The sequence below is a fragment of the Oncorhynchus tshawytscha genome, linkage group LG03 (genome assembly GCF_018296145.1).
Source record: "Oncorhynchus tshawytscha isolate Ot180627B linkage group LG03, Otsh_v2.0, whole genome shotgun sequence".
Classification (NCBI taxonomy): Eukaryota; Metazoa; Chordata; class Actinopteri; order Salmoniformes; family Salmonidae; genus Oncorhynchus; species Oncorhynchus tshawytscha.
In genome coordinates this window covers 45,161,324-45,232,193 of record NC_056431.1, presented here as the reverse complement: position 1 = coordinate 45,232,193, position 70,870 = coordinate 45,161,324, and the positions used below count along the sequence as shown (strand labels likewise).

Below are 70,870 nucleotides of genomic sequence, written 5' to 3'. Positions count from 1 at the left end.
CATAAACCACAATTCCTGTCCTCACTAACCACATCCCCTGTCCTCACAGAGCACAGAAACACAACTTCCTCATTTTTTTACCCAGCCACCTCTTCTATATGGCAAAGACATCCCTCAACTTTCCAATCTGAAATAAATGTTCTTCTTCTCACCTTTTAGGTAAATGCTGGTCCCCTCGCATATGCCAGAGCTTTCCTGGATGATGCCAGCACCAAGAAGTATCCTGACAACAAGGTCAAACAACTTAAAGAAGTCTTTAGGTGAGTTCTTACAGAATACACATTCCCATGCCGCACAACATATCTATCCACTAAGTAATTACACAAGACCATGAATTACATACACTATGTATTTTGTACGACACTGGCCTTTTGTGGAGCAGGCAGTTTGTGGAGGCGTGTGGCCATGGCCTGGGCATCAACGAGCGGCTGATCAAAGAGGACCAGCAGGAGTACCATGACGAGATGAAGGCCAACTACAGAGACCTGGCCAGAGAGCTGTCCGCCATCATGCACGAGCCAGTAAGGAGGATCTACCTGTTAGCATAACAAACTTCGGGACTCAATATTGTTTGTGCATCAGTCGTTTTTAATGATTTGTACATTTTGGAAAAATCTGTTGTATTTGTTCTGGTTGCGATGCTGGTGAAACAGTTTAGTTTGAGGATTGTTATGAACGTAACCGTTATTATAAGGCATTGGAATTTCATAGTCTAATATTTGATCTTTGATATCCCCCTTTTCCCTGTTTTTCCTTTGTGCTGACATGAGCAGATTGGATGGTAAAACATCTTTGGCATGGACTTCATTATGTGTGATTCATTCTAATGAAATTGTCTGAAATAGACCATTTATCATTTAGCATCACCTTGAACTCTCTCTCCCTCGCTCCCTTTTCCTGCCTTCCAGATCAGTCCAGTGGAGGATGGCATGAAGAGCGTTCTTCCAGACTCGCTGCACATCTTCAATGCCATCAGCGGTACCCCCAGCGGTGCCACCATCGCGGGCATGCCCAACTCCTCCTCTGTGGTGTGAGATCCACTGGGATTGGCTCACTCCTGACCTCAACGCTCCGCATGCACGCGCCAACCAGTGTGCCAGTGCTGCCATGAGCCCCCATTCCTGCTTCACTGCTCTCCTACTAATGTTCTTTTATCCTTCACTCACCCCTCCTTTGGCTTGTCCCGTGGGCCAGGACAAAGGACCATGTCGTTTTCTGTTTTCACTATCGTATACAGTACAGCCACTCTGTGGAGGATGGGACCAGGGACATTGATCCATGAGGACGACTGAACTAAAGGAGTTCCACATGAACAGAGGGGGGTGGGGGGATGGTGGGGTTGTCTATCTGTGGAGCAGACATACAGAATGAGGGGGGGACTGGTGTATCCTCCACCCTGCGTGTGAGTCTGACTGGGGTTCCTGTCTGTGTAGTGCTGGGGTTCCCATGATATATACTGTATATGACATCACTGGTAGTGTTTCCTGTGGAGACGTTCCTGTAGGGATCCTTAAAGCAACACAAATGTGCATGTGATGTCACTAGCTCCCCATCAGCCTCCTGTCGTCTCATTTTCATCTTTTTGTTTTGATCATTTGTCTTCTGCTCTGAACTCTTCAAGTGATATTGTATGTACATTATTCCACTTTGGTAAATCTCGTATTGATGTCTTGGCGAACTATATTTGCTGCATACATTGGCATTCATCTCTCTGTACATGAAGACTCGTTATGTTTTTACAAAGCTGCAACTTAATGGAAAAAGAGCCTCCTATGAAAACATTAGTGTTCAACCTTAATCACTGAAATGTCTTAGAATGGGATTTTTTTATTATTATTTTTTTTTACAGCCATTGCATATAAGTATATTCCAAGCTGTTAATTCTTGTATATAAAAAAGGAGTGCAATATTTGTCTTTTGCAAGGTGTCTTGCTGTGTTGGGTTCAATACACTGTAAAGATGTTTGTCCTTCTTGCCAAAGCAATGAGGTGTGGATCCAGAGACGAGGCCTACTGTGGTAGTTTATATGAAGCTTTGACCATTTTAGTGTTCATTCAAATGTTAATGAAATCATTTTTATATTTGGGAAGCATTGGGTTTTTTATTTTTATTTAACAGAAAGTCACTGTTCTGCTGTATACAGAAATGTTCCCTAATGCTTTTCTTTTAAATAAAATTCCCTTATTTCTCTGCACTTCTACTTGATTTCCTTATGAACCTTTCTCACAACAACATCGATGGAAGTAGTCTAGTAGTTTATTGACTGTAACGTTGTTTTGTATGATACGGTATTATCTAATTATTAGCTAATTCGAAGTATTGACTCACTCTCACCTTCCTGCCTCTGGTGTTCTCGCACAAGATAAAACCATAAAACAGCACTCTGGGATACCATTCCAGGGTCGTGCCTCCTAGTCTTAGAGGCAGGAATCACTGTGTTAGCCTGGAAGGGATCACCTAAGGATACTAAACATTACAGGACGAAGAGCAGGCTCTATACACTGACTGCCATCATGACAGGTCAGGCAACAAAATTCTATTAAAATTGCTATTCAGATATCTGGCATTTTCTGATGGGCTTATGTTATTGGTGAAACAAAATGCATCTATTTAATTGTTACATCAGTACCCTGCTTAGATATCTCTAATATTTGATATATTTAACCTAATGGTTTTATTTCTCACACACAAAAAGATGAAGACGATGTTAAGAAGAGCAAGTCAAAGGTAAGACTTCTAGTGCACTGTTACACTGTCTGGATTCATTTATTTTACAAGTGATGCTCTGAAACATAAATAAATGCTTCAGAGATTAAGTTAACTAGCACCAATTGTTAGAACACTATGCAACGCAATTCAAGCTTGCATGTTCAGCTACACTACATGACCAAAAGTATTTGGACACCTGCTTGTCGAACATCTCATTCCAAAATCATGAGCATTAATATGGAGTTGGTGCCCTTGCTGTTGGTAAAGGCTTTCGACTAGATGTTGGAATTTTGCTGCGGGGACTTGCTTTCCATTCAGCCACGAGCAATAGTGAGGTCCGGCACTGATGTTGGGCGATTAGGAGATGTTCGCAGTCGACGTTCCAATTCATCCCAAAGGTGGGGTTGATGGCAGGGCTCTGTGCAGGCCAGTCAAGTTCTTCCACACCGATTGACAAATTATTTCTGGATAGTCTTTACTTTGAGCATGGTGGCATTGTTATGCTGAAACAGGAAAGGGCCTTCCCCAAACTGTTGCCAAAAAGTTGAAAGCACAGAATCGTCTAGAATGGAAATGCCAACTGACATTTACTCATGAGGTGCTGACCACCGTGATTATTGTTATTAATATTTGACCCTGATGGTCATCTATGAACGTTTGAACATTTTGGCCATGTACTGTTATAATCTCAACCCAGCACAGTCAGAAGAGGACTGGCCACCCCTCAGAGCCTGGTTCCTCTCTAGATTCCTGCCTTTCTAGGGAGTTTTTCCAAGCCACCGTACTACTACATCTCCATTGCTTGCTGTTCGGGGTTTTAAGTTTGGTTTCTGTATAGCACTTTGTGACATCGGCTGATGGAAAAAGGGCTTTATAAATAAATGTGATTGATAGCATTAAGATTTCCCTTCACAGGATCTAAGGGGCCTAGCTCGAACCATGAAAAACAGCCGCAGCACATTATTCCTCCTCCACCAAACCTTACAGTTGGCACTATGCATTCGGGCATGTAGCTTTCTCCTGGAATCCACCAAACCAAGATTTGTCTGTCGGACTGCAAGATGGTGAAGCATGATTCATCATTCCAGAGAATTGAAAATCTCACTGCTACAGTGTCCAATGGCAGCGAGCTTTACACCACTTCAGCCGACGTTTGGCGTTGCACATTGGGATCTTAGGCTTCTGTGCTGCTGCTCGGCCATGGAAACCCTTTTCATGAAGCTCCAGACGAACAGTTCTTGTGCTGATGTTATTTCCAGAAACAGTTTGGAACTCGTTAGTGAGTGTTGCAACCGATGACAGACTATTTAAACGCTACGTGCTTCAGCACTCGGTGGTTCCGTTCTGTGAGCTTGTGTGTCCTACCACTTCGCAGCTGAGCCATTGTTGCTCCAAAACGTTTCCACGTCACAATAACAGTGTTTACAGTTGACTGGGGGCAGCTCTAGCAGGGCAGAAATTTGACAAACTGACTTGTTGGAAAGGTGGCATCCTATGCCGGTGCCACGTTGAAAGTCACTGAGCTCTTCAGTAAGGCCATTCTACTGCCAATGTGTGTCTATTGAGATTGCATGGCTGTGTGCTCGATTTTATACACCTATCAGCAATGGGTGTGGCTGAAATAGCTGAATCCACTAATTTGAAGGGGTGTCCATATACTTTTGTATGTATAGTGTATGTTTATTTCATTCAATATCATAGCTGTAAGGGAATCCTTATTTTTTTAACTGCACTCTGCAATTTTAAAGTAAATAGGCTTTTATTCAGATATAGTATAGATGAAGTTCTAAAGATACCAGAGTAATATGGCCCTTATTTTGTGTCTGTATGAACAGGAGGTATGTGGCTATCCCCTAAGCATATTCTTCATTGTTGTAAATGAGTTCTGCGAGAGATTCTCCTACTATGGCATGCGAGGTAAGAATATGACACAGTATCTACTACATGGGAGTAATCAACAGTTCGAACCCAGTGAGCAAAACTAGTTGAAAATATCTAATTTCAACGAGTTTTGCCCACTGGGAATAACTACAGTGGCTTTGTGTAGTGCCCATCCTGAGGAGCTTCCCCTTCTCTCTCTCCTGTCCACAGCTGTGCTGGTGCTGTACTTCAGGTACTTCCTTCGGTTTGATGATGACCTGGCCACCTCCATCTACCACACCTTCGTGGCTCTGTGCTACCTGACTCCCATCCTGGGAGCCATTGTAGCAGACTCCTGGTTGGGCAAGTTTAAGTAAGTGACTGTTCGGAGTCCTAGAACTAGGGTGTATTACAGAACAGGAATTTGTTCTTGCACTGGTAGCTAACACCTTGATTTCCCCTTCCTGTAGGACTATCATCTACTTGTCCATTGTCTATGCAATTGGCCAGGTTGTGATGGCAGTCAGCGCCATTCATGACATCACGGACACAGACAGAGATGGCACGCCAGACAACTTGACCTTGCATATGTGAGTCGTCCTCATTTAAAGTCAAGTTCATAGATTTGCTTCCGAAAAACACAAGTCACATACGAAGGCTTGCCGGAGTATGTCCTGACTACACAGACTTTGTGAGGTGCTACTGAATCCATGGTCTAACAATGTTGCTCTGCCTCCACTCTCAGTGTGCTGTCCATGGTGGGCCTGCTCCTCATTGCGCTGGGGACAGGTGGTATCAAACCATGTGTGGCTGCTTTTGGAGGAGACCAGTTTCAGGACCACCAGGTTAGCAGAATAACTCTGTGTTTGGAGAATAACACCACCACTTTGTCTGTCTGTATCTTTGTCAGTAGGCAGAGATTTCCTCACTACAGCTGCCAAGTCATTTTAATACCCACGGACACTGATGTTAACTTTGAAATGAAGAACATGTAGGAGAGCCTTTGCTCCTTTGATAAGTGTAATGTACATGTATCTCCTATGAGTGGCACATAATATACAGTACCAGTCAAAAGCTTGGACACCTACTGATTCATTTGGACTAGTTTCTACATTGTAGAATAATAGTGAAGACATCAACACTATGAAATAACACATATGGAATCATGTGGTAACAAAATAACTGTGAAACAAATCAAAATATATTTTAGATTCTTCAAAGTAGCCACCCTTTGTCTTGATGAAAGCTTTGCATACTTGGCATTCTCTCAACCAGCTTCATGAGGTAGTCACCTGGAATGCATTTCAATTAACAGGTGTGCCTTGTTAAACGTTCATTTGTGGAATTTCTTTCCTTCGGTATTGTTGGGACAAGGTAGAAGATAGCCCTATTTGGTAAAAGACCAAGTCCATATTATGGCAAGAACAGCTCAAATAAGCAAAGAGAAACGACAATTCATTATTACTTTAAGACACGAAGGCAGTCAATCTGGAACATTTCAAGAACTTTGAAAGTTTCTTTAATTAAATGCAGCCGCAAACACCATCAAGCACTATGATGAAACTGGCTCTCATGAGGACCACAACAGGAAAGGAAGACCCAGAGTTACATCTGCTGCAGAGGATAAGTTCATTAGAGTTATCAGCCTCAGAAATCGGCAGTTAACTGCACCTCAGATTGCAGCCCAAATAAATACTTCACGGAGTTCCGGTAACAGACACATCTCAACATCAACTGTTCAGAGGAGACTGCGTGAATCAGCCCTTCATGGTCTTTGTAAGACACAGAGTAGGTGAACGGGTGATCTCCGCATGTGTGGTTCCAACCGTGAAGCTTGGAGGAAGAGGTGTGATGGTGTGGGGGTGCTTTGCTGGTGACACTGTCTGTGATTTATTTAGAATTCAAGGCACACATAACCAGCATGGCTAACACAGCATTCTGCAGCGATACCCCATCCCATCTGGTTTGCTCATTTGTTTTTCAACAGGACAATGACACAACACACTTCCAGGCTGTGTAAGGGCTATTTGACCAAGAAGGAGTGCTGCATCAGATGACCTCCACAGTCACCCGACCTCAACCCAATTGAGTTGGTTTGGGATGAGTTGGACCGCAGAGTTAAGGAAAAGCAGCCAACAAGTGCTCTGCATATGTGGGAACTCCTTCAAGACTGTTGTAAAAGCATTCCAGGTGAAGCTGGTTGAGAAAGTGCCAACAGTGTGCTGTAATCAAGGCAAAGGGTGGCTACTTTGAAAAATATAAAACATTTGGATATGCTTAACACTTTTTTGGTTACTACATGATTCCAGATGTGTTATTTCATAGTTTTGATGTCTTCACTATTATTCTACAATGTAAAAATAAACAAAAACCCTTGAATGAGTAGGTGTGTCCAAACTTTTGACTGGTACAGTACAAACTTTACACACGATACAAATCTAGTCCTTTTTATTTTTGCAGGCAAAACAGAGGAGCACTTTCTTCTCGGTTTTCTACCTGTGTATCAATGGTGGGAGTCTCCTGTCTACTATCATTACACCAATCCTCAGAGGTAGGGAAAATGTCCAAGCCAGGCCAGGCTATGTATAATAACTCCCTCAATGTCATCTGAAGATATTACCACAAATCTGCATAAATAACTATTTAATACACAACACAACTGCAGCTAGTGTATGGATGAGTGATGTCTGTGCTGTGTCCCTGTGTTTAGGCCAGGAGTGTGGCATCCACAGCCAGCAGAAGTGTTACCCTCTGGCCTTCGGTGTCCCTGCTGCGCTCATGGTGGTCGCCCTTGGTTAGTGTCTCTACCATCTTCTTTATTCTACCTACAGATGTAGGATCTTAATTTGACCTATATTGTCAAAGCAAATTAAATCCTGCAGCAACAGGATTTGAATGTTCAGTCTGTAATTTTGCTTGATCAGTGGTCAGACTATTAGCCGGGCAAAAGTAGACGGCAGGAAAAGTTCAATACTGTTAATATAACCATGTGTTAGTGTGGGTTTTCAGTGAATGTATGTAAATCATGAAGTTCATCTGCATTTCCTGCGGTGAAAGAAAATTCTCAGCAACAAAAGAGTGATCAAATTAAGATCCTACAACTGTACCTTGTCCCATTGTTTTGCTGTAATATTTATTCTGATAAAGAGTATAAAAATGTCGTTTTGACGGTGCTGTTTTGCTGTTTGTCCCTACAGTCGTGTTCATAATTGGAAGTGGTATGTACCATAAGACTGAACCGCAGGGAAACATAATGCTGGATGTGTGTAAATGTATCGGGGTAAGTCAACATTATCTAGTACCAGCATTCAGCATAATTGCATCAACTTTCACAACAATGTGTAAAATGACTGGTGGAATCTTCCCTGCAGCCACTCTGGTGTTTCTGAAAGGATCATTTCTGTGTCTGCTCATCTTTACAGTTTGCAATAAAGAACCGCTTCAGGCACAGGAGTAGCTCCTACCCGAAGAGAACGCACTGGATGGACTGGGCCGAAGAGAAACACGAGGTAGGTTATCTACACTGCAAACTATACAGTACTATCTAAATGGCATGTTCGGTCTCAAATATATGAACAAAACCTCATATTGTCTTTCTCTCTTTTTGTGCTTGTAGAAACTCCTCATTGCTCAGATAAAGATGGTGCTGAAGGTCCTATTTCTGTACATTCCCCTTCCAATGTTTTGGACCCTATTTGACCAAAAGGTATCCGAGATACGTTGGTAGATAATCTAGTTTGTCCTGCAATATGTGATGTAACTTGTAATATCCATATGGTAAATCAAGTAAAACGTTCTGCTCCCTCACAGGGCTCTAGGTGGACTCTTCAGGCCACCACCATGGATGGAAACTTTGTACGTTTTCAAAAACATCCCACTGTAAAAAGTCAACCAAAGCTACAATTTGCAAGTTGTTCATGTCCGTAATGACCTTGCTCTCTTTCCAGGGATCCCTCATTCTGCAGCCTGATCAAATGCAGGTAAGTTGGAGGTACTTTATGGTTCCTGGTTGTTTTCATCCATGGCTAAATGCACTTCTTACCATAGAAACCATCTTTTTGACAGACTGTCAACCCTATCCTGATCCTGACTCTGGTACCGATCATGGACAGTGTGGTGTACCCACTGATAAAGAAATGTGGCCTGAACTTCACGTAAGTTCTACTTAAAGAAAAATGATAAAAACAAATGCCTGTACAGTATCTACAAAACAGTGAAAAGGCAGGTGTAAGCATGCTTAGGAATCTAACCATGAACCTTTCCTCAACAGTCCTTTGAGGAGAATGACAGTGGGGATGTTTTTGGCAGCCATGGCCTTTGTTGCCGCAGCTTTGGTACAGATCCAGATTGATGTAAGTGTGTACAATACATACATTGTGTGGCAGTTTGTTTCTGGTTTACTAAAGTATTCTTTGATGCTATCATGGCCTTGTATGGCTAGGAATAGATGTAGCATTGTTGAAAGCAGAAACAGTCTAGAACCCGGGCTACAGGAAATCTATATTATGACAAAGTCAAAATTGAGAGTATCCCATTTTGACCCTCTTCATGGCAATACTTTCACTGTCTATAGAATTGGAACGCATAACAAAGAGATTATATTATTTGCTAAATCCTTACTTGTACCCAGAGCCATATACTAACATATATCTATCTACAGTTGAGGTAGGAAGTTTACATACACATATTTTGGAGTTGTTAAAACTTGTTTTTCAACCACTCCACAAATGTCTTGTTAACAAACTATAGTTTTGGCAAGTCGGTTAGGACATCTACTTTGTGCATGACACAAGTAATTTTTCCAACAATTGTTTACAAACAGATTATTTCACTTATAATTCACTGTATCACAATTCCAGTGGGTCATAAGTTTACATACACTAAGTTGACTGTGCCTTTAAACAGCTTGGAAAATTCCAGAAAATGATGTCATGGCTTTAGAAGCTTCTGATATGCTAATTGACGTCATTAAAGTCAATTGGAGGTGTACCTGTGGATGTATTTCAAGGCCTACCATCAAACTCAGTGCCTCTTTGCTTGGCTTCATGGGAAAATCAAAAGAAATCAGCCAAGACCTCAGAAAAAAAATTGTAGACCTCCACAAGTCTGGTTCATCCTTGGGAGCAATTTCCAAATGCCTGAAGGAACCATGTTCATCTGTACAAACAATAGTATGCAAGTATAAACACCATGTGACCACGCAGCCGTCATATCGCTCAGGAAGGAGACACATTCTGTCTTCTAGAGATGAACGTACTTTGGTGCAAAAAGTGCAAATCAATCCCAGAACAACAGCAAAGGACCTTGTGAAGATGTTGGAGGAAAAAGGTACAAAAGTATCTATATCCACAGTAAAACGAGTCCTATATCGACATAACCTGAAAGGCCGCTCAGCAAGGAAGAAGCCACTACTCCAAAACCGCCAAAAAAAAGCCAGACTACGGTTTGCAACTGCACATGGGGACAAAGATCGTACTTTTTGGAGAAATGTACTCTGGTCTGATGAAACAAAAATAGAACTGTTTGGCCATAATGACCATCATTATGTTTGGAGGAAAAAGGGGGATGCTTGCAAGACGAAGAACACCATCCCAACTGTGAAGTACGAGGGTGGCAGCATCATATTGTGGAGGTGCTTTGCTGCAGGAGGGACTGGTGCACTTCACAAAATAGATGGCATCATGAGGTAGGGAAATTATGTGGATATACTGAAGCAACATCTCAAGACATCAGTCAGGAAGTGAAAGCTTGGTCTTCCAAATGGACAATGACCCCAAGCATACTTCCAAAGTTGTGGCAAAATGGCTTAAGGACAATAAAGTAAAGGTACTGGAGTGGCCATCACAAAACCCTGACCTCAATCCTATAGAAAAGTTGTGGGCAGAACTGAAAAAGCTTGTGCGTGCAAGGAGGCCTACAAACCTGACTCAGTTACATCACCTCTGTCAGGAGGAATGGGCCAAAAATTCACCCAACTGATTGTGGGAAGCTTGTGGAAGGCTACCTGAAACGTTTGACCCAAGTTAAACAATTTAAAGGCAATGCTACCAAATACTAATTGAGTGTATGTAAACGTCTGACCCACTGGGAATGTGATGAAAGCTGAAATAAATTATTATCTCTACTATTATTCTGACATTTCACATTCTTAAAAATAAAGTGGTGATCCTAACTGAGCGAAGACAGGGAATTTTTACTAGGATGAAATGTCAGGATTTGTGAAAAACTGAGTTTAAATGTATTTGGCCAAGGTGTGTGTAAACTTCTGACTTTAACAGTATATATAAATATATGACTCTGCTTGTATCTGTTTCAGAAAACCTTGCCAACCTTCCCATCATCCTCCCAGAGCCAATTAAAATTACTCAACATGGGCAGTATCCCCCTGACAGTTACCTTACCCAATAACGATCCATTCGTCATTGAAGCAGCTACGGTAAACCATCTTGAGGAGGTTCTCTTAGGCATTCATATCACAAAACCTGACTGTATTGGCAGAAATCTTACACAGATGTTGATGTCTACTAGAAGAATATCTTTTACATGTTTTATTTAACCTTTATTTGATGAGGGAGTCATACTGAGAGAAAGGTCTCTTTTACAGATGAGCCCTGAATTACAGAATTTACAGAAAATAAACACATCAAAATGTAAATACAAAACGCAAACAGAAAGACAAAAACAAAGCCATTCATCAGTAATAAGGTCCTCAAGTAATGATTTAAGTAGAATGGTGAAGTTATGATCAGCCAAAACATTACATTAAGACATTTATCATTTGTAGTAACTTTTCTAATTGAACCAAGTGCTTCACTGTAACTGTCAAGTGTTTATACCTTGTTGTGGAACTGACTCCACTCATATATTTTACAGGCTAGTGCAAATTACCTTACATTTGAGGAAGAAAGCATCCAAGTTTCATTTCAGAGTCCTGCAATATCTAGGACTATTTCCTTAGCAAAGAACAAGCGGCAAACACTACTAATTCCCTCAAACCTCAGTGCCCCAATGTGGGAGGTGGTAAGTACATACCTACTATTGCACCCTTATAAAAGTACAGTATTAACATCATGAGCATTAAGTCAATATACATTTTCTCTGATCCTCTGTTGCAGACTGATGATGTGATGGCAAAGCCAGAGCAAGGGGCCAATGCAATCAGGTAAATTTGGATGCATTTCCCAATGTTGTTTGCCGAGATGACCGATATGAACATACATTTCCAGATAATCTATAGCCATTCATGGTTAACTTGGATGTGTTTTTTTGTTGCTCTATGTGTATTAATTTCCAGATTTGTTAATGGTATGGCTGGAGCGGTGAATGTGTCAACCTTTGGAAGCATTGACTACTCCTCTGCTTCCAACTACTCTCTCATATCAAATGGAAAGTAAGGAATGAATTATTGATTATACTTGCAAATATGCAGTATAATAAAGAGGATGACATAAAGAATATGCAGCTAAATCCTTAAAATGTGTATTTAGCTGATTTTGCTTACGTTATAAGACTCACAAACACAGATTTCCAAAGCATCTCTTCTTACTCATTTCCAGAGCCACCTTCATCATAACCAATGGTGCGAACACATGTAAATACTCCAGAGAATTTGGATTCGGGAGTTCTTACACTCTGCTTATCCCCAGTCATTTTGTATGGGGCCTGACTGTAAGTTTCAATCCTTCTACGTGTCACTTAATAATACAGTGATATATCCCATAATCAGCTTCAGTAAATTACAGTTTTGATTGTCTCTTTTATATAGTGCTCGGAATCCATTTCTGGGGTTGAGGATATCCAGCCCAACTCCTTCCATATGGGCTGGCAGATCCCACAGTACTTCCTCATTACCTGTGGAGAGGTGGTGTTCTCTGTTACTGGCCTGGAGTTCTCTTATTCACAGGTAAAGCACACACACCCTTATTAGTCGACATTTAGTTCAGGTCTAAACCTGAACTTGAATAATTCTGATCTGCCCAACAACAGGGGAAAGTATAAAGTAATCTCTTGAATTTTCAGTTGTAAAATAATGGGTGGCTGTACAATTCACAGCATAATTTACCAAGCGATATATCTTTCTTCAAAGGCACCGAGCAACATGAAGGCAGTGCTACAAGCAGGCTGGCTGTTCACTGTAGCTATTGGCAACTTTATTGTCCTTATTGTGGCTGAGATTGCACAGATCGAAGAACAGGTACAGTGCCACTACACTACACTCTAAAGATAAATCTCTCATTCTATGTCCTCTGAGGACACACTCATAGCCCTCTTGCGGCACGTTGTCTGCGTATTGGGAAAGCCAGCCCTGACTCTATGGGTGAAAGAGTTGAAGTCTTCAGTGCCCATGAATCATACCTCAAAGGCCAGATCTGATGATGTAAATATGTGACGTGTCAAATCTTTGTGTTTTTTCCTCCTGCAGTGGGCAGAGTTTGTCCTCTTCGCCTCCCTCCTAGTGGCAGTGTGTGTCATCTTCTCCATCATGGCCTATTTCTATACCTACATGGACCCTGCAGAGATCGAGGCCCAGTTCAGGGACAAAGATGGTACGGAGGAATCAGACAAAGAGGAGCTTCAAATGCAGAAGAAAGATTTCGTAGACCATCACAATGAAGATGATGAAGCCAAACAATCAAAAATGTAAATTTCTGTCAATTTGCATAATTGTGTGTGTGTGTGTGTGTGAGCGTGTGTGTGTGAGCGTGTGTGTGTGAGCGTGTGTGTGTGTGTGTGAGCGTGTGTGTGTGAGCGTGTGTGTGAGCGTGTGTGCGTGAGCGAGAGAAAGAGACTGAGTGAAAGAGAGAAAGAGACTGAGTGAAAGAGAGAAAGAGACTGAGTGAAAGAGAGAAAGAGACTGAGTGAAAGAGAGAAAGAGACTGAGTGAAAGAGAGGAAGGGGCAAGAGAAAGAAAAAACATGAATACCAATTGTATTATATTATAGTTTTGATATGCACAAAATAACTGCTCCAAGTATGGTGCAGAGAGGGAAAAGGACATTTTTACTACATTTAAAATACACTTAAATTCCAGACTTGTTTTAAGCTTTCGGCTGTGAGAGAAAACAACAAAACATTACAAATGGAACAATCTGTTTTTGAAAAAAACTGTAAAACATCCCAATGTCCATCGATCAGGATTAATTTTGCATGATTATACTGTATAGGTTGTTATTAATATAGAAGTTAGTGTGTATTAATAAAAAGCAAGATTTTCTAAACATTTAATTATATAACTGGAAAACAAATCTGTCATTGCTTAAATAAACATGAAGAAGACACATTTTTATCGTGGCTCTCATTTAGGCTCACTTATATTCATCTGCGGCTTGGGCATAATACAATTTATAGTCCATGTGATTTGCCTTAGACTTTAACATAAATTTTTTAAAGAGGACTGGGTTTGCACAGGCCAATCATTTATAATTAAGCTACTTTTTGGGACATAATGAGACAATATGTGTCAGATAACATACATTAGGCCAACTCATATTCTGCTCTTCTTAAATACATTTGATTCATATCGTAATGTTTCTTTAGACATTACTGAAATACAGTTGAAGTCGGAAGTTTACATACACTTAGATTGGAGTCATTAAAACTCGTTTTTCAACCACTCAACAAATGTCTTGTTAACAAACTATAGTTTTGGCAGGTCAGTTAGGACATCTACTTTGTGCATGACACAAGTAATTTTTCCAACAATTGTTTACAGATGATTTCACTTATAATTCACTGTATCACAGTTCCAGTGGGTCAGAAGTTTACATACACTAAGTTGACTGTGCCTTTAAACAGCTTGGAAAATTCTAGAAAATGATGTCATGGCTTTAGAAGCTTCTGATAGACTCAAATTATGTCAATTAGCCTATTGGAGGTGTAGCTGTGGATGTATTTCAAGGCCTACTTTCAAACTCAGTGCCTCTTTGCTTGGCATCATGGGAAAATAAATCAGCCAAGACCTCAGAAAAAAAACTGTGCCCCTCTACAAGTCTGGTTCATCCTTGAGAGCTATTTCCAAACGCCTGAAGGTACCATGTTCATCTGTACAAACAATAGTACGCAACTATAAACACCATGGGACCACGCAGCTGTGGAAGGAGATGCGTTCTTTGGTGCAAAAAGTGAAAATCAATCCCAGAAAAACAGCAAAGGACCTTGTGAAGATGCTGTATATAGCCTCATAACTGTTATGTAATTTTCTTGTTACTTTTTGATTGGAATTTTTTACTTTAGTTTATTTAGAAAACATTTTACTGTATTGTTGGTTAAGGGCTTGTAAGTAAGCATTTCACGGTAAGGTCTACACCTGTTGTATTCGGCGCATGTGATAAATACAATTGGATTTGATTGTCATGCAAAAGCCTGCCGTGACCCTTAATTAACAAACACGTTTAGCATCTCCAGGGGCCTCTTTTATCAACCGTGCAAAGGCACAAGTCTGCGTAAACCATGCGTGGGATCATTTCCATGCAAAGTGTGAGATATATCAATATAAATGTTTGCTTGTGAGTGTGATTACATTTAAGCACAGCCACGACCATGTGTAGGCACAGTGCCAAGTGGTGGAATTCGGGAACTGCTTGTCAAGAATGGGAAGAATATGTTGAAAATGTGGGAAATTGTTAGAGTAATATTTTTTTTTTACATGGATTTACTTGTATTTCCATGGTGAATTCATGTAACAGCTGTTGACAAGATACATATTTAAGTTGACATCAGTGCTTTTGTTATAATAATAATCCAGATAAAGTAGCCTACAGTCATTTGTTGAATTAGAGGCACATGTTAAAGTGAAACCATTGTAGAAATACTATAAAATACTGCGACAATGGAAATCAAATGAGAGATGCCTGATCTTGCTCTGTTGGAAGATTTGGCACACGCTGCATTTTTCAGTGTGTGTGAGCCTGAGAACAATTGGTATTTATCAACGTTATCTCCTACCAGTGTGCATAAGATCGTAGGATTGTTTGAAAAATCAGACTTTTTCTATGCCTATGAACATTCTAAATTCCATTCATAAGTAGTATTTTTAGAATAGTTTCTACGCAATTATGATTGCACACAAGCAGCTTGGAACATCTACATTTAAAAACATGGAACATCTACATTGTAAAAAAGTATAATAAATCAATTTAATATACATTATCACAATAAATCCATGAAATACAGTTGAAGACGGAAGTTTACATACAACTTAGCCAAATACATTTAAACTCAGTTTTTCAAAATTCCTGACATTTAATCCTAGTAAAAATTCGGTCAGTTAGGATCACCACTTTATTTTAAGAATGTGAAATGTCAGAATAATTGTAGAGAGAATGATTTATTTCAACTTTTATCATTCCCTTAAAATTGTTTAACTTGGGTCAAACGTTTCGGGTAGCCTTCCACAAGCTTCCCACAGTCAGTTGGGTGAATTTTGGCAGATTCCTCCTGACAGAGATGGAGTAACTGAGTCATGTTTGTAGGCCTCCTTGCTCACACACGCTTTTTCAGTTCTGCCCACAAATGTTCAATAGGACTGAGGTCAGGTCTTTGTGATGGCCACTCCAAATCCTTGACTTTGTTGTCCTTAAGCCATTTTGCCACAACTTTGGAAGTATGCTTGGGGTCATTGTCCATTTGGAAGACCCCTTTGCGGCCAAGCCTTAAGGTCCTGACTGATGTCTTGAGATGTTGCTTCAATATATCCACATCATTTTCCATCCTCATGATGCCATCTATTTTGTGAAGTGCACCAGTCCCTCCTGCAGCAAAGCACCCCCACAATATGATGCTGCCACCCCCGTACTTCACGGTTGGGATGGTGTTCTTCATCTTGCAAGCATCCCCCTTTTTCCTCCAAACATAACGATAGACATTATGGCCAAACAGTCCTATTTTTGTTTCATCAGACCAGAGGAATGTATGATCTTTGTCCCCATGTGCAGTTGCAAACCGTAGTCTGGCTTTTTTATGGTGGGTTTGGAGCAGTGGCTTCTTCCTTGTTGAGCGGCCTTTCAGGTTATGTTGATATAGGACTCAATTTACTGTGGATATAGATACATTTGTACTGGTTTCCTCCAGCATCTTCACAAGGTCCTTTGCTGTTTTTCTGGGATTGATTTGCACTTTTTGCACCAAAGAACGCATCTTCTTCCTGAGCGGAGGTACCGAGTCAATGTGCGGGGTACAGGTTAGTCAAGGTCATTTGTAAAGTGACGATGCATAGATAATATACAGCGAGTAGCATGTAAATAGTTTGGGTGGCCATTTGATTAGTTTAGTTGTTCAGCAGTCTTATGGCTTGAGGGTAGAAGCTGTTAAGGAGCCTTTTGGTCCTAGACTTGGCGCTCCGGTACCGCTTGCTGTGGGAACAGTCTATGACTTGGGTGACTGAAGTCTTTGACAATTTTTGGGCCTTCCATGTCGGCAGTGATGTACTGGGCCGTACACACTACCCAGTAGCTCCTTACGGTCAGATGCCAAGCATTTGCCAGACCAGGCGGTGATGCAACCAGGACACTCTCGATGGTGTAGCTGTAGAACTTTTTGAGGATCTGGGGACCCATGCCGGGGAAAAGGTGTTGTCGTGCCCTCTTCACAACTGTCTTGGTGTGTTTGGACCATGATAGTTTATTGGTGATGTGGAAACCAAGGAACTTGAAACTCTCGACCCGCTCCACTTCAGTCCCGTCAATGTTAATGGGGGCCTGTTCAGCCCTCCTTTTCGTATAGTCCACAATCAGCTCATTTGTCTTGCTCACATTGAGAGAGAGGTTGTTGTCCTGGCACCACACTGCCAGTTCTCTGACCTCCTCCCTATAGGCTGTCTCATCGTTGACAGTGATCAGGTCTACTACTGTTGTGTCGTCAGCCAACTTAATGATGGAATTGGAGTTGTGCTTGGCAACGCAGTCGTGGGTGAACAGGGAGTACATGAGGGGACAAAGCACGCACCCCTGAGGGACCCCAGAGTTGAGGATCAGTGTGACAGATGTTGTTGCCTAACCTTACCACCTGGGGGCGGCCCATCAGGAAGTCCAGGATCCAGTTGCAGAGGGAGGTGTTTAGTCCCAATGTTCTTAGCTTTGTGATGAGCTTTGTTGGCACTATGGTGTTGAACGCTGAGCTGTAGTCAATGAAAAGCATTCTCACATAAGTGTTCCTTTAGTCCAGGTGTGAAAGGGCAGTTTGAACTGCGATTGAAATGGCATCATCTGTGGATCTGTTGGGGCGGTATGTGAATTTGAGTGGGTCTAGGGTTTCTGGCATGATGGTGTTGATGTGACCCATGACCAGCCTTTCAAAGCACTTCATGGCTACCGACGTGAGTGCTACAAGGCGGTAATCATTTAGCCAGGTTACCTTCGCTTTCTTGGCCACAGGGATTATGGTGGTCTGTTTGAAACATGTAGGTATTACAGACTTTGCCAGGAAGAGGTTGAAAATGTCAGTGAAGACACTTGCCAGTTGGTCTGCACATGCTTTGAGTACACATCCTGGTAATCCATCTGGCCCCATGGCTTTGTGAATGTTGACCTGTTTAAAGGTTTTGCTCACATCGGCTTCGGAGAGCATGATCACATAGTCGTCCAGAACAGCTGGTGCTCTCATGCATGCTTCAGTGTTGCTTGCCTCAAAGCGAGCATAATTTAATAAAAAATACAATGTATGCTTGATCCGAAAATGTGGTCGGAGGCTTTGTATGGAGGTTGTGATGCAATTGCAGAGCCTCCGGAGGCATTCAGAGGCTAAACTGAGCTCCGTACCTCATCGCCGTGGGGTTCTCAAATTTTGTAACATTGCGGAAGGCTCTGTATAGCTCCGCATTGACATGATTGGTTGATGGTAGGTGAGGGCGGGAGGTCTTGTATAAACGAAAACTCAATTCCTTGACAACTTCCTTGAAGCTCAAGTATGAATGCCCTGACTTCTGCAGAGGTCATTTTACCGTAAATGCTGCATGGCCAATGCAGATGTCAGATTGACCATTCACTTTTGTATGACAATAACTGTCTGACAAAATGTCATGACTGCCACAGCCTTAGCCACGATACGTCTGGAAATCGCAGGATAGGTGAGGGGCCGAGTAGACAGGTTGCAATGTGAGAACTCATGTAATCTGAGCATGCAGATCGCAGACTTCAGGATGACAAGATTATGCAGACAATTTGCATATTATTGCTCCCAAAATGTCAACATTTTTGTCATAGTCTAATGTATGCCTAGGGGCTCTTTTCAATCGGGATCGAGGAAGTTCAGCGTTACTGTGATTGAAATTTTAAAGACAATGAACCAGTGTTAGAAAAGACTGGATTCATTGTAAACGTGGCATATGTTGGCTCAATCATAAATTAATTTAACATTTATTATCAGGTATCAAGGTAAGACCCAGATGCAGACCGTGTTGAAGTAACAATGCTTATTACAGCGACAGGGGCAATGGTACAGGACGGCAGGCAGGCTCAGGGTCAGGTCAGGCAGAGGTCGGTAGTACAGAGGTGGGGCAAAGGTACAGGACGGCAGTCAGGGTCAGGGGCAGACAGAGTGGTCAGGCAGGTGGGTACAGGGTCAGGACAGGCAAGGGTCAAAAACCAGGAGCACGAGAAAAGAGAGACTGGGGAAAAGCAGGAGCTGACACAAAAATGTTGGTTGGCTTGACAAACAAGACGAACTGGCAACAGACAAACAGAGCACACAGGTATAAATACACTGGGGAAGATGGGTGACACCTGACACATGGAGGGGGGTGGAGACAGTCACAAAGGCAGGTGAAACAGATCACGGTGTGACAATTTATATTGCGCAATCTACAACGTTTCAGAGATACAGATTGAATAGAGCCCTACTAAGAGATTTCACTGTCTTTCAGTTCATCAAGTGGTGGGTCTCCTTCCATTTCTTTGCAATACTTAAGCCAACCTGCTAGCTACTGTAACATTGCTACTGACTCAAGGAAGTCAACGCACATCCACACTAGCTAGCTGTGTTAACTAGTTTATTAAATTACTAGCTATCCAACTATGGGAAGACATAAGGTATCGAATCATTTGCACCAGAAAGAGGCCCGCTGATAAGGCCAATCTATTGAGCCATACACTGAGTGTACACAACATTAAATTAAGGACACCTGCTCTTTCCATAACATAGACTGACCAGGTGAATCCAATAATCCCTTATTGATGTCGCTTGTTAAATCCACTTCAATCAGTGTAGATGAAGGGGAGGAGCCCGGGTTAAATAATGATTTTTAAACCTTAAAACAATTGAGACATGGATTGTGTATGTGTGCCATTCAGGGTGAATGGGCAAGATGAAAGATTTCAGTGTCGTTGAACTGGGTGTGGTAGTCAGTGCAAGGTGCATTGGTTTGAGTGTGTCAAAAACTGCAGTGCTGCTGGGTTTTTCACGCTCAACAGTATCCCCTGTGTATCAAGAATAGTCTACCACACAAAGGACATGCAGCCAACTTGACACAACTGTTGGAATTATTTGCGTCAACATGGGCCAGCATTTTTTGTGGAATGCTTTCAACACCTTGTAGAGTCCATGTCGCGACGGACTGAGGCTGTTCTGAGGGCAAAAAGGGGAAAAACTCAATATTAGTATGGTGTTCCTCAGGTTTTCTACACAGTGTAGATGTGCAAAGAAGGCAGTGTCTGGTATGCTGATGTTTCAATCATGTAGTCTTGTAGATTGTATTATTCTTGTCAAGCGGTGCTTCACTCATATCTCTGCCTTTTTATCTAGATATCTAGACTGCAGAACAGCAGTGGCATGCATTCATGGGTGCCAAGGGAAGCCAGGCTTCCCCCAAAAGAATGTACAAGGAAAAAAAGACAAAAACATAGAAAATAGTGTATCTTTAGTCTCTCTGTTTCATAAATGTCTTTCAATTGGCTGACTGTATCTCACCAGATAAAGCCTCGAGCAAACGAAACAGCGCCCATCTGTCTCAGTATGTGTAGCCCGTCTACCTGATGCTGTCTGATCAAAAAGAGTACGACATTGTTGCCGCCCGTAGCATTGAATGCAAGGGAAGCCAGCAAGTATTTGGCCTCCCTTGATAAAAAAAAATCATAATAATAATAGCCAATCACCGTTGAGCTAAACTGTGAGGTCAGCTGTGAGGTCAGCTGTGAATTGTACTGGTGTACCCAAAAAAGTGTCAAGGGAAGGGCTTCACACCAATCACAACACATCAGAAGCCAAACTTCATTGACAGAACAAAATTGAATTGTTGCATCATCTCGTTGTGTTGTTGTCCTCTGGTGGCTAGTTAACTAGCTAAAATTGTCCCTTTCCTAAATTAGCCATGGATGGAGATTTGGACTTGTGGTTTAATTAATTTTCCATTCTGGCCAAGGATTATAATGCTGATTCTGATCAAACCATAAATTCATACATTGTGCCCCTGGCCTGAGAGGGTTGAAGTTCAACAGGAAGCTAGATGCAGTAGGCTAATGTTAATTAGAAGATCCTGCACATCGCTGCCCATGAAATAAAGTTAGGCTAGGAAGCAGAAAACAGTACATTATGGACAGCCATATTTAGTTTACGTTGATTGGACTAAATCATTTGTGGTATATTTTAGTTGTCACTATTAGACTAAGCATAGGTGATTAGATGATGTTGAAGTTGAAATGGTGCTGGAATAGTGACGGTAGCACCTGTTTTCTTTGCTACTTGCGGTAACTCTCCGTGGCTCTAAATCAGTAGTTGATTAGTAGTCAGAAATGTCGAAAACATGAACTTGCATGATCATACTGTAGGTCATGTAACTGTTTGTTACATGCAATATGTTTTGTGGACTTCACTGGACAGATGTTGCACTCCGGTTTTGTGATGAAACAAAGGTGTGGTGGAATTTATTCTGTCACTGTCTCCTTATTGTCTCGGCCTTCGCCCTATATATCACGGTGTCAAGACATTTGAACTAACAAGATATTAAAAACCAAACAACGCAATTATCACAACACAGGTTGTAATATGGATTTCCCCCACCTGGCTTGGCTTCACTGGTGATTTTACCCATGCACCGCTACTGTAGGACAGATGGCCTTTATCACTGCCCCCAGTGGGAAACAATCAGGAGAGATAACATGACAATTCACCTGCTGTCGTCTCAATGGGCTTCTCGTGTTGCGTCATCTACACTGCCCTCCATGCCTGCTTGGTTGTCAATGACAAACAGAAAGTGTTTTTTGAATGATTTTAGATTAATGGCTATAAATCAATCTCTGAATGTGCTACCATGATGAAACCACTCTCTCCTGGTGCGCTACGATGTAACGATTGCAGGCATATGCTTTGTGGCTGTGACGTAGGGTTCAGCCAGGAGTTGGACAGTCGGAAGAGCAAATGAAAGTTTAGGAGGGACATCCCAGCTTCAGGTGACTTCAGATTTCACATCCTACGTTACAAATGCTCAGAAAATATACTCTGTGTCCGTGGGAATCAATGCAAGCCATTTCGATCTATGGTGTCCACAGATCTAATTGTAAATTAAAATGTTGGTTGGAACTGATACCAGAACCACACAGGTCCCCTAAACAGTCCCCTATAATTTTTCCACCCACATAACCCGAAAACATAGACACTTCCAAAGATTGTAACAGTCACAAGCCATCTAAAAAGCATCTGTGTAGATGCTACAAATAGGATATTAGCATTTTTTTAAACTAAAAGGATTTTCAGCACGTACAGTAGAAAACCTGGGGCAAAAGTCATTCCATCAGATGTGAGTTAAAGGAGTGTCGACAGTATCGTTTCTTTGCAGAAAGGAGTAATCTACCCTTCAGTCAGTGTGAACATGTCTGTTCACAGACTGTGTGAAGACACGCAGTCTGAAGAATTTCTTGAAACAACAGTTTTCAAAGAATCGGTTGCATGCACATTTGTGGGAGAAACTAAAAAGGCGACTTGCCTAAAGAGGCAAAAAGCTGCCCCAGAAAGCTCTTGTACCATTTCCTGTTTTGGTCCAATTTGGTGAATCCCCAAAACAGATCGGTCTGTCAATACATGAGCCCATAATAAAGCATTTTAGTCAGCTTGGCAGAGGAAAAGTGACCTACACAAACAATAACACTTGGCATTGCCCCTTGTGATGGCATATCCTGCCATCACAAAAGTAAACATAGGAAAGTTGCACTTATTTGAGACAGACTGATTCACCACAAGAACTCCAAAATGATGTCATCTGGCCGCCCACCAATGACTTGGAATGCACTGTTCGATATATACACAGAGGAAAAAGTTCCAGGCAACCTCCCAGAAGAAGTAATCCGTTTTAAAACGCCAACTGAGTATGCTACACAGTTATTTCCTGCATATACCAAATGCGCACTCTGTCCAGACCATCCAAAGCTTCAAAAACCAGTTCAGATAACGAAAAAAAGGTGTAATCTCTTTCTCTCCTTCAAATGTTTGTCCCCAAGGTCTTGTGTGATGACCCCACTCTCCATGGATGGACACACGCCTGAGGCTACTGTGGGAAACTGTTTTACTATGCAAGGGTCTACTGTTATGGTTGTGAGTGGAAAGGTATCTTGTAGTTATGAAAGTTCAATCAGTAAGGCTGGTCTGAATGGATTGTCACTTTTCATTCATCAAATAAACTCATAACTCATATCGCTTTCTCTCACTCATCAGCATAGCAGGTATGACTATGGTGGTGGTTATGATGTTACCTCATCAGCTTAGAGTCATGTTTCTCCTCCTCCTTTACTATTAGCAAGTGTTTCAGAATGTCATCCACCTATTTTACTTCGGCCTATGAGCATGGCACACTAAGTCAATTCCACCACGGTTGCTGATTAACCTATGGGCTCAGTCATGCAATAATCACTTCCCTTTCTTTCAACCAATGGGCGTGAATCTAGGGGAGTATTTCTATGTCATCTCAAACCTTATCTCCCACTTGATGTTTTGCACCACCACCACCACCAACTGAAGGCCCGTCATCAGGGTCCCCGTTCTCCCAGTGGGTTCCGATGCCAGCTGTCCAGGGCTACCTGTCATCAGCATCTGGCTCTGAGGAGTATTCCTCGGAGACGAGGCCTACCCCAAACTAAGTGCAAACCAGATGGGATGGCTCCATCGCTCCATGCTGGTTAAGTGTGCCTTGAATTCGAAATAAATCACAGACCGTGTCACCAGCAAAGCACCCCCACACCATCACACCACCTACTCCATGCTTCACGGTGGAAACCACACATCCGGAGATCATCCTTTCACTTACTCTGCGTCTCACAAATGCACAGAGTAGGTTGGAACCAAAAATGTCAAATTTGGACTTATCAGCCCAAAGGACAGTTTTCCACCAGTCTAATGTCCATTGTTCATGTTTCTTGGCCCAAGCAAGTCTCTTCTTATTATTGGTGTCCTTTGGTAGTGGTTTCTTTGCTGCAATTCGACCATGATGGTTTTTGCGACTGCACTTAAAGTTCTTGAAATTTTCCGTATTGACTGACCTTAAAGTCTTAGAGTAATGATGGACTGTCGTTTCTCTTTGCTTATTTGAGCTGTTCTGGACTTGGTCTTTTACCAAATGGGGCTATCTTCTGTATACCACCACTACCTTGTCACAACACAACTGATTGGCTCAAATGCATCAAGAAGGAAAGAAATTCCACAAATTAACTTTTAACAAGGCACACCTGTTAATTGAAATGCATTCCAGGTGTCTACCTCATGAAGCTGGATGAGAGAATGCCAAGATGGTGCAAAGCTGTCATGAAGGTAAAGGGTAGCTACTTTGATATTTCTCAAATATAAAATACACATTTTTTGGTTACTACATGATTTCATAAGTGTTATTTCATAGTTTTGATGTCTTCACTGTTATTCTACAATGTAGAAAATATTACAAATAAAGAAAAACCCTTAAATGAGTAGGTGTGTCCCAACTGGTCCTGTATACCTCTCATATTTTTCCCTAGTGTTATTAGCCCATCTCCTCTTTCTCGCTCCATCGTTACTTCATTCCTTCCTGGCTTTCAACAGTTAAATGAAATACGTTTCAATGTCCTTATCTTCATCATTCTAATGACATCCTTGAATAATATAGGACTAGAATTAGATGCGGAAGGTCTTCTCTTTACGAAGATTGAATGGTTATGGGTCTGAATGAATAACTGCCATAGCCTACCGCCGTCGCGCGTTCGGTCTTCTTTCAAATTATCCTGTCAGTTATATTATCTGCTGTATTTAACATTCAGCAAAAAAAGGGCTTGCCTCCCTCTTTGAATAGTCTATTGGTATAAGAAATGCAAAAAAATAAATGTCCAGAAAGCTATTCTAGTCTAGCTTTTCCTGGATGGGACTCATAGAGTTAAGGAGCGTTTTTAAGGAGAGAGGCCAGCAGAGAACAGGTGTGTGCATATTGCACAAGAGACGGCTATAAATTAGAAGCTTATTATGCATAACCCATCATTAATTAGATAAATATAAGGTGAATAGTGCATTGACTAGTGCACTACCTGAAAGAGGTAGGCTAGGACATCTATATATATATAGGCCTATATATCAATCTAGAACAGGATGATCTATTTTGGATGCCATTTGAATCATGGAGAGAGTTGATGGAGAGAGACTGTGAGAGAGTGCTCGCGCGTGCACTGATTTAAAGCAACGATATTCAAGTGATAGGCTGTTTTAAAACGCTTTACAATAAAAAAAATAAGGTGACCCCTAAAGCCAGATGGAGATGGATACATTTGACGGGCATTCGGTCTTTATATTAATGTAGCATAGCTGCAGCAAATGCAGACCTACCTGTCACAAGAATAAAAGTTGCCATGATGAGATAGATGATAGGTCTATATGCATTGTGAACTGCACTCCATACTGAGATGGGCTGTCTGTCCCCACCATGAGCATTGATGATCCATCATGCAGAGGCCGTAGAAGCCAGATTTAGACATCACATATAATTTAACAGTTCCATTTCACTCCATGCTGTTCATATAAATAATTTATCATAATTTACCGGTTTCTAGCAGTTATCACAGAAAAGGGACTGGTTTTGGGCAGTAAATCCCAGTAAATCTCAGCAACCGGTTTCCCTCGATTCAATTCTAGTCTACATTTAGTCATCTGTTAGGCCCTGTGCTGTATTTGAATCATTCTGATCTGCCCAACAACAGGGGAAAGTATAAAGTAATCTCTTGAATTTTCAGTTGTAAAATAATGGGTGGCTGTACTCCAATTCACAATTCACCAAGCGATATATCTTTCTTCAAAGGCACCGAGCAACATGAAGGCAGTGCTACAAGCAGGCTGGCTGTTCACTGTAGCTATTGGCAACTTTATTGTCCTTATTGTGGCTGAGATTACACAGATTGAAGAACGGGTACATTGCCACTACACTACACTCTCCTGATAACTCTCTCATAACACTCATAGCACTCCTGCAGCATGTGGTCCGTGTAGAGGGCGAGCCAGCCCTCTATGGGTGAAATTTCACCTCTATGGGTGAAAGAGCTGAAGTATTCAGTGCCCATGAAGCATACCTCAAGGGCCAGATCTGTTCAAATCTTTGTTTTTTCCTCCTGCAGTGGGCAGTGTGTGTCATCTTCTCCATCATGGCCTATTTCTATACCTACATGGACCCTGCAGAGATCGAGGCCCAGTTCAGGGACAAAGATTGTACCGAAGAATCAGACAAAGAGGAGCTTCAAATGCAGAAAAATGATTCCATAGCCCATCACAATGAAGATGATGAAGCCTAACAAACAACTCTCAATTCATCTGTCAATTTGCATAAGCGTGCGTGCGTGCGTGCGTGCGTGCGTGCGTGCGTGCGTGCGTGCGTGCGTGCGTGCGTGCGTGCGTGCGAGAGGGGATTAGAGAAAGCGGGAATTACATGAATTAGAGAAAATACACACATCAAATGCAAGCAGAAAGAAAAACATGGTCATAAAAAAACACATTAGTAATAAGGTCCTCAAACAGCTTTCTGAATTGCCAAAGGCACCAAAACATTTTGAAGATTGTTCCACAAATAAGGTGCAAGAAAACTAAAATTGGATTTGTCTAACTCAGTAGAGACCAAAGGAATTTCCAGAGTTAGCCATCCCTGACACCCTGTGTGGTAACTTGTACTGTATGTCTAAAGTTTAGTATTGATCTTAGGTACAGTAGGACTTTTTGTAAAAGGGCTTTATAAAACATAGCAATGTATCAAACTACGTGACATCAAAGAGGACCAACCAACTTTCTGGTAGAGAATGCAGTGAGTGCAAAAATGGTTGTCTGTAATAAAGTGGTGAGTACTGTGAAAAACTGCATCTAAAGGCTTTAATGAAGTGGCAGCTGCATTCATATAGATGATGTCATTATAGTCTAGGACCGATAAGAATGACAACTGAATCATCCGATTTCTACTATTAGCGAGAGGATAGAAGAAGCCCATTTTTATTCTCAGCTTCTTAAATAACTCATCAATATACTTTATACAAGACAGCTTTTCATCTATCCAGATGCCCAGATATTTGTAAGCAGGGACACAATCAATATGGACACCATCCAAAGTACACATGCTTAAATCATTGAGAACAACAGATACAGTACTTAGTTTAATCTGCATTCAATACTAATTTCAGGTCAATAAAGTTTGTCTGTAATACAATGAAGGCAGACTGTCGTTCAGATAGAGCATGGTCAACCATAGGGGCAACAGCATACACAACAGTATCATCGGTATTAAATTGCAGGTTACAATTATTTTTACAGAATTGTTCAAGTAAACAGGGATTCATTTTAAGGATTCATTTTAGCTTGGCAAGAAAGGCAAGGGTCACCACCTTTGTGAAGGGGGAGTACATGGGCAGTCTTCCAAACCTTGGGGATAGTATGAGATATAATCATCAGGTAAAGAAATATGGGTTAATTATTCAGCAATCAGGGGGCAGAAAAAATGGATCAAACATATCAGCCCCAGTGGATTTCTTTTACATAAATCTTTAACAAGGCATCTAGTACATCACAGAAAGTAAATTGTTGAATACCAATGCTATTATATTATAGTCTTGATATGTACAAAATAACTGCTCCAAGTATGGTGCAGAGAGGGAAAAGGACATTGGTACTATATTTAAGATACATTTAAAGTCCAGACTTTTTTAAACTTTCAGCTGTGAAAGAAAATAACAAAACATTACAAATGGAACCATATGTTATTTCTTAAAAGTCTAAGCTATTGGGGGAGGGGATCCCTTTAGGTATAAAATAAATATATATATAAAAAATGAATAGTCTCCATTTTGATAGTCTCCCCTTTCGGACGCTACAGACGTTTTCGTGAGAAGACCGATTTTCGGGATGGGGTCACCTTTCACCGCAGATGTGGAAGTTCGACATCGGCAGATGGGTGGATTGAGACACATCCAATGCAAAAAAAACATATCTCTAGCTTAACTTGATGGATTTTGATGAGGATTTTTTTATTATGTTACTTACATTGACCCACAGGCAGTAGTGGAAAAAATACCAAATTGTTATACTTAAAATTACCCAGTAAAATACTACTTGAGTAAAAGTCTAAAAGTATTTGGTTTTAAATATACTTAAGTATCAAAAGTAAAAGTATAAATCATTTCAAAGTAGTACTTTAAAGTATTTTTTACTTAAGTACTTTACACCACTGCCCACCGGTGCATCAATCAGCTCTAAGGGGTTATTTAAAATAACTGTAAAACATCCCAATGTCCCAATGTCTCTAGATCAGGATTCATTTTGTACACTTGTATATGTTGCATTCTTTTTATATAGAAGTTAGTGTGTATTAAAAAACACATTTTTCTTGATTTGATTAAATATCTGGAACAATTGTTTTCCTTGTCATTGCTTTAAAAAACATGGAGAGACTATTTTTGTCATGGCTGTTATTTAAGCTCACTTACATTAATCTAATCTGTCTGGGGATAATAACATCCTGTCTTTGTGATTGGCCTTAGACTATAGCATAAATGTTGAAAGGAGGACTGGGTATGCATAAGCCAGTATATTATAACAGTGATATTTAGGGACATAATTAGACAATATTGACCTCCCCACCTGTTCAAGTTGGTACATTTCCATTTGTCCCATGTGTTGGACCAGTGTGCTTGCTCCCAGAAAGCTCCAATGTAACTACTTCCCAAATAGGGCTACTGGCTTCTGATATTTGAAGAAAAATATACACCCGACACACGTGAAAACTAGGTGTATGAATTTTACTGAAGGGATACAGGGCATACCTGGTTGTCAGTAGTAACCACAGCCACAAAGTCAATAAATGTAATCAAACATGTGCTTTTTCGTCTTAATGTAAGGTTAGACATAAGGTTAGCAATGTGGTTAAGATTATGGTTATGTTTAAAATCAGATTTTAAGAAGATACATTTTTAAATATGCATGGTTTAGCCATAACTATGACTTTGTGGATGTGGTAACTAGTGACGACCGTCATCCCTTCGTTCTATGACGTTATAGCACAGCTGTAGTTTTTCTGGAGTGTAATTGGTTCCCCTTATATGTGAATGACAGCAGTCAAGATGGCGGACGGCAATAGAGAAAAGTGATGAGGACAGGACAACAAATGATACAACTAGCCTCAATTTAGACATTCAATATCTTATAATTATAATCACTGTTCACCGGATATTTGCGAAAACGTTGCGAATTAATCAGACTTGTGTGGAAGGAGCGCAGAACCTAGTTTGCGCTTATGTTAAAGATTTAGGTAGCTAGCTAGCCAGCTGCTAACGTTATCTGCGGAAGAAGGGGCACGTTGCAGCCAAAAAACAAGCACTGTTTTTGAGCTGATTGCGTGGTAGACTTTTGTAAATCGGTCACCGATTATAATACCTATAACGCAAGGTAACGTTAGCTTGGCATAAACAGCGTTGCGTTCTCCGATTTGGGCTTGCTAGATAGAAAAAATAGCTAATCGAGTTCGCTATCTAGCTAGCGTCAACTGAGTGAGGATTTTTTTTATTTTACTGACGACATGGCTCACTCCCCGGTTCAGAGTGGCATTCCAGGGATGCAGGTAAGTTATTTCACCGTCCTTTCAGCTCATCAAGTGGTTGGTCTCCTTACATTTCTTTGCAATACTTTAAGCGTTTAGCATACTCCCTAGCTACTGTAACGTCGTTACTGACTCAAGGAAGTCGACTTTATTATTGATATTGTCACACCCACACTAGCTAGTTTTAACTCGTTTTTTTATTTACTAGCTAGTCCGCTATGGCAAGACATAAGGTATTGATGAGGCCGCTCTATTTAGTCATATGAATGTTGAGCAGAGATGTGGCTATATTTGCCCCATGTTGCAGTATGTCTCTGCCAGTGCTGCTGTAGTCCTTCAGAATCCAAGAGTAGAATACTTAAATATCCCTTTAATACTAAGACATTTTACCAAACCGCCAACGCCTTTTCTTTATATCTGAAAGGTATTACCGGTGTCAAATATCAAATTCAAAACTTTTCTTTCTGCCAAACTACCTAGTAATTATTTCAGCGAAGTTCTACCTACAGGCTTTAGTATTCCCGAGCTGACAAGTTAAACATCTGTCGTTCTGCCCCTGTCCCTAGGCCGTCATTGAAAATAAGAATTTGTTCTTAATTAACTGACTTGCCTAGTTAAATAACGGTAAAGTAAGAAACGTAGCCGCAATGCTGAGGTGGCATTCGGCATACACTAAAGTCTTGGTTGCTAGGCAGCGCCTCGTTACCATCCTCCTGGCAGTTCTAAACTTTGCAAGGCACGTCACTTCGCCCATCACTAAGCAGTGGTGTAAAAATATTTTAAAGTACTACTTCAGTCCTTTTTTTGTGATATCTGTACTTTACTATTTCAATTTGACAACTTTTACTTCACTACATTCCTAAATAAAATGTACTTTTTACACCATACATTTTCCCTGACAAACAAAAGTACATTTACTCACTTATCAAGAGAACATCCCTGGTCATCCTTATTGCCTCTGATCTGGCGTACTCACTAAACACACATGCTTTGTTTGTAAATTATGTCAGTGTTGGAGTGTGCCCCTGGCTGTGAATAAAAAATATATATAAACAAGGACATTGTGCAATCTACTTAATATAAAGAATTTGACATTCTTTTTACTTTTGATACTTAAGGATATTTTAAACCAAAAGCGTTTATACTTACGTAGTATTTTACTGGGTGACTTTTACATTAATAGAAAATGACTCGAGTATCTTTACTTTGAATCAAGTTTGACAATTGGGTACTTGTTCCACCATTGCTACTACACGTGCACTGTTTTCTTAACTTCAACTGGATGGCTCCATAAAGAATTACTGTGGGAAAAATATAACTGGGGGAAAACGAGGCTAATGCAATTAATATAAGGCATGTATCAAATAGTTTCTTACTGAAACTCCCAAACTCAATCAATCCTTGTAATACGTTTGAAGCAATAGGCTATATACCCACGTGTGGTCAGTTAGATGATCATTTCAGAACTGTTTTGATTGGGACAGCTCCATCACACTGCTTAAGACAAGTGTGGGGACTCATCTTGATAAATCAATCAATGTCAGATTGTTTTCAATGAATCTCCGTTTGGATATTGGTTAGGCTCAAATTCAAATCAAATGTCACGTCCACTACAGCCCCTTACTGTGAAATGCTTACTTACAAGCCCTTACCCAATGATGCAGTTTTAAGAAAAATATTTACTAAATAAACTAAAGTAAAAAATAAGAGCAACAATAAGGAGGCAATATACAGGGGTGGCAGGTAGCCTAGTGAAAGAGCTTTGGGCCAGTAACCGAAAGGTTGCTGGATCGAATCCCCGAGCTGACAAGGTAAAAATTGTTCTTCCCCTGAACAAGGCAGTTAAACCACCATCCCTCGCCGTCATTGTAAATACGAAGTCGCGTAATTAAATAAAATATACAGGGGGTGCTGGTACCGAGTCAATGTGCGGGGGTACAGGTTAGTCGAGGTAATATGTAGGTAAGGGTAAAATGACTATGCATAGATAATAAACAGCGAGTAGTAGTAGCAGCAGTATAGTCCAGGTAGCCATTTGATTAGCTGTTAAGCAGTCTTATGGCTTGGTGGTAGAAGCCTTTTGGACCTAGACGTGGCTCTCCGGTACCGCTTGCCGTGCGGGTGCAGAGAGAAGTCTATGGCTAGGGTGGCTGGAGTATATGGCAATTTTTTTAGGGCCTTCCTCTGACACGTCTGGTATAGAGATCCTGGGTGGCAGGAAGCTTGGCCCCAGTGATGTACTGGGCCGTAGACACTACCCTCTGTAGGGCCTTGCGGTCGGAGGCTGAGCAGTTGCCATACCAGGCAGTGATGAAACCAGTCAGGTTGCTCTCGATGGTGCAGCTGTAGACATTTGAGGATCTGAAGACCCATGCAAAATCTTTTCAGTCTCCTGAGGGGGAATTGGTGATGTCGTGCCCTCTTCACAACTGTCTTGGAGTGTTTGGATTATGATAGTTTGTTGATGTGGACACCAAGGAACTTGAAGCTCTCAACCTGCTCCACTACAGCCCCGTCGATGAGAATGCGGGTGTGCTGTGCCCTCCTTTTCCTGTAGTCCACGATCATCTCCTTTGTCTTGATCACGTTGAGGGAGAGGTTGTATTCCTGGCACCACACTTCCAGGTCTCTGAGCTCCTCCCTATAGGCTGTCTCATCGTTGTTGGTGATCAGGCCTACCGCTGTTGTCATCGGCAAACTTAATGATGGTGTTGGACTTGTGTCTGGCCGTGCAGTAATGAGTGAACGGGGAGTACAGGAGGGGACTGAGCACTTACCCCTGAGGGGCCCCTGTGTTGAGGATCAGCGTGGCGGATGTGGTGTTACCTACCCTTACCATCAGGAAGTGCAGGACCAAGTTGCAGAGGGAGGGGATTAGTCCCAGGGTCTTTAGCTTAGTGATGAGCTTTGTGGGCACTATGGTGTTTTACTGGTCGAGCACCGGTACACACTACCAAGTAGGCGCTAGTTTTCAGATGTAGCCCTACCGGAGTTACACAGTATTGTTGAAACGCACATCCGTGAGCTACTTGCTATGGGCGTCGGTGCTATTAGCTTCACGACTGACATTTGGACCAGCGACGTCAGCCCCATGAGCATGCTGAGTCTGACAGCACAATGGGTCGACGAGGATTTCCTACTGAGGAAAGCCGTATTGCATGCTCAAGAATGTGTTTGTTCTTGTTCTCATACTGCCGCAGCCATTTCAATGGCATTTGAGAACATGTTTGAAACTTGGAAACATGAACACACTCCTAGCTCCGTTCGAACAATTGACTTGAGAAATAAGCTAATCGTCTGCGGCAGACGTGATACCATCTGTCATGGCATTGAAACGCCTGCTCAAAAAAACTACCGACAGACCATGGGGTTAAAACGTACAGAAGTACTCGAGGCTGTAAACAAGCGATTCGGTGGCATTCTCTCTGAGCCTCTTTACTGTGTTGCCATCATGCACGATGCTGGGTACAAAGGCCGCTACTTCGATGCAGACAAGAAACAGGATTTACGTGAACTGTTACATACGCAGCTGGACCAGATGGAAACAGACAGTGACAATGCGCACAGAGGGAGAGGCCACGGACTGACAGACCGAGCTGAAACTTCACTGCTTGACATGTATGATGAAATCCTGGTTGAGAATGAAATGACTGATCAAATGAACAACGAAACAGCACAGCAAGTAAGTGAAATAAATGGATTTTGATTGTTTTACTGGTAATGGGGACATGTGTAAATGCCAACAACTTTTTGTGGCGTGTGTATCCTTTAACTAGGCAAGTAAGTTAAGAACAAATTCTTATTTACAATGACTGCTTACCCCCGCCAAACCCGGACGACGCTGGGCCAATTGTGCGCCGCCCTATGGGACTCTCAATCACGACCGGATGTGATACAGCCTGGATTCGAACCAGGGAATGCAATAACGCCTCTTGCACTGAGATGCATTTCCTTAGACTGCTGCGTCCATGTTTTTATTAACTATTTAACTGTACTAGAATGCTTAAAATCTAGCAAAAAAATGTAATATTGGATATCTATATCGGGTTTTTTTGGCAAGGAAAATATCGGAATAGGCCAAAAAATGTCATCGGTGCATCTCTAATATTTTCCAATCTTCATAAATTAATATCAGCAAATTATTAATGTAAATACTACTCATTACAGAGCAAGTGGTAAAGCTTCATGACACCAGTTTCTGCTTTGTAGCACTTCCAGATGAAATATTATGGTGTCTTAAAGGAGGCCTGGGTAAGGCCATAAAGGTCACACATGCTCCAACGTCAATGAATGATTTCTCCATTATGCTTTAATGTCAACAATACTCCAAAGGATCTTCTGTTGATTACGTTTTGTGAAATTCTCCAATATCATGGTTTTGTTCTAGTTTCGTGAGGAATCACCCACATGATATTGAGGAGTCTGCCATTTTATGAGGCAGTGGAAAGTAAGTCTTTACTTTTTAACAAGAACTGCCAGGATATGACTTATCTCGTAAAAGTTAGGTCACTTGGTCTTTCCCCATTCAGACAATGGACATAAGACTGACATTCTCATGGGGGCATCTTGGCATAGCCTTGAGTAGGGCTGTGACAATCCATGCAATTTTGGATGACTATTATTGGTCAGGCAAATGACATTGTCATATGTAATTTTACATTTTTGAGGCACATTTTCTCTTCGCCGACGCTCCTGACTTCATGTGCTGCTGCTGCAGGAGGGAGGGCATTGTCTGGGAAACCAAACACTCGTTGGCTTGTTTCAGCAAGGACCAAAAGTTTCGTCATGTTGTAAAGGGTCCAGGTAACCGCGGAAAAGGGCTCAATTGCGCAAATGCCTGGCTGCCCAGTCGTCAGTCAGCTGTTCGTTTCACCCACGTTTTTAATTCTAATGATTGCCAGTTATTTAAGTTTCATGACGGTCTTCGTCCATAATTGTCGGTTACACAATTATACGCTAATTGTGCCAGCCCTAGCCTTGAGCTGCATGAATAGAGTCATGTTTCACCTCCATACTGTCCTCTCCTGAATAGTGGCAACCTGGTTCATGCTGTGTCCATCATGGGCTTGGAGAGCAGGTCCAGAGAGGGTGATATGGGATTGGGGGGGGGGGCCGATGAGCTTCAGCCCTCAGGGCACGGACTGACTGCAGTGGACCACACAATCGGGTGGTGCAGCTGGTAGAGGATCAAACGCATGCTTTTAGAGGGAGGTTTCGGGCAGCTTTAGCAGTCGTGATAAACCTGCTGACTGTGGGAACAGCAAGTGTTTTTCCAGCATGTGGAATCTGTAGTAACAGTGCCCAGTGTTGTTTTTCCCCATTGTGACCACAAGTCAGACTCAACAGGATGATTTTCACCTGGATGACCACTGCTGTTTTGGGCTTTTGTTTGACTTGCTTCATTTTTCTTCACCCCCGCCCCTTTCAGTCTCTTGACTTAAAGCTCTCTTGAAAACTCAAGTTAATGAGTCCTCTTTCCCTTCTTTGTGGCAGATTTACAACATTCTCTAGGGGGATGTCTTGAGAGCAATGGCTGCACAGGCATTGCTTATCTGGTAAATTAAACTATAATACTGGTGCCATCAAATCAAGTCAATCTTCAGAATGTCTCTTAATGGGTATCAAAATGGTATTAGTGTTTAGGAATATGAAATCTTTATGCCTCTATTGAAATTAATTGGACATCGTCCGTCGATTTGTAAAGCGGTATTGTGACTGGGAAATGTTCCTTCACACTATTTTATGCTGCAACAAAAGTGCTTCTGCTTCAGGCAGTTAATCATTGCACTGCATGAAGTATAAAGATGTTATTGGTTCCTACTTTTGGGACTGCAAAGCTGTGACTCCCCCAGAGTAACTTGTATTATAGCATTTCATGATCAGCCTAATAAAGCATGAAGAACTGAACGCAGGCTACGCAGCCCTAATACATTTATATTCTAGTCATTTATTAGCAGAGTACGTTGTGCAAAGCCTATATAGTAATTATGTGGCCTTGCGTTCACGCGCTACAGGTTCATAAATGCAACTCATAGCTTTAGCTCCTTGAATGAAATCATTATCTTGAAGAGCGAGGCACCTTTGCAACCCGCTAGTGTTGGACAGGTACGCTTTGCATTGAATAATCAGCCTGGGTAATATTTGGTAACACTTTATTTCACCCCCCCTCCCCCTGTCATAAGGCCTAATATCATAAAATGAACATAGCAGATCATAAATAGACATGACCACACTAGGCTAATTTAAATGTACCACGGCGTGCTCCTCTGCAGTGTCAATGTTTATACTAAATTTTGTTTCACGGCTACAGTCTGCGTCTTGCCATTCTAAAAGGGCCTAGCTGGTTTGAAATGCACCATACACATTTTGTTGACCTTGTTAACCCAGATGTGAAACTTTATTTGTATTTTTTTTTAAATAAATAGGTAGGGCTGAGACTTGCCAGGGACCTCATGACACATAGGTGCCGATGTGATATGGGACAAGAAAAGAGGGAGCCATGAGAAAACGAGTTTTGATCAGTCATGGAAATAAGTCCTGAAAAAATTAAATTAAATTTTAAAAATGTTGAAGGTTAAAAATAATATTGCAATATTGTCAAAAGGATATGATATATTGGCAAATATCGATTGTTTTTCCACAGCACTATTTTTTTTAGGCCTATGATCTAAACCCAAACAGGCTACAACCAGAAACTAAAAACCTTTGCTAAATCTCTTGATTGCATGGTCCTTATTTACCTGGGATTGAACCATGCCTGCTCTGCTGTTTTTACTCCAACCCACTTTTGTTTCTTTCCTTCCCTCAGAACTTTAAAGCTGATCCGGAGGAGCTGTTCACCAAGCTGGAGAGAATAGGGAAAGGTTCTTTTGGAGAGGTGTTCAAAGGCATTGACAATCGGACTCAGAAAGTAGTGGCCATTAAGATAATTGACCTTGAGGAGGCAGAGGATGAAATCGAAGACATCCAACAGGAAATTACAGTCCTCAGCCAGTGTGACAGTCCCTTCGTTACCAAGTATTATGGCTCATATCTGAAGGTAACTTGACTCAACCAAATGTAATATCAGAATGCTGTGAGAAAGGATTTAGGCTAGATGGTCAATCCACAAATTGTCCTTATTATAATTTGGTGTAGTTTTTTAAAGTATACTTGTCAGTGGTGGGATGTGTAACAATTGCAGACAACTGTATGTGGGTCAATAAATCATTCATACGGGCAAAGGGACAAGGCTCCCATGAATTGTGCCTGAGCATTAGGCCTATGGCATGGATTGACTGGTGCTGACGAACAGAACACGCAAGCATACATCACACTTCCCTTCACATTGGCCTATATTACCTTCAATGCATGTCATGCAAAGACAGGAACACTATGAAAAACCAAGAGACATTGAGCATCCTGTGTTGACTTGATTGTGAGAGATTGCATCATTTCCTGGCCTCGGTTGCTGTCAACCATAAGTTTGAAGTGAATGTGGAGTAGACCCGAGTACTAGTAGACTTACATGTGATGGGGCTTAAGTGGCTCTCACAGAGCATGTTGTGTGTTAGTGGTTTACTTAAGGCCAGTGGGGAGAGTGCCAGTGGGCTGTCGGGTCCAGTTGTGCTGATGGATGGATGAAGAGGGAGGGAGGCTAGCGTTGCGTGACTAACAGTGGGGCAGGCAGCAGGTGCTACTCCAGCCCTCGGCGCGCTGGATCACACGGCTCAGACCCCAACATCTGCTCAGAGAGAGCGAGAGAGCCGCCTAACAGCCTTCCAGCTCTGCTCTGGAGAAGCCAGCCAGCTAGCAACAGCCGGGCTCATTCTGCCCATACCCTGTTCAGACAGACAATTAGCCTGTAGCCTAAAGCACTATCAGGCCTTCCAAGGGTGTCTATGCACACTGATCTTATGCTGTCTCTGATAAGGTAGGCCAATCATGTAGAACAGGGGTGTCAAACATACGGTCCGTCCCGTGAGGGGATCCAATCTAGCTCGAGGGTGGTTTTGAGTTGTGGAAATGATAATGGACCTACGTTTCTTTACTGTGTCCAGCTCGCTAATAATCGCCACATTTTGACGACTAGGAAGTATAACCACAAGGCCTACATTACCTGTCTATAAGGGGGAAATCACTTCCGCAGCATGCACGGCCATTTAGAAACGAAAATGGCCACTCGGGCAGAATGCCCTTAATGACGTAGAAGTTATATTATAAATAAACCATATTGCAACCTGTCAACAGAGGTTTCAATTTGGTTCATTTATCTATTATTCAGATATTTCCCCCCTGACTTCCAACCTTTTTGGTATAGAAGTTTTCTTCTGCAGAGTTGGTCATGTAGTATTTTTATATTTGTGCCGGATCATTGCTCTTCCTTATGGGCCGTATGAGTGCATAGGCTACTTCCTAATCTCTCGGGTGTTGTTAGCTGTGAGGGTTTGGGTCAGTGCATGGCTGTATATCTAGTATTGTGTAAGGATCAGCATCTAAAATATAAACTCTTCCACATTGCTACTAGTGAGGAGGCACTTCTCAAGACCCCAGGCGACGTGCTCTGTCTGATGGAGGCTATTGAGAGTGTGTGTAACTCTCATGTCTGCTCTCACCTAAGGCTTGCTCCCTCCCTAAAACGAAAGGGTTCTAATCCCATGTGATTGGCTCAGTGCAGGGCCCATTACTTCACCTACTGTTTGATTTGATTATGGTTTACATAGGAAATGCTCTGTCTGCTCCCATACTGATGATACTTTCTGGTTAGTTAGTATGTCAAGGTGCTGCTGATACACTCTCAAAACAGGCTACATCTCAGACTGGAGAGGTTCCTGCCAGGGAGACTGATTGAATTATGGATCATAAAGTCTGAATGGTCTTGCATTTTGACATTTTGGCCTAACCACTGGACTGGTATATCTAGAACCTCAGTTATTATTTATTTGACTTAAGGCTAGTCTCCCTTTTAGAAATGGTGTATAATGCTCTCAAGGTTATCAAGTCTGCTATAATAACGTATAGGCCTAAACTGTCCTATTGGATGCCAGGCTTTAGGCCACTACACCTAATGAAAGCAAAGGGGCTTCAGCTGTACTTCATTTCCTCCTCCAAAGCACATTGTTAATGTGCTGCTTTATTGAACTGCACTTGGTCCAGGCGTCTGTAGGCTGTTATGGCTTCATACCTTAAATGACCTAATTGTCCGTTATCTAATATGATCCCTGATGCGGCCAGATGTGCTGTGATTGGCTCGCCCCGACTCACTGGGGGAAGGGATAGCTGAAGTGCTTAGCTTAAGCTGCCTTTTAATATGTATGAAAATGGTTGAATTTTTATGAAAGTGGAGGGAGGAGATTAGCGCTGTCTTGATTTTGAGATTTAATTTCCCCTTCCACTCTATTCCAGTATGATGCTAAATTATAACTGTACAGGTTGATCTGTTTTAATGGAGACTCTGCGTAATTTCTAAAATCATTCTCATTTTCAGGATGCAAAATTATGGATTATTATGGAATATTTAGGAGGAGGATCAGCTCTGGATTTGGTAAGTTTCCTTAAGATTGAGGTGATGTAGGCCTACACAATCCAAAGGCTATAATTAAGCAATCAGGCACGAGGAGGTGTGGTATATGGCCAATATACCACGGCTAACTGCTGTTCTTATGCACGACGCATCGCGGAGTGCCTGGATACAACCATTAGCAGTGGTTAATTAGCCATAAACCACAAATCCCCGATGTGCCTTATTGCTGTTATAAACTGGTTACCAACGTAATTTAAAGCGGTAAAAATACATGTTTTGTCATACCCATGGTATACGGTCTCATTCCACGGCTGACAGCCAATCAGCATTCAGGGCTGGAACCACCCAGGTTATAATCACATTTCAGTCACTGTGCATGCAAGTATCTAACCAAATATTGATTCGGGAAGACCCTTGACACAAGCCTTTCTGTTTCAGTTGGAGCCGGGTGCCTTGGACGAAACCCAGATAGCCACAATTGTCAGAGAGATCCTGAAGGGGCTTGAGTACCTGCACTCTGAAAAGAAAATCCACCGAGATATTAAAGGTACTGTTAAGAACACTTAGTTTCATCCCTTTAGCAACATATTACATCTTAACATAGTATTGTCTTACGTTTAGATGTCTGGACAACTGTCTAACTTAACTGTGTTTTCCCCCCCAGCCGCCAACGTGTTGCTGTCGGAGCAAGGAGACGTGAAGCTGGCAGACTTTGGAGTGGCGGGGCAGTTAACGGACACTCAGATAAAGAGGAACACGTTCGTGGGCACTCCGTTCTGGATGGCACCTGAAGTCATAAAACAGTCTGCGTACGACTCAAAGGTCCGAAATACCACAAGCTCTCTCTCAGGTTCCAGGTTAAGATGAAACGGCAGTTCATAGGTTCATCCACGTGTTATGGAATGTCAACACAGTTTTGAATACTAACTCTGTTTTCCATAATTATCCAATGAGGACGTTTTTTCCCCCCCGGTACTGAAATGTGCTGTGTAGAGACATTGCAGGTGTAGCTTCAGCTCTGTGACCTGCTTTGATCACACTGGAAGTCCATGCACAGTGCTGCACACAGATGGAAATATCACCAGGCACATTAGGAACGGCCACAACTCGGCACCTTGCGGATAACCAGAAACACCACACTGTCTCATCCCGGGTTGACTGTAGTTCCTTAAATGGGCTATTACAGCCTCAGTTGATATAGGCCTACTAAATCGGGCCTTTCTAGTGTGTGTGTGTGAATGTTGTTACTAGCTAGAGTGTTAACGTGTGACTATAAAATGCCACCCTCCATTTTTTGAGTAAAAATCTGTAGTCACATCTCAAGAAGTGTTATTTATCACTTTCATCCAGTGACTCGTGCCGTCTGGAGATCAGTTGCATCACCAAACCGGCCCTGTTGGTATTTCCTGTCACGTTTTTGAAGTGTGTAGTGGGAGTGTGACGAATTTGTACCCAAAACGTTCTCCCTTTTTATTGTTGTGTCTCAGGCGGATATCTGGTCGCTAGGCATAACGGCCATAGAGCTAGCCAAAGGAGAGCCGCCCCACTCAGAGCTCCACCCTATGAAGGTCTTATTCCTCATCCCAAAGAACAACCCGCCCACGCTGGAAGGAAACTACTGCAAACCCCTCAAAGAATTCATTGAAGCCTGTTTGAACAAAGAGCCCAGCTTTGTAAGTGGTGTTTGGGGAGAAATTGAGCTCAAATTGCCATTCTGATAATGGTCTTCTTTCTAGAAAGTCGACCCTTTGTACATTATGCAAAGATGCTAATGTAGAGCACATCCAATATTTACACTTGCTTGACACTCTGCGCCTCCTCAGAGGCCAACTGCCAAAGAGCTGCTGAAACACAAGCTGATCGTCCGGCACGCCAAGAAGACATCCTACCTTTCAGAGCTGGTGGACAAGTACAAGAGGTGGAAAGCAGAGCAGTCTCGGGAGGAATCCAGCGACGATGAGTCGGACTCGTAAGTCATTCTCATTTGGTCCCTTCGTCTGTCCTCTAGTGTTGTTCATCAGATCGTGGTCACTCTTTTTCTCTGCAATTCACACAGAAGGGGTGGTTTACCAGATTGTGTTTTGGAACAGTTCACTGATATGCTATTTTTAAAGGTGCGTGCTTCAGACTGTCTCCATGTGAGGTTGTCTAAAGGTTGTTGCCGTGTCTTGTCAGGGAGCAGGATGGCCAGGCGTCTGGAGGGAACGACTCTGGGAACGATGACTGGATCTTCAACACCATCAGGGAGAAGGACCCCAAGAAGTTCCAGAACGGAGCCGCCCAGCCTGATGAGCTGGAGAGGAACAAGGTAAGATGACACCTGGTTGAAATAGCAATATAACAAGTCATATGAAAGAGGATTCAAGAGAAAAATGCAACTTAGTTTGGGAGTTTGATTCTCATGGTTATTCTCACCCCAAATGCTGATTTTAAGCATAGTGTATACCTCAAGGTTTCTTTTTTTTTAAATTTACATTTTTTAAAAATATGCATCATGTTCTAACTAAAGTAGTTCAGGAAGTGGTTTCTGGGCGTTTTCAATCTCATGTGGTGTCTCTGTTCAGTCTGCTGACCTTACTCTTCTGCTTTTTCTTATTTAACTCTTTCTCTTTGCCATTTTTGTAAAATGAGTGATACTTCCTTTCTCAGGTGCAAGAAAGTCCAAAGAGGCCTTTGTCACAGAGCTTGTCCACTATAATTTCCCCTTTGTTTTCTGAGGTAAGAATGTATTTATGCAAATTTAGGCTATCTTCTGACCTCTTGTGGTGATCCCATTTCTATTTTTATTATTTCACTGAAAGGTATGAGAGAATCTGTCAAGTTAAATTATTCAGTGTCAAACTGTTCTGAGATCTGTGTTGAAGCTTTTGAGGCTACAGCTGCACCTATATAGAGCCCCAACCCTGGAGGTGTCATAATAACCATAAAACCTAGTGGTCAAATGAGGAAATGGTTCCAATTGTTTTTCCACCATTTTTCCCATAGGAGATTTTAGAAACACTTCAAACACTTCAAATGTTTTGTGTAGGCGTACCCTGGCGTGACGTTTTAATAACCATGTCAATCTCTCTCGGACAAGGTGACCTTTATCAATATATTGGGCTCTATTTACTCTCAGATTTGAAAATGCTAATTACCATCGAAGTAGACTCAATGCAAAATTACAAATCCTTGCAAGCTCCTGCACGTCATCTCAACCTGAAACCTTCGCTGACAGTTATTGTCAATTTGAAACTTGCACAAGACAGTTCACAGAATTGTTCATTTTTGAAGAAATGTTGCCAATTTATTCATTACTACATTTAGCTAACATAAGATAGTTAATCCAGAGATTCCTACCTTTGCCTCGATTCTGCAGTCTTGTCCACATAATCATGCCATTTGTAGTTCTCTATGATGGCCACATTAGCAGCTAATTAGCTTTTCATTTTTGGGGTTTAAATACATGTGAATATATTGATAAAGGTCAACTTGTCCTAGAGATTTACATGGTTCTAAAAACGTCACGCCAGGATAAGCGTACACGTAAAACGGCATTTATTTGAAGTGTTTTGAAAATCCCGTATGGTGGAAATACAATTGGAACAATTTCCCTGTTTGACCGCTAGGTTTTATGGGTATTATGACTTATACTGTGGTTCTCTTAGGATGATCCAGTAAACCATGTGTCACAGAGGGCCAAGTGTCTTAGGGTTTCCGCTCCTCACTCGTACTTGATTGAAGAGCACTAATTAGTAAACTCCCCTGCTTGTCTAGGTGTTAATTGAAAGAAAAAAACAAACCCGCAGACGCTAGGCCCTACATGGAATGAGTTTGACAACCCTGCAGTAAACGGTCTCTCCTTCCCTTGCAGTTAAAAGAGAAGCAGGTTGAGGCGACTAATGGCAAGCCAGAGGCTGTAGATGAGTTGAGGGAGGCCATTTTCCTGGCAGAAGAGTCATATCCTGGCATCTCTGACTCCCTGGTGTCTGAACTAGTGCAGAGACTACAGAGGTAATGGCAATACCATCATTGCCACCATGATTTGATTTAGGTTATAGGTTCAAGTTTTCTGCTCATACATTTTCATTTTATTCCAGCATTCGGGTGCAGACCTGTTTCTCACACCTCCATTCCAAGCTACGTCTTCCCATTTTTAATTCCCCCTTTGCTTCTGCAGGTTCTCTCTACCCGGGGCCGCCGCCTCTCAGTAAGACCTGCTGTGTCCAGCAACCATCCACCTCCCACCCATAGCAGCAGTCAGTCCATGGCCTCTGACATCAACAGCCAAGATGAAGTCTCCCAGGAAGTTCTCATCACTCATTCGCCTAAAGCAAAACCTCAACCCACTTTATCTCTACTTGTCCACGCCAACATATTGTCACATTGGGGACAGTCAGTGGCTAGTTGATAAGCTGCCACCTTAACTTCCACCTGCTGTAAGACATCTTAGTCTCATTAACTCCAACATGAGTGCAGTTTATTTTAAGGGGGGGGTTTCATTCACAATTCTTCTAAAAGAACCATTGATTAAAAAAAGTTGGTGTGGATTATTCCGAAATGTCTATCTGCAGCCTTGGGAGTATGTAACTTTCTTTAGTTGTGTGGTTGTGCGAGTCAGTGTGTGCGAGCGCATGTGAGCATCTCCCTTGATATCCTGTGAAATGTGCGGTGGAGATTTGAAGCATTCGTTTTGAAAACTCAGGTGTCCTGCTTTAAGTGGATGGGGTCCTCTGGGAGATGGAGAGAGCTCTGTTGGGTGGCTGTACAAACTTGTAAATAGGCACATTTTTACAGATATTGAGAAATAATGGCGTGTACGCAAAGGAATCACTGTGTACAAATGGCCAAATGCTTCTGTAGATATATTCTGTTAGAAAAGGTAAATATTTAAAAGACATAAATGGCCATAACTGAGATTGCCTTGCCTTTATTACTTGTTCTTTTATATTTCAATCTTTGATTCCCTCTTGTTTTAATACATTTTTCGAGGACACCCATCCATTCAATGGCTGCCCCCTGTCCTGTTTTTATGTTGATTGACACTTTGGGTACCGATGTTACCTAAATGCTCTTTGACCTTTTTGAATTCACACTATGTTATGGCTGTCATTGCAATGCGGTGGAGACCATAGAAACACAACCTGTCTAGCTGGATCACATCTAATCCTCTCCAGTCGACACACTGGATGCTGTGTTCCCAGCTTCATCTTCATGAGGCCACATGGATTTATGATGAGATGATGGTTGGATTGTTCCTCTGTCCATCACTTGTGTTAGATGAGTGCTTTAGTTTAGCTCTATGGAAGGTTCACCTGCCCTTTCCTTTTAACATAGCAGTAACTTCAACTACTTAATCCTCAACAGACAAGTCTTCCTGGGAGCTGCAGGGGTACAATCGATTCCCTCTGTACCAACCGCTTGAATTGCACTTGGAAAATAAATGCCTTTTTATTGTAGACAAAGTAGCCATAGACGGTAGCATGAAAATTCTTGTATAGGTATGTGTCATGCTACATAAGGTCTGTCCACCTGAAGCAGCACAGCTTTGAGAACAGTAGAACCGATATGATCTCCTGTAAATTGGATTTACACACACAGGGTTTAGTTGAAACGGATTGCAGAAGTGCGTTTAGTATATTCATACTAGTTGACGTCGCTGCTCATAGATCTAAAAAGTAGCAGAAAGCCAGCAGCCATTAGGAAACATACTGCACTTCCCTGCTGCTATGCTACAGACTCAGTGTAGTTTGAAATGAATGTGCATGAAAAAATAGCTCCTGTGAATTGAACCGCACAGTATGCGTTGTAGCATACTACAGGACTTTGAACATGATGTCCTGGACCTTGAGTGTTAAAAGCCTTAGCATCTTTGGCGAGAGTGGAGTGCAGAGTCACAGCTTTAAAAAGATTTGAGCCAAGACTCTTTTTTTTGGTCAATTTTGGCCTTTTTGTAATTGGTAGAAATCCTGCAGCTATCAATACATGTATGCAGCAGTGTTTCAAATAAACGAATCGTGGCAAGGTGTTTAACTTTGAATCCCATTCTATCGCAGCATGGACAAATTAACGATTGACCTGCATTTAAATTAAAAAATATATAATAGTTTTAGTTGCATATTTTACATGGGGTCAAATCCTATAAAGCACACCAATTCAGAAGTATGTACAGTGGGTCTCCTATGGGATTTCAACAGCTGCTGGGAACCTTTTATATTAGTGTTCAGACCAATTTTAGCTGTCCACTTTCCCTCTGAGTTTGGGCATTTGGGTTTGGAATTATCTTGCTTTATTAGTCCAAATTTAACTTGCAATCACATCCATCTAAGTAGTAAGTAGCCTATTATAAAAAATATTTAATGTAAACCCCCCTTCATTATCAAATCTTTCCTCTGACTTCTGTCTCCTGCTAGTAGGATTTGTAGGAATGGACTAGACCGCATGTTGTAGTTAATAAAGGAGGTACATCATGCATTTTCATTTTGGACTATACAAAATATTCCCACATGAACATATTCCAAATAGTTGCCATTTACCCCATTTATTCTATTGAACTGTTTGCCAACATTTGACTGGACCCCTGAATCTATTTCAATTTTCCCCCTTTTGTCACATGTATGTAGACACACCTTTTTTGTTGTAATTTGCACCTTGTGGAGACTGTCCAGTTTGATTATCTGTTGCACTTTGTAAGCGTTTCTTCAGGATTCAAGAAAACAATTGGTACTTGAGGCTGTAGTTCTTTTTTCGTTGTCATTTGTTAATTGATTACTACTGTACCTTTTTGAGTATGGCAATAAAGCAGAGGTCATCAGGTCACATTTCTCAGCGCAGGTATATTCTATGGAACAAGAATATTTTTCTAACTAAAGAGCAGTATTATAGTATAGAATAAAACCATTATTGTCCTGTTATTAATGATAGTTATCACATAAAGTTGACATTTCATTTTCTGTAACATTGCTGACCGTTTATAGTCCTGTTTATAATCCTTGCTTATGTCACTCAAACACCAAGGTATTGGACTCTTTATAAGCTTTCAAGTGATTAAGAAAAATAAAAATCTAATGCAAATATAAATGGATGTCTTTGTGTGGAGCAGTATTGTTTTCTTAGCACTGAACAACAATAGGACACAAGTTGTTAGGGCACTATGGCACATTCCGTTCTCTTCTAATTCCGTTAGTTCCTTGGCCCGTATAACATCACCAAACAGATGTGTAAATGCAGCCCTTGACAATGTGTAGGACAAAAGGCCCTGAAGTTTGATGGCTAATCTAAGGCAGCGAGACATGTCCGAATTGTCCATATAGAAATAAAAACACTGCACAACCCGTCAGCGAATACCTCACAGCAAGTTTTATTTATACATCCAAAAAACAGATCAAATTATCACACTATATACAGATATTACATACAGTGTTTATACACATATTACATCATTTGTACACAAGAAAAATATACATAAAAATGTAAACCTTTGTATACAAAAAAATACCTTAGACAAATTAAACAAGGACCAATAAAAGGTGACTAGATTATTATTAGCTCATCCTATCATGTTTAAAAACAGTAATACAGTACATTCAATGAGTATAGGAATTTGTCAGCCAATCTCTCAGATTTCAAGCGCCCCGTGGAGTTGGATCTATATCGTTGGTGGGGAGTCTAGCTGTGCAATGTCTCTCATCTCATGCTTTGTGAATACAGCAGTATCGCCTTGCTTGCGCAAATTCAAGACCACTTTCCAGCCCACCTAATTCCTAGGGGCTGTACATCTAGGAACAACAATGGGGTGGTCAAGCAAAAGAAACAAACTTGAGTCTGCTCTGGTAATGTGTCTCTTTGGAACTGGGAGAAAGAACTAGGCCTTCAGTTGGAATTGGGGCCTGCTCAGGTCTTAAAAATGTGTGTGTGCAGTTGACAGCTGTTAGTAATCCGTATCCTGACAAAATACAAGATGCCTACTAGGTGAATCTCTGGCCTCAGTCCTGTTTAGAGCAGGTCAGCGATGTCCTCCAAATCCAAACTGATTACAGGTGCTGTTATGTATATCCCTAGTACTTGCAAAGATTTTTTTTTTTAAAGGTTCAAATTGTATGCAACGCTATGGTTGGATTTACTGCTCTCTAGAGTGATCCAGTAGTAAATGAGCGAGAAATGTTGTGGCTTTGCACTCAGCTGTCAGGTTGTCTCTCCATGCAATCCCAGTCTTTCAGCAGCAAATGCTTGCCAGAATGTAATAGCTATCAAAATGACTGTCTTACATAATTATAGACATTGTCTTATAATTGACAGTGTACAGAAACATGGATCATTCCACTTCAGATAAATGAAGAGTTCTGCTAGCCATTAAAACAAGAGAAAGGTTTCCATCAAGCACTTTGCAAATGGCAAGATTTTTTTTATTTTTTGTTTTACTTCATTTTCAATCCATTGCAACTCGTTAACTCACCAATAAAACCCACTGTAGAGATTTCTACCCTACAAATATATCTAATACTTAACACTGAGTATCTTTCAGTTAAAAAAATATATACCGAACCTCATGGTTTACTGCTGTAATAAGAGTTATTAAAAGCAGATAGGACAGAGTTGTCAGGTAGAGTCCATCCTCATTCCCTAACCAAACAGTTAACAGAGACCCATGCTTCATTGACCTTAATTCACCTGATAATAATTTTGTATTACAACAGACAGTGCTATACCTCAAATGCTCATTGCACCAGTTTACATCAATGGTGTCACTACCACAGACAGCTAACAGAGGGTTAAACAAGGGGGCCATAATTTCACATCCATATAAACATCCACTGTATCCATATACACTGCTAGACTAGTGAAAGACAACATTCTGGTCCTTTACTGAATGAGTTCTGATATTGAGGAGAACCATTTCCCCCCCACTGGGTTCCTGAAGTAGAGAGTTTCTCTCTTAGGAGGGACCACATGCATGCATGTCCCAATAAAAACGCCATTATTTAGCAAGACCAGAGAGCACCATGGAGAGTTGCAGACAATAAAGCCCCTAGATATGGCCATTACCCTCGCAATAACAGTGACCCTTTTTCCCTTCGCTATGTGAAACTAAGTATGACCCAAGAGAAGCTTCCTGACCTGGGCCTGGTTTCCCAAAAGCATCTTAAGGCTAAGTTCATCGTTAGAACTATAGGATCCTATCAATTAACTTATAGCCTTAAGATGCTTTTGGCAAGCTGGCTCCTGTTCAGTTACAGACAGTCTATATCTCTACTCAAACAGTTTAGCCTTGATTTAAAACAAACTGTTTATGACACAGGAGTTATACAGGCCCCAAAATATTTCTGGTCCACATTGGTATGGATTACATAATGAAGATACATAAAGTGAAGACTAATACAATACATTACACGACTGTGACCGAGTATGGCAATGTGTTTATTGCTTAAAGTAACAAGATTTACCTTCAAGTGTCTAATAGGCCACCCGTAAGGAGTTCCCCAAAGAATGGTGAGGTCAAAAGACCTTTTACATTTGAGTAAACCGATAAAATACCAAATATATACACAATATTTAAAAAAAAGCTGTTTAAAAGTGGTTCGGCCAAATTCTGTGTCTGTTAAGTCGTGGGAGGAGATAAGTCTACTTCATGATATTCGACAGAGCAATTTCCTCTGTTGCTTCATAATGGGTCACACACAGATGCCTACAAAGGATCTACCCTAGAATCTCTTTCAAAGGTGAATGGAATGAGGAACAGATGAGGCGATGCAATGATCATAGCAAGGCAGGTTATAGTTGAAGACTTAAGACAGGACTAAACTGGCGATACACAAAAAAAAAAAACAGACCACTGATTGAGGCTTTGTCATAGAATTCTCTAGCACTGTTGCGGTCACTATGATAGGAATAATCGCTCCTAAAGGTACTTCCTCCAATGTTCCTCCAAGTGAGTCCACGTTTCAACTGAGACACCTCCCTCCCTCCACACAAACGCTGCCCAACATCTCCTCCTGCTGGTGAAACCCTCGAGCGGCATTCACATCAAACCACTGGACTCTTGCATACCCTTTCAGATGGCCAAATGGCTATAACATCACCAAATCATTACAGTTAAGGAATATCTGAGGTTGTGGAAATTCAGATAGTATAGTGCACCGTTACCACATTTCACACTTGAAGTAGATGGAAAATGCATCGACTGTGGGTGAATGAGTGTCTAGAGTCCATGGTTTGACCGGCTCGCTCTCAGTCACTGTGTGGAAAAGGGGGTGTTGCACTGTTGGCACTTGCAGCGGTGGCACTAGCTATGGAGAAGCCAGTGGGGGGCGCCGTGGAGCTGTGACTGGGCTGCACGTCCTTGGGGATGCCACTGTGGGAGGCCAGCTGGTGGCCAAAGGCAGCGCTGAACTGAGGGAGCTGCTGCTTGGACTGGGTGGAGGTCAGGAGGTCGTGTGGTGAGGGGTTGGGGGGAGCAGTCAAGCCCGTCAGGCCGCTCTGGGGGATCGCTGAGAGGGCAGCCATGGGCTGCAGGGTCACAGAGTGGGAGGTGGAGGAGGGGGGAGTAGAAAGAGAGGTGGATATGAGGTGGCCCTCAGGTCTGATGAGGTTGCCAAACTGTGTGGGGTCAGTGAGGGGCAAGTGGGGGTTGTTCCAGGAGGACTGCGGGGGGCCTGGTACCCCGCTCAGAGGGACCTCCACAAGGAGAGGAGTCTCTGTCTGGAAGGAGGTGGCATGGGGGGAGGACATGTGGTCACTATAGGGGGATGGCACATGCTCGCTGCTGTAATGGTTGCCCTGTGGAGACGAGGTGGGCACTTCAGGCTTGGCCAGGATGTTGGGCTGGTGTGTCCGGGGGAACGTTCGCTCTGACAGGGGGCTCTGTGCGACTGTGGGGGTGGTGAGGCTAGGCCCAGGGGGGGGGGCCTGGCCCTGGGGCTGCTGAGGTGACACCGCAGAGGAGAAGTGGCCTCCAGCAGAGTGCAGCAGGTTGTCCTCCAGCTCCAGGCTGGAGAAGTTCTCTGGGGGGATGCGGCCATTGAGCAGGTCCCCAATCCCACCCGGCTGGACCCCTGGCCCAGGAAACACTGCTGCCATGACCCGATGGTCCACTCCATCTGCCTGTGCCATCTCCGCCATGGAGGTCAGGCACACCAGGGAGTCTGGGTAGGAGCCCATCAGCCCAGCCTGCAGTGCTCGCACCAGCTCTTCAGCCTCCTCCGTGGTGGGTAGCAGCTCCCCATTTTTACCTGAGGATATACACAACTTTCTTACCCACACCCTAGGAATCTACCAACAATCTCCCTTTCTCAAGAGATCAAGAAGAAATGGGAGTAAATAGTTGAGACTCCAGTTTATTCAGCAGACAAACCGGATCAAATACAACAATTTTTTAAAAATAATAAAAAATTAAAAAAGGCTGACATCACACACATGCTAAAAATACCCCCATTGGGAAAGTCTTAATCTAACTGAGGTTATACTGCAGGTCAAATCTAAAAGTATAAACTAACATTCATGAATAGAACCTTGAGCAGTGAAATCCATGACAATAAGCAAATGAAGTGTACCTTCAAACAAGTCAAAGTCCTGCAGGTCATCGGGGAGCCTGGGTAACACGTCCGAGAAGTCTTCCTGGTTCAGCTCGAGGTCGTTTGGAATGTCTGCCATGTCATTGGTGATGTCATCAGGAAGCTCATCAGTGCTCAGTTCGGGCGTCGAAGGACTCCTGCCACCAAGACAGCTTCATAAAATACAATTCTCAGTGCACACTGATAGGACTGTGCAGTCGTTTGTGACAATATATTGATACTACTTATGTACATCTTTCCCTTTCAAGACGATTCGATACGTATCTAGATATAGGCTCCCATTTATACAGGAACCATACCTCTTAGTTTGAAACAATTCAGTGCAATTCTGTTTGATTTGAGAGCAAATCTATGCGATTCGGTTCAATGCACTAAAACCATTCATTATCCATTCTAAATTCAAATCTGCTGCTGATGGAGCTCATGAGCTGGGTCTCTCTGAGCATGCGTGCGTGCTTGTACTAGTATCCTTGTGGGTACCGGAAATCCCTAAAAGTCCCCACAAGGATAGTGAAACAAGGAAAATTATCCCCATGTGGACATTTCCCACGTCCTCATGAGGACAAAGGCTATTTTAAACTCGGGGGTTAGGTTTAGGGTTAGAATTAGGCTAAGATTGGGGGATTTTGAATGGAAATAAAATGTTAGTTCCCCACAAGGACAGTAAAACATATGCTGTGTGTGTGTGCGTGTAAATTATGTAAGTCAGGGATGGGCAACTTAGATGGGGGTGGGGGCCACAAAAAAAAATCTGATCATGGGGGGCTACAGTGGCTCACTGGTCTGCATACCCATATATGTAGTCAGAGCTGGCTCTAGACTTTTGGGGGCCCTATCTTAAGAGTTAATTTCCTGTAATTCTACACATTTTGCCATGGGCCGCAGAACATTTTTAACAGTTTTAAAGAAGGTTTGTTGCAAATCTACACATTTTGCCATTGGGCAGAGAGAATATTTTCCAATTTTGTAACTAATTTCCAGACATTTTACTCATTTTGCCATGGGGCAGAGAGAAATTAGCAATTTTACAGTTAATTTCCTGCAAGTTTGCACATTATGCCATAGGGTGGAGAGAAATGTTAGCAGTTTTTATAAAGATATCTGAGTGAGAGCTACTAACAAAATCATTGGGGGCCCCACGGTTGGTAATTTAACCATGATTACAAGTTTATCCCCAAAAAGTCTAAGCCTTTGAGGCGAAGAGGGGTTCTACTAAGCTAACATATGGAATTGTTTTAAGATGATCATACCATGGATCATTTAGCTAGTCGATGATGAATTTTAGGACCCCTGTCGGTATCAAAAAGTATTTAATAAAATGTTGAATTTGGCCTTTACTTCTATAGACATAAAAAACTAAGTGAATAACATTCATAAATGGCAAAAGTCAAAAAATAAATCATAGGGAATAATGTTTTGAAGTGTCTGTCCTATATCTAGGAGATAAGAAAGCTCAGGAATTATTATATATAAATATTATTTTTTTAACGCATATTTAATCCCTTTTTGGTGGGGAGAGGGGGGACAAAACAAAAAAATTTAACCGGTACCAGGTTACCATCATACGAGTCCTGTGGGGGTCGTAGAACAAGGCGGAGAACGTGAGAGCCTCATCTTTACACACAGACATGTTAGTTTGTAGGCCAAACAGTTCGCATGCTATAGACGTTTTTGTGAAAATACTGTTTTTCAGGATGTCTCCTGGTCGGACAAACAGCACTGTAGCTCTGCCACTTTCCATCGCAGTGGACTTGCTGGACTGAGATGAAGCCCATGCAAAAAACAGATCTCTACCTTTTTATGGATCACTAGTCACGTTAATAATGCCACTTTAATAATGTTCACATATCTTGCATTACTCATCTCATATGTATATACTGTATTCTATACCATCTTTGCATCTTGCCTATGCCGCTCGGTCATCACTCATCAATATATTTATATCTACAGTCGTGGCCAAAAGTTGAGAATGACACAAATATTAATTGTCACAAAGTCTGTTGCCTCAGTTTGTATGATGGCAATTTGCATATACTCCAGAATATTATGAAGAGTGATCAGATTAATTGCAATTATTTGCAAAGTCCCTCTTTACCATGCAAATGAACCAAATCCCCCCAAAAAACATTTCCACTACATTTCAGCCCTGCCACAAAAGGACCAGCTGACATCATGTCAGTGATACTCTCGTTGACACAGGTGTGAGTGTTGACGAGGACAAGGCTGGAGATCACTCTGTCATGCTGATTGAGTTCAAATAACAGACTGGAAGCTTCAAAAGGAGGGTTGTGTTTGTAATCATTGATCTTCCTCTGTCAACCATGGTTACCTGCAAGGAAACACGTGCCGTCATCATTGCTTTGCACAAAAAGGGCTTCGCAGGCAAGGCTATTGCGGCCAGTAAGACTGCACCGAAATCAACCATTTATCGGATCATCAAGAACTTCAAGGAGAGAGGTTCAATTGTTGTGAAGAAGGCTTCAGGGCACCCAAGAAAGTCCAGGAAGCGCCAGGACCGTCTCCTAAAGTTGATTCAGCTGCGGGATCAGGGCACCACCAGTACAGAGCTTGCTCAGGAATGGCAGCAGGCAGGTGTGAGTGCATCTGCACACACAGCAAGGCAAAGACTTTTGGAGGATGGCCTGGTGTCAAGAAGGGCAGCTAAGAAGCCACTTCTCTCCAGGAAAAACATTGGGGACAGACTGATATTCTGCAAAAGGTACAGGGATTGGACTGCTGAGGACTGGGGTAAAGTCATTTTCTATGATGAATCCCCTTTCCGATTGTTTGGGGCATCCGGAAAAAAGCTTGTCCGGAAAAGACAAGGTGAGACCTACCATCAGTCCTGTGTCATGCCAACAGTAAAGCATCCAGAGACCATTCATGTGTGGTGGTTGCTTATCAGCCAAGGGAGTGGGTTCTTGCCTAAGAACACAGCCATGAATAAAGAATGGTACCAACACATCCTCCGAGAGCAACTTCTCCCAACCATCCAGGAACAGTTTGGTGACGAACATCCAGGAACAGTTTGGTGACGCCTTTTCCAGCATGATTAAGGAAACTCCCCAGACCTTAATCCCATTGAGAACTTGTGGTCAATCCTCAAGAGGCGGGTAGACAAACAAAAACCCACAAATTCTGACAAACTCCAAGCATTGATTATGCAAGAATGGGCTGCCATCAGTGGCCCAGAAGTTAATTGACAGCATGCCAGGGCAGATTGCAGAGGTCTTGAAAAAGAAGGGTCAACACTTCAAATATTGACTCGTTGCATCAACTTCATGTAATTGTCAATAAAAGCTTTTGACACTTATGAAATGCTTTGTAATTATACTTCAGTATTCCATGGTAACATCTGACAAAAATATCTAAAGACACTGAAGCAGCAAACTTTGTGGAAATTAATGTGTGTCATTCTTAAAACTTTTGGTCACAACTGTACATATTCTTATTCCGTCCCTTAGATTTGAGTGTGTTAGGTAGTTGTGGAATTGTTAGATTACTTGTTAGACTAGCTGTGACACTAGAGATTCTGGGTTCGAGTCCAGGCTTGGTCACAACTAGCCGCGACCGGGAGACCCATGGGGTGGCGCAAAATTGGCCCAGCGTCGTCCGGGTTGTTCTTTTCGCATCCCGCGACGGGCTGGGCGCAATGCACGCTGACACAGTCGCCAGGTGTACGGTGTTTCTTCCGACACATTGGTGTGGCTGGCTTCCGGGTTAAGCGGGCGTTGTGTCAAGAAGCAGTGCGGCTTGGTTGGGTTGTGTTTCGGAGGATGCATGGCTCTCGACCTTCGCCTCTCCTGAGTCCGTACGGGAGTTGCAGCAATGGGACAAGAGACTAACTACAAATTGGATACCATGAAATGGGGGGAATGTATTTTTTTTTTAATGATTTATTAGATATTACTGCACTGTTGGAACTAGAAGCACAAGCATTTTGCTACATCGCATTAACATCTGCTAACCATCGGTATGTGACCAATACAATTTTATTAGATTTATGGAGATTTATTAAAATTAAGTTTATAAGATTGGCGCAAGGGTGCGTCAATCGACGCTAGGGATGATTCACTACCAAATGTTCAAATTGCACTTTGTGTAATGTACTATTCTAACTCGCAACAGTAAGTTGAGACCCTGGTGTATGTACATGTGTAAATGATGTAGGTCTATGGTGTATACTATTTAGGCACCTGATCTGAGCCATCAGGGAGACTAGACATCTACCACCCCACTACCAGATTAGGGGGGGTTAATGTAGCCTGTTTTTTTGTTCCCCCCCCCCCACCACCACCCCACACTTTGGTTTTGACATCCCCATCACCCACTAATTTACAAGTCATTTTTGCAGATTAAGTGTTTGATAGTAATGTATCAATATTTATCGTTTACAAATCAAAATCGAATGGTTTTGACTGTTTTTAAGTTTAGTGAGCTTCTTTTCTCCTCCCGCTTTGGCCATGCAGTGCGCCTCGCAAAAGTGATTCCTCATTATGAAATGATCAACTTTACCCTGTAGATCTAAAAATGACCATATACACCAGGGCTGCCCAACCCTCTTCCTGGAGATCTACGTCCTGTGGGTTTTCAGTCCAACCCTAATTTAACACACCTGATTCTACTTATTAGCTGCTCAACAAGACCTTAACTAGCTGAATCAGATATGTTAAATTGGGGTTGGACTGAAAACCTACAGGACAGTAGATCTCTAGGAAGAGGGTTGGGTAGACCTGATATACACGGATTGTTTAAAGCTGCAATATGTCACTTTTGGGCGACCTGACCAAATTCACATAGAAATGTGAGTTATAGATCTGTCATTCTTATTGAATGCAAGTCTAAGAAGTTGTGGGTAGATCTGTTCTATGTGCTCTATTTCTATGCTTCCTGTTCTTAAGTTTTGTTTTTGCATCTTTTACTTTCAGTTTTGTACAGCATGCTTCAAACAGCTGAAAATACAATATTTTTGGTTATTGAAAAGATATTTCACAGCGGTTTAAATGGCACAATGATCCTCTACACTTGTTTTGTCACAAACTGCAATTAGGCAAACTATTAGAATTTTAGCAACCAGGAAATGGCGGAGTGATTTATGCATATTGTACCTTTAAAGCAAAACTATTGCTGATCGAAAACCTGAACAATCAAAATAAAATATACTGTAAGCCCAGTTCAGCAGGTATAGCCAGATGAGAGCTGGTCAGTGCGCGAAGCTTGGCACAGTGCGCAGTTTGACTAGGCTACTGATATGCCTGTTAACAGTTACATGCTTAGTTTGACAATGAAGGAGAGGACGCGTCAGTTGTCACAAAAGACTACGTAGAAGAAAGTAATATGAGCAACAACAAAAAGATTAATCGGAGATTCGTAGCATTTGAATCAATTTTTTGACGATCCATGGATTGGTGTCCGTGGACCGAGGCAGTCGTACATCATCTTAAAACATTTGAATCGGGGACAGATACGTATCGTTAAATTCCTAGTTAATACTAGAGCTGAGAGAGGACGAGAGAGAGATTAAGTGAGTGGGACAGACCTGATGCTACCCTGGGTGGGCATGGTCAGGCTGGAGGAGGAAGGCATTCCCAAGTTCCCCTGGGGCAGAGCCGGCGGGATGGGCTTTTGGGGCCGCCATGGCCCTCTCCTCCTCTTCTTTTTGTGTTTCTTGGTGAGCGCCGGCGGTTTGCTCTTCTTCCGCGGCTTCCGTTGCTGCTGTTGCTGGTGCTGCACTCTTCTGTTACCATCCCCACGCAGGAAATTGTCCTATAGGAAAAACACATGTCCACAAGTATAGTAATACAGAGCAAATACTGTGCCATAGGTATTACAATGGCAACGTTCCAATTTACTGACTGAAGGGGAACTCACCATCTTTTTGGCATGCTCCTCACAGAGCGGTGTCTGATGCGTGATGTCAAACACAGGGATGGAGCATTGTTGTCCATCTGCAAATTTGGCTGTGCAACTGGAGAAGAGCTGCTGGGAGCGATTCAACAGAACATCTGCAGAGAAGCCGTGAAGGAAACACTCCAATGGAAAAGATAGCACACACAGTCACGTGTCAAAAACAGGACACATCATTTGAATCTGTTCGCTAAGTTGCAATAAGACAAGTTAAAAAGCCATATTCCCCAATAAATTACAGTTTAGGTATAAGAGTTCCGTGTGCCATGTAACTGATGTAAGGGGTTGGTGAAAAGGATACGCTGGAAGCAGTGTCGGGTGAAGGGTAGAGCTTGGCTAGTGCAGGCCCGGCCCTTGGTACTTCCAGTGCAGATTCCCGCCTCTGTCTCCTGCTGCCCCAGCGCACTGAGCAGAGAGACAGACCCACGCTCAGGACACAACCACATCAACACTTCCTCAGCTATTCACAACACAACTAGCATATCAACGCTCTTCAGAACACAATTATCATTACTGGGGACAGGTGCTTCTCTTGATCACGTGACCAACTGACCAGGAAAGACTTGAGTATCTAGGGCCTGGGCACTAATTATAACATCCTGATCACGTGACCAACTGACCAGGAAAGACTTGAGTATCTAGGGCCTGGGCACTAATTATAACTTACCTCACAAATTTTGGGAGATTATCCATTGACAGATGGTATTGAAGGAGACTAACCAGGCCCTAGGGAGTTTTGAGTCCAGTGTTGAGTGTGGGTACCTTGACGAGGTCTGGGAGACCTTGCGCAGCTCCTGGATCAACTGGCCAGCACAGTCAGGGTCTTTACTGGCGGCATGCAGCAGGGCTTTGCGGAAGGCATAGCGGTATCTCTTCTGGCGCATGGTTGCCCTCTCCTGCCTGCACAAGTGCTTGTATTTATCCTGGAGGTACGAGCACAGCCGTGCCAGACGTGTTCTCCGAGAGCTACCGGCATCTTCATCAGAGCTGTGATGGGAACAAAATAAACAACAGTCATAGCCTATTCATGTCTGAATAAAATGAGAGCCTAACTATGAGCATGTGAGAAAGCAACATACACGTCCTGTGTGTGTCCTTCCTGTAGTCTCCAGGCGTTGTGATATGGTGGAACTCTCTCGGCCTCCACGTCATCATCCTCAGCACTGTCTTCAGACCAGTCCAACCCTGGAAGAAGATAGCCTGTTAGACCAGCTGGCCTCAGCAGAATAGTCAGATCATCTATATTACACAGACCCCATGTCCCACAACTAATAAGCATTATTTTTTTTTAAAGTAATAAATGCCTTTTGTAAACTAACACTTAGACTTGTCTTTTCCTACTTAGCACTGACTATGCTGATACCTACTTTGAGTGTACTTACTATGACTGAGAAAAGCGGTTGTTCCACCTAGGTCTACTGACCAATCAAATCAGATATCTTCACATCAGATCAAAAGAACAATTACATAGTGAAAAAAAAACATCTGAATTGTGCTGCCTGTGTAAACTCTATTTAACATGGATAGGAAGAAGAGGTACCTAGATGAGGGAAAAGGTCTCCGTGCTCCTGATGTCTTTGGGCGCAGAGCTGTACCAGATGCTGTAACCTGGCCAGGCAGGCAGGGGGAGGTGAGAAGGCAGCTGGGCGCATGGCCACCATATGCCGCTGAGTGCTGTCCCAGCTACTGGATGGCAAGGGCGTGGCAGTGAACAGAGCTTTCCTGCTGAGGGGGGGACCAGAGGACTGCACCTGACTGGGAGCCGTGTTGGGGGGCAGCCCGACAGGCAGAAAGGCGGGAGTCGGAGGTGGAGCTGGCTTGCATAAAAAACCCTGCTGCTGTCCTGGGAGGACAAACGAGGGCATGGTGGAGTGCTGGGGGGGCTGGAGGAGTCCTGTCTGCTGTTTACGGGGAGGTGAGGGTGGAGGGGTGAGGAGGGGTGCACACGGGGAAGAGGAGAGGGGCTAAAGTGCTCTAAAGGTGGTTGGAAAAAGTCAGTGTCGTGATGGTGGAGCTGGAGTTTCTGGCTGAGCACCAGCCGACTGTGTAGTTTCTTCCTGACAGCGGAGCCCTTCTGAGCAGCGCACTCTTCCCCGTTTGTGTCGTCCTCATAAAAGGCAAAAGGGTCCAGGATCTCCCCATCTGGGAGGGGTAAGAGACGGGTGCAGGGTGGAGAGGGTGGCAGCTCGTCCAGGCCGTTGGAGGCCTTTAGGGCCAGCGAGGGCACAGTTATGTTAAGAGCCACTGACTCCAGGTGAGGTCGTGAGCGCATCTCCTCCAATGTATCATGCTTCTTCTTCCGCTCCTTCTTGGGGATAAACCCAAGAACTTGGAGGTGGCTGTTACAGTATCTGTGGAACACACACACGTTTAACAAGCTGTTCACAACTATGACAGATGGGTCAATGACAAAGACCTACCGTCCTCGGTGCAGAGGACAACTTTCTATTGTATCGTCACACCCACCTGCGGTCCTCAGACTTGGGGATGGGGTTGGTGCACTGTTGGCTGTTGTACTTGGCCACATATTCACATTGCTTGAAGGGGGCAGTCTTATCCTCCAGGACATGACGGATACAGAAGGCATAGCCATTGAGCCTGCGCTGCTTGCAGAGCTTTGGGCTGTATGAGCACAATGGCTTATTGTCCACCTCCGAGAAGTGGATGTGTTTGCCCTCATACATCACGTGACTCTTGTCCTTGAGAACATCAGCTGATGGGAGAGGAAGATGCCAGGGAAAACCATAAGTCTCACATCATACACAGTAATGCAGAGACTGCCCTGAATATGCAAACAAGACAAACACAAACAGACTGGGGGTACAGAAATAAACATTTACAGCTCCCCTGACTCTATAGTTTGACTTGTTTAGCAACATCACCATGCACAATTCAGGAATCTAATCAATAATTTGTTCATGAGGTACGTAAAACATGCACACATGACCGAAATAATCGGAGGATCTGTGGCATATGACTTCATGTTTGTTTAATTCGTTTTTTAACCAATGCTGTAAATGGACATTTTTGGCTTAGGGCAATCAGTTGTAGAAAGTACTGTAATGCTTCCCCATACCTGTGGCCACAGTACATTCATGCGCACGAGGATGCAGTCAGACTGAAGTTGCCCGTTACATGCAAATAAATACAGGATGTGGAAACGCTGTCCTGTAATGTCACAATGTCATTTTCAGAATGTCACCAGTTATTCCATTATCTAGTTAACGTTAGATAACCTTGAATTAAACGAGGCTCTCATAAAAATATAACTATTACCTAACTAACGTTATGATTAAAACTGAAGGAATAGCTCGCTAGCTAATACATGCACACTTCTTGAGCACATTGAATTAAATAACGTTAAGTAAACTACGTGTCTAATTATCTACTAAACAGCCCGACAAATACTAGTTAGTTATCAAAACAAATAGTTAGCTACCATATTTACTTACTTGCTACCTATCGTACGTTAGCTAGCAACTTAGGTAACGTTAGCGAACCGAGCTAGATAGCTAACGTTTGCTATCTAGCTAGCTACATTTCTTGGGCAGCTAGCTTGCTAACGTTAGTAGATAGTTAACTAGCTACATTCTGGTCAATTTGCACACCTCCGAAAAGTATTGGCATTGGACAACAATTACAAATGTATATGTTAACGACATACATTATCATACATAACTAGCTAACTAGTTACCTTATACAATTGCCACTGTAGCCTACTGTCTAGCGATATGTTGTTAGCTAACGTTAGCACATTAGTTAACATTAGCCAACTACGCTAAAAACACAAAAGTTGCGGTAGCCAGGAAACGGAAACATCAATATACACCAGAAAATGTCTATGAAATATTATGCTGCATTTTCAGCAAACTGAAATATATTTGATAATAAAAAAATATCTTCAGACTGGGATTTCACGAGAACCAAACATACGGCAAGGGGAGGCACAGAGGCCCGTTCAAAAAGGCCTTCAAAACAAAACATTGCATGCAAGTCATCTGATCATCTTCTGTTTAGAAAAATACATTTAGGTGATTAATGAAACGTTGTGAACGTATGTATATTATATTACAGCTCATTAACCAGCTATAATTAGCATATGTTGTGTGATACAGATAACAAATCAAACGTTTCAACATGAAACAATAAGGCCTACCAGACCTAATAATCCTAGGGCCTCGAGTAGCAAAGTCGTCCTTCTAGTCCTGAGCCATAACCGGGCTCCCCAAAAATCGAAGTCGAGGCTGTGAAGAGGCTTCGCTTACCTTCAATTGGTATAGGCTATGTAGGGTATTCACTCCGGAAAGACTGTAGAAGTGCCAGAAGAATCAGCTTGCCTATTTGTGCATCGATAATCTATATTTTAGGATAGTAATAATGCTCCTATTCGAATACAATATAATTGAAAATACTGATGCATGTAAATGAGGTTTATCCACAGCAAATATTAGCAGTTGGGAGCTGCTGAGGATTTTAGTTCAGTCCACAGTAGACTCCTCACAGCACCACTACAGGCACTGCGGAGACATGACAACAGTCCACTGTACAACAACAACCTCTCTACCATATTGGAAATTCAACTTTGTATTAGCTACAGCAGTGAAGAAATGCAATTTTATGTATTGCCGAGTACATGCATGGCAATTCTAATTGGAGTGTAGAGTAGCTAGAGTTATGCGCTTTGAAACAAGTTACATTTCCCTACTTATATCAACCTTAGTATAACACGTCACGGTTCTATCTGGCAACGGCTGATATCACAGCATTCTTTATGAATGAGTTCTCTCTACCCTGGCTGCAACACTGTTGCCCAATGCTGATGCAGCTAGTACCCATCACGTCTATTCCTACTAACAGCTTGTAACTATACAAAGTTATAGGGGAACACAGCTTTAGTGTAATACTCCACATTAACGTATTCTTCTTTCCTTAGGAAAATAAGTCAAAGTTAGATTTTTGGTTAATTTCTCTGCTGTAGAAATCAACATTTCTGATAAGCCTGCCTTATTGGTTCGCAATGCACTTGTGACATTCTCACCAGCTCAATTTGGCCCATTACAATACATGCATTTGTGGGTGTGTGATTATAAAGAAGTATTTCATGAAGGTTACAATTAAGTACATTTAATCTATTTCAACAGTGTAATAAAAATATTTGTGATCACCGATATAAACTGTGCTACAGTGGTACATAAGACATTCCAATGTGATAGATTGTGCTGACCAATGGCTCTATTCAGGCTCCATCTCCAAAAATTAAGAAGAGTTTGTGCTTTACCATTGACTACTAATGAAGAAAAATAGATTTATTACACGTACTCTTGAATACATTATCTACAAAGCAGCGTATTCTCAATCATTGGGGAAAATACAATCTATACACAATTCACAGTGGTACGGTAATATACATAGAGGAAATAAATTATCTATGCCATTGTCAGCTGGAAGACTGAAAGGTGCTTGTACTGCATTCGGTCATTAAGGGTATGAGGAAGTTGTGTGTATACTATAGCATAGGAAGTTGTGCGTGTAGGAAGTTGTGTGTATAGCTAGGAATGGAATAGGCATCTATTACAATAACTTTACTGCATAATAAATATGTTTCTATGGATGTGCCACAGCTGTTGTTAAAGTGAGAATTGTATGAGGTACTGCATCTATTGCATTGACTTTATGACATACATTCGTATATTTTTGTAGGTGTGCAAATGATTTCTATAGGCGTGTGAGAGTTGAACAGGCATCTATTACAATGACACTGTACGGCACATCTATGGATATGTCTATGGATATATGTAGGCCTAATGGTTATTTCTGCAAGTATGTGAGAGTTGGATAGACATGTTACATTTAGAGAGGAATGACCCTGAAAACAGAGCTTCAGCATATGGATGGTTCCTCTACAGCTTGGGCTCCTTCTGTTACAGCCTTCACACACTTAGCCATTGTCTGGGAGGCTCTGCTGATAGGATCTGTGGAGAAGTGAGAGATTTTAACACAACATTCACTTACAGTAGTAAAGAAAAGACAGAGTCAGTAGGCCTGTCTCACCTGTCATGTAAAAGTCTCGAACAGTGAGCTGTGGAGGAACCAGAGGCTCTGTGAGGATGGTCTGATTCACAGCCTGAGGGAGAAGACAGAGACCATTAGTTTACAACCTAATTAACCATAGGGAGCAGACACGAGGCACGAGTGTGTTTAAAAATGTAAAAATAACATGTTCATAGGAGAGGTTTTCCTCAGGCCAACTATTTTTCCTACTTCCTAAGAAGAACACTAACAATATTCATTAGGGAGTTCCAGGGAAGACAGAGGCATTTGTGTGGGTGTACTATACATAGTGTTACAACTGACCTTGGCCAGTTCATTTGCCTGCTTAAAATAGTTAGCCTCCTCCACGTCATCATAGCGCACCAGGTTGGGTGAAACCTCCGCCAATCTGTCACGCACCTCATCCATGGTCTCATAGGGCAGTGTCAGTCCAGCAAGCTATAGAAAAACGCCAACACAGTTAAGTCATGAAATTGCTACTGAACACATTCACTGACTGATAAGTGCGGTGAACCAGTAGTTTACCTCAGATATGGCGCGGATGATCTTCCAGTCCTCCCTGGCCATGCCTGGAGCAGTCACAGCCAGCCTAGTCTGTTGTGCACGCCCCTCAGTGTTCACATAGGTGCTACATTTCTCTGTGTACGCTGCTCCAGGGAGAATGATGTCAGCCATCGTCGCCCCAGCGTCTCCATGGTGCCCTGTGTAGAGTTATGGAACAAAAACAACATTCAGTCTGGCGCAAGACTCACTTAAAGATCATGGATATTATTGTTGAAATTCTTTACACCAAAGATTGGTGTTATGTCTCTGTTGTGGAGGAGCTTTGCTGACCCTGATAAATGATGAAGCTGTCCTTTGCCAGGTCTTGGCGGGTGATGCAGCCAGCATCGGCCCCAAGGAGGAACAGGACTTTGGGCGGATTCTTCCTGATGGCCTCCACGCCTGGCTTGTACCCAAGATCCAACGCAGCTACTTGACTGGCCACCCTGTAGTAAGAAACAGACAAAAAAAATAGGGAATTTGCTGTGAAAACGAATAAAAACAAATTCTACATCAATGTGAGATCAAGTACAGTAGTAGTTATTACCTGTGAAGCACATTGAGAACCTTCCAGCTTTCCTCCACTCCACTGCTGACACGGGCATTCTGAGCAATGGTAGACACTGCTGCGTGTATTGCGCCCCCATCCTCTCTCTGTAGGGAACCACTGCCCAACACCACGACAGGACGCTTTGCCTTGGCAAGAACCTGGGAACGAGATTTTAAATAACTGTTGATGTAGCAAAATCTCAATGACAGCACTTAGTGGCCGACCATGAGAGACCTGTAAATAATACATGACTACCTTAGAGAAGGGGTGGGTCCCAGCAGCTATTTCCTGCAGGACCTTAGCAGACTCCCCAAGGTGATCGTATGTGTAGGTCAAGTCCACCTCCTGCCCCACCAAGGCTACCTGCAGCTCGTTATGAAGCCAACTACCCAGGGTACAACATGAAGCATGCATACCAGTCATCTCAATGGTGTAAACATGTTTCAGATTTATAGTTTCCACTTAAAGAGAGTGCGTAAATCAGGAGCTGGATGCTGCACACAGCTCTGACAGTTTACACGCTAATTGAGATGCCAGTGATTTTTGTCAGCACTTAAATCCCATCCCAGCTATACCTCTTCCTGATGCGTGCGTTGAAAAGTGGTGCCTCATAGCGTGGGTTGGTGCCAACTAGGAGCAGCAAATCAGCCTCTTCAATGCCAGCGATGCGGGAATTCAGTAGGTAGTTTGAGCGCAGGTCAGAACTATAGTAAATAGAACCCAAATCAGGAATGTTCCACTGAGGTCTTATCTTAACTAACTCTGTACCACTGTATTCCCCTCAGGCTCAGCCTTGCCTTACCCAGCCCCAGCCATGGGGAAGATCTCCTCAGTACATAGGCGGTCACTATTCAAGCGGTTCAGCATGTCTTTCAGGGCGATTAGAGCCTCTGCATCCACCATCCCTCCTACAATGGCCGCTACACTGGTGCCTTGGGCTCCTTGCAACTGCAAAAGTAAACACTGATGTAATAGGCTACTCGTGTCTACACACCATTTAAAAGACTTGCACACAAACACAAGAACATCAACATGGAAATGCATGAATCACAACAGATCATGCTACATCTCAGGTCATGAGACACTGTGGATAAACTGTTCTCTCGTTGTTTATAAACATTTAAAAAATGGTTTTTAATTTAACTTTTATTTATCTAGGCATGTCAGTTAAGAACAAATTCTTATTTACAATGACGGCCTACACCGGCCAAACCCAGACGACGCCGGGCCAATTGTGCGCCGCCCACATATCATGGAGGAAGGTCCGACTGTAAACAGAAACGTTCAATATGCCACAAATATCACATACCACCCCAGCCACTCTAGTCAACACATCCTCCCAGGAAGTGGCCACCAGCTGTCCAGACGCATCCTTTACCATGGGCTGAGTGAGGCGCTGCCGCTTCAGCCCATCGTAGGCAAACCTGCCATCGAGGAAGAGAATGAGTTCACTGTTAATTCAGACAGACAAGGCAAAGCAGTGTGGATTTGACATGAGCTGGTCCTCAGCTTACCTGGTCTTATCTGAGATCCACTCCTCATTGATGTCCTCATGGAGACGGGGCAGAATCCTCATGACCTCACCACCCCGGGTGCTCACTACGATGTTGCTGCCCACCGCATCCAGCACGTCAATGGATTCAGTCTTCCTGTGAGGAGAGAAAGGTTTGTTGATAACCAACAAGGTCTATGTACCACTACTTGTATTCCATTTCAAGAGCTGGCTTGTATTGTATTCAAAACAACATACTGTAATGCACATACCTGGTCTCCCAGGGTCGGGAAGTGAAGGCATACGGCTTGGAAGTCAGTGCTCCCACAGGGCATATGTCAATTACATTCCCAGACAGCTCTGACATGAACATCTTCTCCACATAAGTGCCAATTTGCAAGTCATTGCCCCTTCCAGTGGTTCCCAGATCCTCCACACCTGCAATCTCACTGGCAAAGCTGCAAAGATGGAAAACATTATTTAGCACATAGATAGCGGTCCCCTTTTGAAATGATTAGTAATTATTAGTATAATTAATCCTTCCAAGGTGGACCGTGATTACTAGTCTGACTCACCGGACACATCGGGTGCACTGGATACAGCGGGTCATGATGGTCTTGATGAGGGGACCAATGTTCTTGTCCTCCACAGCTCTCTTGCTCTCCAAGAAGCGGCTCCGGTCACTGCCAAACTGCATGGACTGGTCCTGCAGTCAGCACACAATGACAAAAACATGTTACTTTTACAAGTCCAAAAGTCCAACAACCTCATTACCAGTTCCTTCCACTTGTTGAATCATCATCATTACTATCCTCTTCAAGAGGAGATTTAGAAGTTCTAGGAAACAATGATGACATATTTTTTACCTGAAGGTCACATTCTCCCCCCTGGTCACAGATTGGGCAGTCTAAAGGGTGATTGGCCAACAGGAACTCCATCACACCCTCTCTACCAGAAGAGGGTAAAAAAAAAAATGCTATAGTACTGGTGATGTTTACCAATTAAGAAGGTAATGCAAAGGGATGATGTGTTTGCAGGTGATTCTTCCTACCTAGCTTTCCTTGTTTTGTCAGAGTCAGTTAAAATGTTCCAACCCTTCATGACTGGCATGGCACATGCTGCCACTGGCTGTAAAGAGATGTGCTTGTGTTGATATTAGAATAAGAGTGTACACCATAAACAAGGGTACAAGTACACGCCAGCCAATTTAAAAGCTTCAATCACCCATAAGAACATACCTTTGGAGCTTTCTCAATCTCCACGAGACACATCCGACAGTTCCCTGCAACTGACAGGCGCTCATGGTAACAGAAGCGAGGAATCTGCACTCCCACCTTTTCACATGCCTAAAACAAGATATCAATAAAGTCTAAAGTAATTGCCAAAGCAGTTACTCTGTATAAACATCTGACAAGACATTATATTCTAGAGTCAAGTATTTGTCAAATATCAGTGATTAGAGCCCCCACTACCTGCAGCACTGTGGTTCCTGGTTCCACCATGAGTGGCTTCCCATCCACAAATACCTCCACCAGGTTACTGGCTGCTGCTGTAGCTGCATTGTGAACTATAAACACATTTTTTTTTTTTTATTAAACAGTCTACTTCCTTGTATCAAAAAACACCCTCCATCTTACTCTTTGTATTTCACACAATGGCATAGACTTTATTATCCCAATTTCAAATTGAACTAATGAATTATGTAGTGCACCATCACAATAAAAGGCCATTTTAACAAACCACCTGCACTAAACTGAGCAGATCGGATATCACCATTCCAGCCAAGCCCTGACAATTCTGTTATCCTGCAGATAATCCGTGAGCAGAATAAAGTAACAAGGACAACATGGGTACCTGTGCCATACGAATTGTTCACCTCTTATTCCTTCATGTATAATAACATATCATGATATTATTAATACTGTTGGTAAATTTATGAGGCCTACCATTTTTTGTGATTGCCACGCTCCCTGTAGAGTGAGCGACTCCGAGAGCGCGACTCACCGCAGGTAGACGCAACATGCTGAAAACGAAAATATGGACAGGTAAAATAGCCAACTAAAAATGTAATTTCATCAACTTTACTTGCCATTTAGAAAGTGCAATCACTTCCATATTGGCAAGCAGCATCACCTGATATTTGTGTATAAAGATTGTTTGTGTGTTCAGACATACGCTAAGTACGCAAGTGATGCATTTGGCATTAACCCGTCTCTCCTTAGATTAGACAGGAATAAAAAGATTAACATTAGCTGTGTAAATGGCTAGCTAACATTAGCTATAAGGTAATCAGTCGCATATTTATTTGTAAAGCTACATAGCAGTTGCATATTTATGATAAGAAAACAACAGCTTGCAAATGCATAACTGCTATCCCTGACAACACTGATCCTTTATTTTACTATGGCCATGAACCATCTATACTAAACGCTAACGTTAGCTATCTATTTTTACAACCGTCGCACTTCATGGTGCTTTGACCTAAACTAGACATGATGGATTTCAAAACACCTTCAAATATCACACTCCTCTTATACATTTAAAATGTAAACACGAGAGCAGTTATTGCAAGTCCTTACCTTGCCACTAGCATCGGCAGTACCCCAATGGACACCACTGACTGCGCACTTTCTCTATTCAAATGCGACACGATTAGGTAATTCCCGTAATATATGCCACGTTCAAAACAACTTGGAACTCGGAATTCTTTGACTTCAGTGCGTACAAGAAAACTGGGAACTCGGAAACAAGTGCTCCGACTGGGAAAAATCGTTTTGAACGGTCATCCAACAAGAAATTCCAAGTTGGAAACTCGGGCATATTTCTAGAGCCCCGACTTTCCAACCTGAAAAAAACCGACGTCATGCTTTGACCTCGTTCTTTTCCAAATTCCCAGTTGTCTTGAAAGCATCATCCTAATGTAGCATAATAATGTTGCAATCTGGTCATACATTACCATATCTCTATGGGGATGCATTCAGTACCTAAAAAGTGAAGACAGCCTCTCAACAATAAACATTGTTGCTACCATGTTGTTGTCATGTTGTGTTGCTACGTGTTGTGTGTTGTGTTGCCATGTGTTGCTACCATGCTATGTTGTTGTCTTAGGTCTCTCATTATGTAGTGTTGTCTCTCTTGTCCTGATGTGTGTTTTGTCCTATATTTTAATTACATTTATTTTTAATCCCAGCCCACGTCCACACAGGAGGCCTTTTGCCTTGTGGCAGGCCATCATTGTAAATAAGAATGTGTTCTTAACTGACTTGCAGAATTAAATAAAGGTTCAATAAAAATAAATAAATACAAATAAATTATATGAGTATTTTCAAATCTGTAAATTAGTAGTAGCTACTAGTATTTTATAAATCTGTAATTAGTAGTAAACTAGTCTACTGATTTCTTTGCATGTGATGGTGAGAACTTCAGACATTCTCCCTGGCTGAGCAATTCATTTCCATCCATGACATGCACCTGGATTTGCTTCCCTGAGATGCAATTGACTATAAAATGGCTTTTCATTCCTATCTCTATTCAGTTTAAATCCCCAATTAGGTGTCCAAAAATCCCAATCTGGTTTCATTCATTCCAGATTATTTTTCCACAACACCCCTCATTTGCCTAATCAATTAATCTGAATCAAATGTCAATAGCCCACTATTCCAAGTGTTGTGTCAAGATATTGGCAGAAGACATGGGGTGATTAATACAACAATGATACAGTTGATGTTTCCTCAGGCCATGGTTCCAGATGTGGCCCACATTACCCAACCAATCTCAACTCATCTGGGTTTGTTTACCAATAACATTTACATTGAAAAAAACAGGACTGAACTTCAGGAAGACAGCAGTTAGGATTAAGTGATATATTGTAAATCCACATATTTGAGAGTGGAGAGTGGCAACACACTCTCTAGCTATAATTGAATGCGTATTAGATGTTCACGTCTTCTTGTGTATTCTTCTTTGATCAACTATGCATGTGGTATGTTTATTCCATCCTCAGTGTACTCTAACCTTAATGAGGTTACAGGCAATATCCTGTTAGTTCCCTGGAGATTGAGCACCACTCTATATAGCAGCACTCCTGGCACTGCTTCCTTATAACAGATGCAATAAATATTTAAGCACACTACCAATAAAGATAAGGGATTGGATTTATTGTGTATTCCTTTGACTCAAATATATTAGAATTAACAAATAAATTGCATTTCAAATTTCCCTCATAGATTGCAAATTCCCACACAGTGAAAGCAATGTGAATACTATTTTTAAAATGTAATGTAAACATAGGTGATTCATTTATAGACTTATTATAATTTGAGAAAGAAATACAGGCCAAATAGAATGTAGCTCTTGTGTACACTAGCCATACACTCGAAAAAATGCTGGGTTAAAAACCCGGGTCAGATCAGAAAACTGGAGGCGTGGCTTAGAAGGGGCGTGGATTTTATATAGCTATTTTTGGCCACCCACGAGAGTATATGTTGTAAATGAGAACTTGTTCTCAACTAGCCTACCTGGTTAAATAAAGGTTAAATAAAATTAAAACACTAAAAAAATGTAATTCTGGTTAATCTGTTCTGTTGTATTGTATATCTTCAAGTTGAGTAGTGACACTTTTGTAGCTTAATAAATTAAGTTGTTCAAGTGCTGATGCATATCCCAATGTTGGGATAGTTAAATACTGTTATTAATTTCATATTCAAAAAATATTAAAGGAATGTCTTTATTATAAGTTTACCAAATATAACATGATGAACAGGTAATGACATTTACTCTCATGAAAGCCATGCCTCTTGAAAATAACCTACGGATTACATTAAAAACACATCTGCTGAGTCAACCCAGCATGGAAGTGAATAGTCCCTGTGTCCAAGAAAGCGAAGGTAACCTGCCTAATTGACTACCCCGTAGCACTCACGTTGGTAGCCATGAAGTGATTTGAAAGGCCGGTCATGGCTCACATCAACCACATCATCCCAGAAATCCTAGACCCACTCCAATTCACATACCGCCCCAACAGATCCACAGATTGTGCAATCTCAATTGCACTCCACACTGCCCTTTCCCACCTACACAAAAGGAACACCTATGTGAGAATGCTGTTCAATGACTACATCTCAGCGTTCAACACCATAGTGCCCACAAAGCTCATCACTAAACTAAGGACTCTGGGACTAAACACCTCCCTCTGCAGATGGATCCTGGATGTCCTGACAGGCCACCCCCAGATGATAAGGGTAGGCAACAACACATCTGCCACTCTGATCCTCAATACTTGGGCCCCTCAGGAGTGTGTGCTTATTCCCCTCCTGTACTCCCTGTTCACCCACGACTGCGTGGTCAAGCATGACTCTAACACCATCATTAAGTTTGCTGACGACACAACAGTAGGCCTGATCACCGACAATGATGAGACAGCCTATAGAGAGGATGTCAGAGACCTGGCAGTGTGGTGCCAGGACAACAACCTCTCCCTCAACGTGAGCAAGACAAAGGAGCTGATCGTGGACTGCAGGAAAAGGAGGGCAGAACTCGCCCCCATTCACATATATGTGGCTGTAGTGGAGCGAGTCGAGAGTTTCATGTTTCTTGGTGTCCACATCACCAACAAACTATCATGGTCCAAACACACCAAGACAGTTGTGAAGATGGCACGACAACACCTTTCACCCTCAGGAGACTGAAAAGATTAGGCATGGGTCCCCAG

General features: G+C 42.2%; 5 protein-coding genes across 17 annotated transcripts in view; 3 read left to right on the top strand and 2 right to left on the bottom strand.

Annotated features, from left to right (window-relative positions):
* The window catches only part of LOC112245964 (dedicator of cytokinesis protein 9), a 119,099-nt gene extending 116,905 nt beyond the window's left edge, over positions 1 to 2,194 (top strand). For 11 of the 12 annotated variants that reach the window (XM_042317615.1, XM_042317575.1, XM_042317601.1 and 8 more), the window contains 3 exons: positions 160 to 260; positions 383 to 521; positions 909 to 2,194. In XM_042317615.1, coding sequence (XP_042173549.1) covers positions 160 to 260; positions 383 to 521; positions 909 to 1,034 — 366 coding nt within the window. In that variant the 3' untranslated portion in view covers positions 1,035 to 2,194. Of the gene's footprint in view, positions 1 to 159; positions 261 to 382; positions 522 to 773; positions 782 to 908 lie in introns of all 12 variants that reach the window. The other variant, XM_042317589.1, reaches the window with a different exon arrangement.
* A 192-nt stretch (positions 2,195 to 2,386) lies between these two features.
* slc15a1a (solute carrier family 15 member 1a) lies at positions 2,387 to 26,288 on the top strand. Of its 2 annotated transcripts, XM_024414209.2 has the most exons (24): positions 2,387 to 2,520; positions 2,696 to 2,727; positions 4,545 to 4,626; positions 4,801 to 4,942; positions 5,040 to 5,159; positions 5,315 to 5,414; positions 7,030 to 7,120; positions 7,280 to 7,363; positions 7,767 to 7,849; positions 7,992 to 8,078; positions 8,186 to 8,275; positions 8,380 to 8,424; positions 8,517 to 8,549; positions 8,635 to 8,723; positions 8,840 to 8,921; positions 10,886 to 11,005; positions 11,443 to 11,589; positions 11,685 to 11,731; positions 11,864 to 11,959; positions 12,126 to 12,237; positions 12,335 to 12,472; positions 12,656 to 12,763; positions 12,992 to 13,087; positions 26,175 to 26,288. In XM_024414209.2, the coding sequence occupies exons 1-24, from the start codon at positions 2,514 to 2,516 to the stop codon at positions 26,283 to 26,285; spliced, it is 2,142 nt and encodes a 713-aa protein (XP_024269977.2). In that variant the 5' UTR covers positions 2,387 to 2,513; the 3' UTR covers positions 26,286 to 26,288. The 2 variants fall into 2 exon arrangements, with proteins under 2 accessions (XP_024269977.2, XP_024269976.2); XM_024414208.2 differs by lacking the exon at positions 26,175 to 26,288 and having other exon boundaries at positions 2,388 to 2,520; positions 12,992 to 13,285.
* Positions 26,289 to 29,070: 2,782 nt separating this feature from the next.
* LOC112245963 (serine/threonine-protein kinase 24) lies at positions 29,071 to 46,131 on the top strand. Its single transcript, XM_024414196.2, has 11 exons — positions 29,071 to 29,587; positions 36,375 to 36,605; positions 39,033 to 39,089; positions 39,507 to 39,615; positions 39,733 to 39,890; positions 40,556 to 40,741; positions 40,892 to 41,037; positions 41,244 to 41,376; positions 41,718 to 41,786; positions 42,922 to 43,061; positions 43,228 to 46,131. The coding sequence occupies exons 1-11, from the start codon at positions 29,546 to 29,548 to the stop codon at positions 43,259 to 43,261; spliced, it is 1,305 nt and encodes a 434-aa protein (XP_024269964.1). The 5' UTR covers positions 29,071 to 29,545; the 3' UTR covers positions 43,262 to 46,131.
* Positions 46,132 to 46,383: 252 nt separating this feature from the next.
* On the bottom strand, positions 46,384 to 61,292 carry LOC112245962 (INO80 complex subunit D). Its single transcript, XM_042317548.1, is given in 12 exon segments — positions 46,384 to 50,275; positions 50,597 to 50,754; positions 56,157 to 56,383; positions 56,489 to 56,622; positions 56,826 to 56,929; positions 57,287 to 57,511; positions 57,604 to 57,709; positions 58,065 to 58,359; positions 58,400 to 58,477; positions 58,479 to 58,875; positions 58,991 to 59,237; positions 60,790 to 61,292. Coding segments are annotated over 11 exon segments (2,943 nt in total). The 5' UTR covers positions 59,209 to 59,237; positions 60,790 to 61,292; the 3' UTR covers positions 46,384 to 49,274.
* Positions 61,293 to 61,809: 517 nt separating this feature from the next.
* Positions 61,810 to 67,883, bottom strand: LOC112245955 (NADH:ubiquinone oxidoreductase core subunit S1). Its single transcript, XM_024414180.2, has 19 exons — positions 67,740 to 67,883; positions 67,107 to 67,183; positions 66,633 to 66,727; positions 66,399 to 66,506; positions 66,212 to 66,288; positions 66,027 to 66,108; positions 65,736 to 65,866; positions 65,433 to 65,618; positions 65,183 to 65,317; positions 64,978 to 65,092; positions 64,471 to 64,616; positions 64,244 to 64,372; positions 63,924 to 64,053; positions 63,666 to 63,826; positions 63,410 to 63,564; positions 63,101 to 63,276; positions 62,879 to 63,013; positions 62,576 to 62,648; positions 61,810 to 62,496 (listed from the first exon to the last, which is right to left on the bottom strand). The coding sequence occupies exons 1-19, from the start codon at positions 67,751 to 67,753 to the stop codon at positions 62,405 to 62,407; spliced, it is 2,217 nt and encodes a 738-aa protein (XP_024269948.1). The 5' UTR covers positions 67,754 to 67,883; the 3' UTR covers positions 61,810 to 62,404.
* Positions 67,884 to 70,870: the final 2,987 nt, after the last annotated feature.

Coding starts and splice junctions, on each gene's coding strand:
- slc15a1a (XM_024414208.2), top strand. Junction 7,850..7,991: donor ATGTGTGTAAATGTATCGGG/GTAAGTCAACAT, acceptor TCATCTTTACAG/TTTGCAATAAAGAACCGCTT. Junction 12,238..12,334: donor ATTTTGTATGGGGCCTGACT/GTAAGTTTCAAT, acceptor TCTTTTATATAG/TGCTCGGAATCCATTTCTGG.
- LOC112245955 (XM_024414180.2), bottom strand. Junction 66,728..67,106: donor CGTGGCAATCACAAAAAATG/GTAGGCCTCATA, acceptor ATGTGTTTATAG/TTCACAATGCAGCTACAGCA. Junction 63,827..63,923: donor GGACCCACCCCTTCTCTAAG/GTAGTCATGTAT, acceptor TCTCGTTCCCAG/GTTCTTGCCAAGGCAAAGCG.
- LOC112245963 (XM_024414196.2), top strand. CDS start 29,546: ATGGCTCACTCCCCGGTTCAGAGTGGCATTCCAGGGATGCAG. Junction 29,588..36,374: donor GTGGCATTCCAGGGATGCAG/GTAAGTTATTTC, acceptor TCCTTCCCTCAG/AACTTTAAAGCTGATCCGGA. Junction 40,742..40,891: donor TGAACAAAGAGCCCAGCTTT/GTAAGTGGTGTT, acceptor GCGCCTCCTCAG/AGGCCAACTGCCAAAGAGCT.